Here is a 72,089-nt window from a genome sequence, read left to right as displayed (position 1 = left end):
TCTCTCTCTCTCTCTCTCTCTCTCTAAAAGAGAAAAAGAGATACTTGTTTCTCTTCGAAATCAGCAAGAAATCTGTGGGATTATACTTGGACATCATGAAAATACACTGTTCTACTACATCTTTTCATTTAATGGTTTTATATTCTATTGATGATCCATTATAATCCATTGATGATTTACCATTCTGTCTTCACTGACTGGCTTTTGTTCTTGTATAAAGAGGTTGAAATAATTATTTTTCTCCATGTGGTTATGACACCAACTTAATAGGTTCATGTGTTTTTAATTTGGGAGTTTTATTTCAATTTTAGAGTTTTATTTTTAATTTATTATATCTGTTTATATAAAAAAATTATGAAGTTCAAAATTTAAAGTACATGAAAAGATATAAACTCTGTCGTGCTCTCCCTGCCCGCAGAGATGACGCAACACACACACAGGTCGATGCACAAGCTCTTGTTTATTCCCTGGTCGATCTTTCTCCTCCCCCTTTCTTTCTCCTTCCCCTGCAGGGAAGTTCCCTTGCCTTATATAGGGCATAACAGTCAATCACAGAGGTGTTCACGTGAACAGGAGGTATCTGGGGCTCGTAGGCAGTGGTGGCATGCGATGTTCATGTGAGGAGCACGAGGTCACGTGTGGCCAGGGCGGACGTTTTTCAGGCTGTCCCTGTTGCTCGGACTATGTAGCCAGTGCCATCTTAGGGGCGCGACCCCGACAAAACTCAAAGGAATTTAACAGATATTTGTACATCCATGTCCATGGTAGCATTATTCACAGTAGCCAAAAGGTGGAAGGAACCAAGTGCCCCTTGATGGATAAATGGAGAAACAAAATGGGGTACATTCCTACAATAGATTATTATTCAGCCTTAAAGAGGAAGGAAATTCTGATATATGCTACATGAATGAACCTTGAGGACACCATGATAAGTGAAATAAGCCAGTCACAAAAAGATAAATACTGTATGAGTCCACTTTTATGAGGTGTACTTAAAGTAAAAAATTCATAGAAAGAGAAAGTAGAATAGTGGTTATGAGGGATTGAGGTTATGAGGTTATGAGGTATCTGTATTTAACAGATACAGTTTTAGTTTTTCCAGATGAAAAGAATTTTGAATATTGAATACATAATAATGTGAATGTAGTTAACACTACTGAACTGTACATTTAAAAATGGTTAAGGTGGTAAATTTTACGTTAAGTGCATTTTGCCAAAATTAAAATGTTTTAAATTAAAAATAAAAAATAGTTAAAAGATTGAAATTAAAAATAAAAATTAAATTAATTTAAATTAAAAATATAGACTCAGGATGACTTTACTAGTGAATGCTACCAAACATTTAAAGAATTAATGCCAATGGGGGAGGAGCAAGATGGCAGAGGAGTAAATTTCACCTGGTCCCAGGGATTTATCGAGATAGCTATCAAACCATTCTGAACGCCTACAAACTCAACAGGAGATTGAAGAACAGAGTGGCGCATGAGCACACTGCTGGAATCTGCTGGGTTTGGAGACTCCAAACATGGCCTGTGCCAGAGATAGAAATACTTTATCACAGACCAGGTGAGCATGGAGTACAGTCTGAGGCCAGGAGGCAGGAGTAATTGACTGCTTTTCTCTGAGGGCTCACGGAGGAGTGGGGCTCCTAGGTCTCGGCTCCTTTGAGGTCAGAGATTGGGGGGCCACCCTTCTGATTCTCATCTTCCAAAGCTGTATGGAAAGCATTCAGGGAACAAAAGCTCCAGAGAGCTAGAACCCACAGATTCCTTAGCTGGGCAAGAGCAGTGCAATTCCACCTCAGGCAAGGGCATTTGAAAATCACTACAACATGCCCCTCCCCAAGAAGATTAGCAAGAACATCCAGCCAAGACCAAGTTCACTAATCAATAAGAACTGCAGAACGCCCGTGCTAGAGGAATGCAACACATAGAATTCATTACTTTTCCTGCTTCTTTAGTCTTCAAAGTTAATTTTTTAAGCTTTCTTTATCTTTTCTCTTTTTTTTAAATTTTTCTTCTTTCCTATTTTAACCAACATCTTATCAATTCCTTTTTAAAATATTTTTAATTTCACTTTTATAGTCATATTCTATCCTTTCATTATATTTCACCATATATATATATATATATATATATATATATATATATGCTTTTCTTTAAAATTTTTGGATACAGTTTCTTCTAACAGACCAAAATATACCCTAAATATGGTGTATGACTTGTTCTAGACTCCCACCTTATCACATTCTTTCCTTTTTAAAATTTTTTTTCTTTTGTCAACCAACTTCTTATCAATTCCTTTTTTAAAATCTTTTTAAATTTTCATCTTCACATTCATATTTCATCCTCTCATCATATTTACCTTTATTTTTGTATGTATATGAGTTTTCTTTCTTTAAAATTTTGGGAGCCTGTTTCTTCTTGCAGACTAAAATACACCCAAAATCTAGTGTGTGGCTCTATTCTATTCACCAGCCTGATCATATTCTTTTTTACTTTTTTCTTTTTTTCCCTTTTCTTTCCTCCTGGTTTTGGATCTCTTCTGATTTACTTAGTGTATATTTTTCTGGGGTCATTGTTACCCTTTTAGCATTTTGGTTTCACATTCATGTATTTTTCTCATAACAAAATTTTAAAAATGGAAAAACTGACCTCCGGGGGGGCGGGGAATAAGAGGCAGTACTGACTGCCAGTTACCTAATTAGTGTGGACATTAATAAGATGTTTGAACTAGAGTTTAGAATGATGATTTTAAAGATACTAGCTGGGCTTGAAAAAAGCATAGAAATACTAGAGAATCCCTTTCTGGAGAAATAAAAGAACTAAAATCTAACCAAGTTAAAACCAAAAAGGTTATTAATGAGGTTCAATAAAAAATGGAGGCTCTTACTGCTAGGATAAATGAGGCAGAAGAGAGAATTAGTGATATAGAAGAGCAAATGGTGGAGAATAAAGAAGCTGAGAAAAAGAGAGATAAATAACTACTGGATCATGAGGGGAGAATTTGAGAGATAAGTGATACTATAAGATGAAACAATATTAGAATAATTGGGATCCCAGAAGAAGAAGAAAGAGAGAGGGGGGGGCAGAATGTATATTGAAGCAAATTATAGTGGAGAAGTTCCCTAAGTTGGGGAAAGAAACAGGCATCAAAATCCAGGAGGCACAGAGAAGACCCCTCAAAATCAATAAAAATAGGTCAACACCCCATCATATAGTAAAACTTATAAGTCTCAGAGACAAAGAGAAAATCCTGAAAGCAGCTCGGGACAAGAGGTCTATAACATACAATGATAGAAAAATTAGATTGTCAGCAGACCTATCCACAGAGACCTGGCAGACCAGAAAGGACTGGTATGACATATTCAGAGCACTAAATGAAAAAAATATGGAGCCAAGAATACTATATCCAGCCAGGCTGTCATTGAAAATAGAAGGAGAGTGGGGTGCCTGGGTGGCTCAGTGGGTTAAAGCCTCTGCTTTGGTTCAGGTCCTGATCCCAGGGTCCTGGGATCAAGCCCCGCATCAGGCTCTCTGTTCAGCAGGGAGCCTGCTTCCCTTCCTCTCTCTCTGCCTGCCTCTGCCTACTTGTGATTGTTGTCTGTCAAATAAAATAAATAAAATCTTAAAAAATAAAATAGAAGGAGAGATAAAAGGTTTCCAGGACAAACAAAAACTTAAAGAATTTGAAAACACCAAACCAGCCCTATAGGAAATATTGAAAGGGGTACTCTAAGCAAAGAGAGAGCCTAAAAGAAGCATAGACAAAGAAGGAACAGAGACAATATACAGTAGCATTCACCTTACATGCAATACAATGGCACTAAATTCATATCTTTAAGTAGTTACCCTGAGTGTAAATGGGCTAAATGCCCCAATCAAAAGACACAGTGTATCAGAATGGTTTAAAAAAAAAAACACCAAAAAAAAAAAAAACCACAAAAAAACAAGACTCATCAACATGCTGTCTCTAAGAGACTCATTTAGACCCCCAAACACCTCCAGATTTAAAGTGAGGCAATGGAAAACAATTTACTATGCTAATGGATATCAGAAGAAAGCTGGGGTGGAAATCCTTATATCAGACAAATTAGATTTTAAGCCAAAGACTATAGTAAGAGATGAGGAAGGACACTATATCATTCTTAAAGGGTCTGTCCAACAAGAAGATCTAACCAATTTTAAATATCTATACCCCTAACATGGGAGCAGCAAATTATATTAGCCAATTAATAACAAAATCAAAGACATACATCAACAATAATAGTAGGGGACTTTAATATCCCCTTACTGAAATGGACAGATCATCTAAGCAAATGATCAACAAGTAAATAAAGGCTTTAAATGACACACTGGACCAGATGGACATCACAGATATATTCATTTTCCATCCGAAAGGAACAGAATACACATTCCTCTCGAGGACACATGTAACATTCTTCAGAATAGATCACATCCTGGGTCACAAATCAGGTCTCAACCAGTACCAAAAGACTGGGATCATTCCCTGCATATTTTCAGACCACAGTGTTTTGAAACTAGAACTCAATCACAAGAGGAAAGTTGGAGAGAACTCAAATACATGGAAAGTGAAGAGCATCCTACTAAAGAATGAATAGGTCAACCAGGAAATTAAAAAAGAATTTTTTAAAAATTCATGGAAATGAATGAAAAAGAAAACACACCTGTTCAAAATCTTTGGGACACAGCCAAAGGCCGTCCTAAGAGGAAAGTATATAGCAATACAAGCCTTTCTCAGGAAACAAGAAAGTTCTCAAATACATGACCTAACCCTACACCTAAAGGAGCTGGAGAATGAACAGCAAAGAAAGCCTAAATCCAGCAGGAGAAGAGAAATAATACAGATCAGAGCAGAAATCAATGAAATAGAAACCAAAAGAACAGTAGATCAATGAAAGTAGGAGCTGATTCTCTGAACTACTAAGATCAATAAACACTTGGCCAGACTTACCAAAAGGAAAAGAGAAAGGACCCAAATTAATAAAATCATGAATGAAAGAGGAGAGACCACAACCAACACCAAAGAAATAAAAATAATTACATGAACATATTATGAGCAACTATATGCCAACAAATTTGACAATCTGGAAGAAATGGATGCATTCCTTGAGATGTATAAACTACCAAAACTGAATCAGGAAAAAACAGAAAAGTTGAACAGACCCATCACCAGTAAGGAGATTGAAGCAGTAATCAAAAATCTCCCAACAAACAAGAGTCGAGGGCCAGATGGTCTCCCAGGGGAATTCTACCAAACATTTAAAGAGGAATTAATAACTATTCTCCTGAAACTGTTCCAAAAAATAGAAATGGAAGGAAGACTTCTAAACTCATTTTATGAGGCCAGGACTACCTTGATCCCAAAACCAAAGACCCCATCAAAAAGGAGGAATACAGATCAATATCCCTGATGAAACTGTATGCAAAAATTCTCACTAAAAACTGAGAGTTTTTCCCCTAAGGTCAGGAACACGGCACGGCTGTCCACTATCACCACTGCTATTCAATATAGTACTAGAAGTCCTAGCTTCAGCAATCAGACAGCAAAAAGAAACTAAAGGCATCCAAATCGGCAAAGAAGAGGTCAAACTATCACTCTTTGCAAATGATATGATACTTTATGTGGAAAATTCAAAAGACTCCACTCCAAAACTGCTAGAACTCATACAGGAATTCAGTACTGTGTCAGGATATAAAATCAATGCACTGAAATCAATTGCGTTTCTATATAACAACAAGAAGACAGAGAAAGGGAAAATAAGGAGTCAATCCCATCTACAATTGAACCCAAAACCATAAGATACCTAGGAATAAACCTAACCAACGAGGCAAAGAATCTGTATCCAGAAAACTATAAAGTACTCTTGAAAGAAATTGAGGAAGACACAAAGAAATGGAAAAATGTTCCATGCTCATGGATTGGAAAAACAAATATTGTGAAAATGTCTATGCTATCTAAAGCAATCTTACATGTTTAATGCAATCTCTAGCAAAATACCATCAATTTTTTTCAAAGAACTGGAACAAATAATCCTAAAAATTATTGGGAACCAGAAAATACCTCGAATAGCCAGAGGAATGTTGAAAAAGAAAACCAACATTGGTGGCATCACAATTCCAGACTTCAAGCTCTATTACAAAGCTGTCATCATCAAGACAGTATGGTACTGCCACAAAACCAGACACATAGATTAATGGAACAGAATAGAGGGCCCAGAAACGGATCCCCAACTCAATGGTCAACTAATCTTTGACAAAGCATGAAAGAATATCCAATGGAAAAAAGACAGTCTCTTCAACAAATGGTGTTGGGAAAATTGGACAGCCACATGCAGGAAAATGAAACTGGACCATTTCCTTACACCACACACAAAAATAGACTCAAAATGGATGAAGGACCTCAATGTGAGACAGGAATCCATCAAAATCTTTGAGGAGAAACACAGGCACCAACCTCTTCAACCTTAGCTGAAGCAACTTCTTCCTAGAAACATTGTCAAAGACAAGGGAAGCAAGGGCAAAAATGAACTATTGGGACTTCAAAAGCTTTTGCACAGCAAAGGAAACAGTCAACAAAACCAAAAGACAACTGACAGAATGGGAGAAGATATTTGCAAATGGCATATAAGATAAAGGGCTAGTATCCAAAATTTATAAAGAATTTATCAAACCCAACACCCAAAGAACAAATAATCTAATGAAGAAATGGGCAGAAACATGAACAGACATTTCTGCAAAGCAGACATCTAATTGGCCAACAGACTCATGAAAAAGTGCTCAACTGTCCCTTGGCATCAGAGAAATACAGATCAAAGCCACGGTGAGATACCACCTTACACCAGTCAGAATGGCTAAAAATCCCCTTCCACTCCACACCAGTCAGAATGGCTAAAATTAACAAGTCAGGAAATGACAGTAGGGAACTTCCTACACTGTTGGTGGGAATGCAAGCTGGTGCAGCCACTCTGGAAAACAGCATGGAAGTTCCTCAAAAAGTTGAAAATAGAGATACCCTATGACCCAGCAATCACACTACTGGTATTTACCCCAAAGATACAAATGTAGTGATCCATAGGGACACATACACCCCAGTGTTATAGCACCAATGTCCATAATAGCCAAACTATGGAAAGAAACTTGATGCCCATCAACAGATGAATGGATAAAGAAGTATGGAATATTATGCAGCCATCAGAAAAAAAAATTCATCTTGCCATTTGCAACGACCTGGATGGAACTAGAGGGTATTATGCTAAGTGAAATAAGTCAATTAGAGAAAGACAATTATTATATGATGTCAGTGATATGAGAAATTTGAGAAACAAGACAGAGGATCATAGAGGAAGGGAGAGGAAAATGAAACAACACAAAACCAGAGAGGGAGACATACCATAAGAAAGTCTGACTCTCAGGAAACAAACTGAGAGTTGCTGGAGTGGAGGGGGTTGGGAAGGATGGGATGGTTGGGTGATGGGCTTTGGGGAGGGTATGTGCTTTGATAAGTGCTGTGAATTATGTAAGACTGAAGAATCACAGATATATACACCTGAAACAAATAATACATTATATGTTAATTTTTTTTAATTTAAAAAAAAAAAAGAATTAAGGGCCAACCTTATGAAATTCTTCCCAAAAACAGAAGAGGTGGGAACACTGACAAGCCCATTTTATAAAGCCATCCTTACTCTTCTTCAAAAGCTAGACAAGGATACTACAAGAGAAGAAAATTACTGGCCAATATCCCTGATAAATTAACATAGATGCAAATATCCTCAACAAATACTAGCAAACAAAATTTGTTATGTTAAAAGGATCATATGTTAACTATGTTAAAAGGATCATAAACCATGACCAAATGGGATTTTTTCCTGGGCTACAAAGATTATTCAACATTAAGGTAATCAATAAATGTGAGTCACTACATTAACAGAATGAAGGATAAAAATCACAAGATCGTTTCAATAGAAGAAGAAAAAACATTTGACAAAATCCAACAGTTGTTCATAACTCTCAAGAAATTAGGTATAGAAGGAATGTACCTTCACATATAAAGCCTACCAATGATAAATCTGCAGCTAACCATAAACTCAATGGTGAAAAGCTGAAAACTTTCTCAAAGATGAAGAACAAGACAAGGATGTCCACCCTTGCCAATTCTAGTCAATATAGAAATGGAAGCTCCAGCCAGTGAAATCAGTCAAGAAATAGAAATTCATCCACAACAGAAAGGGAAAAGTAAAATTGTCTGTGTTCACAGATGACACAATATTATATAGAAAACCTTAAAGATACCACCAAAAAACTGTTAAAGTTATACACAAAGAAACAAAAAGAAATGATAAAGACAATAAAGTTAGTTGCAGGGCACAAAAGCATATATAAAAATCAGTTGAATTTCTATATACTAACAATGAACTATTTGAAAAAGAAAGAAAGAAAACAATCTCATTTACAATAACATCAAAAAGAGTAAAATGTTAAGGAATAAATTTAACCAAGGAAGTGAAAAATTTATGTATTGAAAACTATAAAACACTGGATGAAAGGAATTGAAGAAGAAACAAATAAATGGAATAGTCCATGCTCATAGACTAGAAGAATTAATATTGTTAAAGTGTTTGTGACACCCAAAGCTATCTATAGATTCAGTGCAATCTCTAAAAATTCCAATGGAATTTTTCAAAGAAATGGAAAAAAGAATCCTATTATTGTATGAAAATTATATGGAACCCTGAATAAAAAACAACACTTAATAGCAAAAATGATCTTGAGCATGGAGATATCACACTTGATGATTGCAAATTACATTACAAATCAATAGTAACCAAAGCAGTAAGGTATTTTTATGCCAATAAAAACAGAGGCTAAACTAATGGAACCGAATAGAGAGCCCAGAAATAAATCTACACATATACAGTCAATTAATTTTTGAGAAGGGCACCAAGAATACAAAATGGGGAAAGGATAATCTTTTCAATAAATGATGCTACAAAAACTGGATAACTACTTAGAGAAGAATGAAATGGAGTCCTATCTTCTATCATAAACAAAGTCAGCTCAAAATGGATTAAACACTTAAATGTAAGAACTGAAACCATAAAACTCCTAGAAGTAAACATAGAAAGAGGGAGAGCTCCTTGACATTGGCATTGACAATGGTTTTTTTAGATAAGAAACTAAAAGTACAAGCAACAAAAGCAAAAATGAACAACATAATATATAAGCAAAAATAAACTAAAATGCTCTGCACAACAAAGAAAATAATCGAAAAAATGAAAAGGTAACCTGTGGAATGGGAGAAATATTTGCAAACCATATATCTGAAAAGAGGTCAATATTCAAAATATATAAAGTACTCCAACAATTCAGCAACAACAAAAATTTCATAAAAATAAATTTTAAGATGGACAAAGGACTTGAATAGATACTTCTCCAAAGTAAACATATGCATGACCAACAGGGATATGAAAAGTTGCTCAAGACCATTAATCATCACGAAAATGTAAATTAAAACCACAAGATAACCTCTCATACCTGTAAGGCTGGCTATTGTTATAAAAATAAAAGAGAATAAGTGGTGGTAAGTGTGTCAAACTGATACACTGTTGGAGGGAATGTCAATTGATACAACCATTATGGACAATAGTATGGAAGGTCCTAAAAAATAAAAAATAGAACTATCATATGATCCAGAAATCATACTTATGGGTATATGTGCAAAAGAATCAAAAGAAGGGTCTTGAAGGGAAATCTTCACTCCCATATTCCTTACAACATTTTTCACAATAGCCAAGATATGAAAACAACCTAAATTTTCATCAGCAGATGAGTGGATAAAGAAAATGTAGTATATACCTAAAACAGAATATTATTCTGTATTTAAAAAAAGAAAGAAATCCTGCCATTTACAACAACATGGATGGATCTGATGGTCTCTGAATAAAATAAACCAGAGTTGGAAATACAAATAGTGAATAATCTCATTCATATGTAGAATCTAAAATAGTCCAATTCATAGAAGCACAGAATAGACTGTCAGGAGTTAGGGAGAGTAGAAAATGGGGAGATAGTGGTGAAAAGATACAATGTTTTACTTATGCGAGATAAGTAAGTTGGATCTCTGGGGCACCTGGGTGGCTCAGTGGGTTAAAGCCTCTTCCTTCAGCTCAGGTCATGATCCCAGGGTCCTGGGATCGAGCCCCGCATTGGACTGTCTGCTCCGTGGAGAGCCTGCTTCCTCCTCTCTCTCTCTACCTGCCTCTCTGCCTACTTGTGATCTCTGTCTGTCAAATAAATTAAAAAAAAAAAAAAAAAGTAAGTAGGATCTTTACTAGATAGTCTAGTACCCAGAGATACAACACTCTATTGCATATTCAAAATTTGCTGAGAAGGTAGATCTTATGGTAAGCAGTCTTATCACATGCATGCATCATCATCATCATGAAGGGGGTGGGAAGAAACTTTGGGAGGTTTTGGATGTATCTATGGCCTTTTATGGTAGTGGGTTCCATAGGTATACCTATCCCCAAACTCATCAAGTTGTATATATTAAATATGTACAGCTTTTCACATGCTAATCATGCTTCAGTAAAGGAGCAAAATTTGTGTGGGGACACCTGGGTGGTTCAGTTGGTTAAATTTTGGTTTAAGTCATGATCTCAGGGTCGTGAGATTGAACCCCACCTTAAGCCCTCGCTGGGCCTCCACGAACAGTCTACTTAACATTCTCTCCCTCTCCCTCTGCCCCTACCCTCAACTTGCACAGGCATGCGCTCATGTGTGCTCTCTCTTTCTCTCTCTAAAAAAAAGCATATGAAAAGATATAATTAAAAGAAATCTCACTTCCCATCTCTCTCCATTCTATTATTACCCAGAGGTAACAATTTTTATTTGTTTCTGATTTATCTTTCTGGAATTTCATTTTTTAAACTTAAGGAACTACATATATGCAATCTTATTTTACCTCCTTTCTTACACATAAAGAAAGTAGAGAGTGTGAGGTATAGATCCAATTTTATCTGTTTTCATTAAGATTGTAATGATGTAAATGGATTCATAGCTTCATATCTTTAGATGTAATGTAAAAGGTATCCCCTTTAATTGATGGAAACAGTGGAAGTCACACAAATGCTCTTTTTTTAAGAAAAAAGATTTATTTATTTGGGAGAGGAAGGGCAGAGGGAGAGGAAGAGAGAATCTTAAGCAGACTCCATGCTGACTACAGAGTCCAAAGAAGGGCTCAATTTCATGATCCTGAGATCATGACCTGAGCTGAAACTAAGAGTCAGCTGCTTAACCAACTGCCCCTACACCAACCTTCTACTTTCTACAGTAGAATCTCTAGCAACTTTTATTTGCACTGTTACTCAAATGGAGAAGACTATTCCTGGTGCACATGGACAGATAGAAACACACACACTGTATTTAGTTTTGTAAAAAAAAAAAAAATGATGTTAGATTTTGAAAACAACTATCATCAATTTCTAATTGATCCTGGTCTTTTTATCAAGGTTCCTACACTTGGATCTGCTTTTTCCAACAGCACTGATAATAATTAACCTTAAGAAAACAACAGTGTTTGCTATTCAAAACAAATGCACAGAACCCCAAAATGCATAAAGCAAAAATGATATAACTAAAAGGAGGAATAAATAATTCTGCAATTATAGCTGGCTATTTCAATATCTCTCCATCCATGATTGATGAAGTAGACAGAAAACATACAGAATCAGCGAGCTAGAAAATGTTATTAATGACAATGGCTGGTTCTCTGCTTACATTCCAGGGGCTCTGACTACCAATCCTGCTCCTTTCTAGACACTGGGCATGGAATGTACTTTATGTGGTCTTTTAGCTTCTGACAGGTTGAGAACTTGGGAAAATGAGAACATGAATGTTGCATAATCAGCAATTCAGGGTATGGAGTACATGTTAAACAATCAAATGGTCAATTTCACTGAGACCTGTTCTAAGAACTGAGCCGACTAAAGAACATTTCAAGCAACCCCATCACCACCATAAAATATGCAGCAGGGCCATCCTGAACTACCATGCCACAAGGACTTTCAAGGACCTCTTGAAGAATTAGATTTGCTCCCTCCTTCAGTGTCCTAGAAATCACCAACCAAGGTCTCCAGAACCCCACCAGGAAATGAAAACCTTTGACTTAAATGCTGCAGGAATTTCCACAGTAGCAATAATGCCAGAAAGCAGACTGGAAGAGGGTGCCCTACTGGAAGGTCTAACACTATGAGAATCAGGAAGTCCAGAAGCTCTTCTCTAAATCACTCTGGTTCAAGTTCTTAAATCTCAGACCTTTTTCAATGATTCAAGAAATATAGAAAACTCATCATATATCTTCTCTTGTTCTTACTGACTAGCAAAGATCAAGCACTAGGCCTAGAAGAACTACTGTGGGCATATGTATGCTGGTGCACGGGTCATCTGGGAAAGAATGCCTGACCCAGGGCAGTGACTGACAATAGGGCATACGACACATATCAGAACCCTGGCTTTCCAACAAAACTGTCTGCAATGGCTGAGCATTTACCTGGGGCCATAAGATAGTCAACACTCAAGGCACGGTGATTCAATATGTTATTACCAGTCATGGAGGGTCTTGAGGAAAATAGATAGAAATTACATAGGTCTGACTGTACCTTGGAAGATCAGTCTGAAACAAAAGGGTTTTGAAGATGGAAGAGAGAAATCTGTGAATATTGGAGCTGAGCAAAAGACAAGTTTCTTTACTAAGTATTTCTTAGAGAAAAGTCTACCTTACAGTTTCTAGTGTGTGGCTTAAACTCTAAAAACTAATTATAGACCATTTTTGTGACTTGTCTGCATGCGTTTTCCAAGCTTTGTATGTGATAACTTTCTCAAATGCCTTTGGAAGTAGAAATTAGGAGCCTGACACATTTCTTCAAGAGAATAAATGGTTGACCTTTACCACACTTCACCAAACAACGTATAAGGTAAATATAAAATCATAAAGCCCAGAAAAACATAAGGAGGCAAAACTGAGGCTGATGATAATCATCAGCTCAGATTCTAAGCTGTTGGGCTCCTTGGGATTCCCCTTCTTTAAATCTGTATTTTCTGGAAAATGGTGAGACCCACACCAACTATCACGTAGCAATATCCTTTGGGTCGACTAGGAGGTTTAATTTTGCCATTAAACTTGGAAGAATACAAGGAGATTAAAGCCTTCTTCAAATGTTAGGCAGAGCCATTGTCCAGAACGGGACATACCTGTAATCAGGGGCTGCCTTTTCCCTTTGGAGGTACATCAGTCACGGTGTATGGAGAACAGTAATGAAAATTCTGAGCTTCCACCCAAGGAGGCTGGGAATACCAATAGGACTGGGAGTTTTCATGGTTATCAAACCTAAACTACTAAGTTTGTAAGACAAACTCCTAATACCTGCTACCTCCCTCCCCACAAAAAAAAAAAAAAAAAAAAAAAATTCCTTTATTTTTTTCTATTTTACGGTTCAAGTATTTCTGAGCCTACAAAGTATGAACAAAGGAGAAAGTGAGGAGAGAAACCCATACAGCCATTTTGACCAAAAGCTGTGTTTATTCTCCATGCTTACTAGGTTTGGTGCTAAGAAAGAGTTTTCTAACAGTCAGTCTGTGTCATAAACTAGGCTGGAGCACTTCATTTTGGCCCTTGGGAGATTAACCAGCCACTTGAATGCTGATTTAGTGCTTAAAGGAGTAAAGACTTTAAAAGTCATGGGGCTATAGCTTGCAGAGTTTTGAAAATAAATCTTTCAGGCTGCAATGCTGGGCATTACCGCTGAGTATATTTTTAAAGGGCTGAGGCTTCTATTCATCTCAAACGATTTCTGTGAATTCCCAAGTAAGAGAAAGTCTTCAAATTACTGTATACTTTCCTCCTGCAAGCTTTCACCTCCAAAGAAACTATTTGTCCGAACATTTCTAAGCCTATTAGTGAATGTGAATACATACTCTTCCCACCCCAGAGGCGCAATGGACACAAAGACCACAGTTTATTACGGGAAAGAAATTCGATGGACAAATGACATTAAAGGAAATATCTGTTAATGATGATGAAGTTACGATCACTCTCTTTTCACCTAAGAAAAATTTCTGTTCTGGTCTTGGCTGGTAGTGAGGAAACCTAGTTAAAATCTCATTAAAGAACCAAGCCAACATCACAAGGGCTTAAAAGAAAGACTTAACATATTAATTTGCAGAACAAAGCCCGCCCAAGCCTACAAACAATCTATTAGCACATTTGGCAATGCAAGGCTTTAACACCCAGTTAGAACTACAACCTCGGGAAGCCCAGGCCTTCCAGCCCCCTTCCCCGTCCTCACCCCGCCCCCAACCCCTTTGCACCTGGACCCTGGTTTTTGTGTGTGTGTGTTATGAAGAGGGTTATTTTGCCATGGAGAGAGGAGGACTTTCATGACTTCAAACATGGACATTAGATCAAGTTTTTATCTTCTCCCATAATCCTGTCTTTGATGTCACCAGACTGAAACCTCTCAGAATAGAAAGGGAGAGACGTGAAAAGCAGCCTAGTTAATTTATATGTTTAAGTGCCGCTGCCCTAATTCGCAGGGTAGCGTTTGCATTGTCTTCTGCTTTGCATCCTAAAGGCGGGCTTCCACCAGGCAATTATGAATGGCCCTTCTGAACAAATAATTGAAATTCACAAGTTGTGGGGTAGGGTTAAACAATGTCTGGGTTGGAGGTGCGAGGTCATCCATGTTCCCTGGGGCATTATTAAAGTTACAGACATTCTCCTCACAGGATGAGTATTTGTCTTACACTAACTTTAATGGAGACTAATCAGGTAAGCTACATGCGCTAAGAACTAAATAATCTTGGGGAGACGCTCCTCACAAGGCAGTCGGGGATCTAGGGCTTCTTTGCCCTGTGAAAGCAGCAAATGCCCCCGGAAACATGGGGTTCCAACATGGTGGTCCAGTTTCAAAATGGGAGTGAATATAAAATGGATTCAATGGCTAGAAAAAAAAAAGTCCTTTGACGGTAAGAAAAATGGTGACCTATGGATATTCTAAGAGTTCTACAATTCCAACAGCTTAGCTTTTCTCTTCCACACAGCTGGGCTAGTGTCATCTACAAAGGAGGCTCGGGGTGAACGTTCAAAACGAGTATATTTGCGCATGTGCATTCATGTTCACACACCCTTCGATGACTAATTAGAAATTAATTACTCCAAGCCCAGTTCTGCCCTCTGCTGTGTATGTCCAAATTGCCTAATACGGTGGCATGTTCTCCAAGGAAAAGATCGATGCTGGCTTGTGAAACATAATAAGATCTTCCATTATCATGAGTATTTGTTCTAAAGTAGAATTCAGTGGAAGGCATCACAAACAGCAGTCCTAGAATGGGTCCTGTTCACTGAACTTTTATAAGACTCTAAATAAGGAAAAAAAAGATTCTCATTTCTGAGGTTGTCTTACTACTCAGGGCTCCAAATTAATGGCCCCACCCACATCCTAGTGAAAAAGCCAATGAATCTCAACAGGACTGTTGTAATAAAAACAAACTATATTTACTGATGAAAACAGTGATCATTTGGTGAATGAATGGTGATGTTTTTCTGGAAGGTTCTAAATGCCACCAGCTACACCTGTGTGAAAGACTAACTTTTTCTACCAAGTGCAAGAAAATTTGTTGCATTCTCCCAACAAGATTTCCTGAAGTCTAATTTTTAAGCAATGAAACAGACTGTCTCCTCTATCCAAAACCTTAACTAATATTGTGAGCTTCTCATACGAAATTCTGTTTTCTTTTTTTCCAGGAAATGCTTAAGTCGTCAATTAAATCTCAGAATAAAGTGGGGGGATTGGACTTGCAGGAATTTATAGTCGTGCACACAGGTGAGCAAAAGTGAACGGATGCAGATATAAATGTTCACTGCAATGTTGTTTGTAATCATAAATTATAAATCTTGTACATGACCCTTAACAGGGACTGGTTAAATAAATATGATACCTTGTGAAATGGATGAGGCCATTAAAAAGAATGAATTAAGGGTGCCCGGGTGGCTAAGTCAGTAAGCATCTGCTTTCAGCTAAGGTCATGATCCCAAGGTCCTGGGATCGAGCCCCACATTGGGCTCCCTGCTCAGCAGGAAGTTTGCTTCTCCCTCACCCACTCTCCCGGCTTGTATTCTCTCTCTCTCTCACTGTCTCTGTCTCTGTCAAATAAATAAATAAAATCTTAAAAACAAACAAACAAAAAAGTGAGTTAAATTCAGAGATAATTTAAGGACTTCAAAGTCCTGAACATCGAAAGTATTACAGTGCTCTCCCAACACATAATTCCAATTTAAAATAAATTTAAACTGCGAAACTCAAAACTCCTCATATACTAAATCAAAATAGCTTCTTTCTAGATTTCTTTTTAGATTCTGAGTATCTTGCAACATACTTTGTGTAAATTTATCAAAGTTGTCTTCTTCCTTCCTCCCTTCTTCCTTCCTTCTTTCCATTCCTTTCCCTTTTTTTCCCCTTAAGATTTATTTATTTATTTGAGAGAGAGAGAGAGAGTGTGTGTGTCTGTGTGTGGTGGGGGAGAGGAAGGACAGAGAAAGAGGGAGAGAGAGAGAATCCTCAAGCAGATTCCCTGCTGAGAGCAGAGTCTGATGCAGGACTCAATTTCAGGACCCTGAGATCATGCTCTGAGCTGAAATCAAGAGTCAGGCGCCCCACCGCCTGAGCTATCTAACTGCTCCTTTTCCTGTCCTTTCCTTATTTGTCCCTGCTTTGCCAATGCTTGTCAAGCAATGCAGCATTCGATAGATCTATATTTATATTTGTAGAAATTATATATCGGGAGATATATGGTTAAAAAAGGGGAGTAGGATATCATCTGTAGTGTGGTAATATTCACAAAAATATGAGTTGCAAATGCCTGGACACATTTACAGAAGTACTATAAGCATTTGGCAATAGTGGTTAACGCTATTGAGAAATGGGTTGGGATTGTGAGGAACATGTGAGAAATGGACATTCCTCTTTTTCACTTAATACCCTTTCATAATGTTTCAAAATGTACTTTATCATGAGAATGTATTTCTTTAATGATTTGAAGTAAAATTAAAAGGTTAAGAAACTGGAAGTTTAAAATTTTTTAAATCCCATTGGCATGGTTATATCCATCTAGATGAAGCCCTTAGACTCGGGGCTCTTTAACAACCACTGTTCAACCACCTGAATAGGAATCAGAATCACATAGTGAATTCTTCCAAGTCCAGGGAAGAGAACTGATTTACTCTGAGATGAAACGCAGTTTCCATTTTCACTATCATGTGGGTTTGGTTCCTTGAGACAAAGACTTTTATGATCCTCAGTTTTTCTGATTCAATAGAAAAAATAAAAACTAGTATTGGAAAACCAAAAACCAGCACAGAAGAGAATAGTGGCCAAGACCAAGACTAGTCAAAGAGCCTAGGTCTGAATCTTTTCCTCAATACTTGTTTTCTTTTTAAAGTTTTTATTTATTTATTTGAGAGAGAGAGTGCAAAAGAGAGCATGAGCTGGGGGAGAGGTAGAGGCAGACTTCCTGCTGAGCAGAGAGCCCAATACGGGGCTTGATCCCAGAACTCTGGGATCATGACCTGAGCCAAAGGCAGTCACTTCACTGACTGAGCCACCCAGGCGTCTCCAGTACTTACTAACTTTGTGAACTTGGGCAAGTTACTTAATCTCTCCATTCTTCAGTGCCCTCCTCTATATAATGGAAATAATAGTTCTCATTTCACAGCATTGTTGGGAGCATTAAATATGATGATTGGCACCAGTGCTGTGCATATAATAAGCACTTAATAATTACTAGGTATGATTACAGATTTTTTTATCTTAATATATACTGGAAGTTTATATTCTCACATAAAGAATCTGATTGAATCCTCAGAACAGGAGACAAGAGGTTCAGAAACCCGAGTTACAGTCCATTGGGCTGGCAATGGATCATTCTAGCACATATTTTATTCTTTGGTTTTCCACAGATCTGAATGCACTTATTAACCAAGCTGACTTAAGATCCAAGACCCTCCCTGATTGAGATCCTATTTTCCTGGAGAAATCTCAGATGGATAAACTCAGTACAGAGAAGCACCTCAGGGGAGACTGGGTCAGCCATATTACATGAGAACTTACAGTTAGCATTTTTGTTAGGTGTATTAACCAAGACTCAGACTCGGAAACTTAGACAGTGTTCTGTCAGGTGGAATTCACTTTATTTGAGTTCCAAATCCTGATGTATAAAACCAAACCATGGGAAATATAACTGCGACGTAGACAAGGTAACTCATGTTGCCTGAACAGAGTGAGCTCCATGTGGGTGATCTACACAGGAAACCAAATTAGAGCCTGGAAGCTTGTTTAGTACTTGTAGACTCAGAGCTGGGGGAGTTAGATATTGTGCATTTTTACAGATCTCCAAAGATCCTTCCTTGACAAAATGACTGAGGAAGCTCTAAGGGCTGAGATTCCCTCCAGGTTTAAAGCTAGATGGGCTCCTTTTCTTTAGGGGATATAACAGTTACCCCTTTCCAGACGGACACATTCTTTCCTTTAATATGTTAGTACTGTATCTTTTGTAAAGTCTGGGTAAGCATGAGCTCTTTGGGGGAATTTTCCTCTCTGAGTACGCATCAATAAACCATGTTATAACTTAGTTCTCAGATGATAGATTTTGTTTTTCCTTCCTAGGATTAAAATCTGTAGAGCTGTGCTTCTCAAAGCATCTGTAGTGAAAAACCAGCTCCCCCTACCCTTATCCACTCTGAACTGATATTTTTGTTAAATACAATAAAAATGTCACAATGATGTTATTCTGCTGTAAACATTTCTAGACTGACACTGTCACTTTCAGTACTTCTCTTTGGGGACTAGTAAGAGTTCGAGAACCACCACCAATCCACAAACCAGACTTTGAAAGGCATTGCCTCCCAGATACACACTTGGTTGAATTTTAAACTCTTTTTTAAATAAACACTCATTTCCTAAACATACATTTCTCCTTATTTCCTAAGCATACATTAGGCTGTTCCCCCTTGTCCTCTCAATAGGAGGTTCCTTCATCTTTTTAATCTTTACTTCTGGAAGTCCTGGCAGGTTTCTGAGGGCCAGCTCAAGCCATAACTCAGCTGGATGGCCATTTCTCCTCCTCAGACCAAAGTTGCACTTTGTGTCCCCCAGACTATGCAACAGGGTCACAGTTATGATTTCCCCCGAAATAGTCTCTGAGTCAGGGATTCATGTACAAAATATTTATGTGAGAAATTATTTCAGAAACACTGGTAGAAGACTGGGCAGAAAATTTGGAAGAAAAGGAAGAGAACACAGCCAATGGAGTGTTTATTTTTTAGAATGAATATTCAAGCAGGGTTCACATGTGTGATTTTCTTACTGGATGTCAAGTAAGTACGAATCAGTCTTCCCTCTTCAGAAGGTATTAGTAAATAGAGTAATTCTTCATATTTTCTTTAACTGAAAAGAAACTTTGGCTTCTTGAATAAAACCCATATGCATTGACCTGTCTGCATATCCCTGGACAGAGAAGCTCTCTGGAGCACTGTGTCCTTTCAGATGCAGATAATAAAGCACTGTTCTAGAAGGAGCAGTGCTTCTCAAACACGAATGTGTCACATACCATCCTAGCATCTTTGTCAAAATTCTGATTCTGATTCTGTATATCCTTAGTAGGGTCCACGATTCTGCTTTTCTGTCCAACATCCTAGTGTTGCTGAAGTGGCTGGTCCTCAGACCATACTTTGAGTAACAAACACAGGTAATAGAATCAACTGTGTGATGTTTAGGTTACTGGCCCATTGAAGATCTTTGTTGTACATCCAGAAAGTCTTCAACTCCACATCCACTGCTAAGCTGGAGGCAATTCATACAGCTCCTAAGAGGCAGCTAAATTTTCAGGGATTTCATATGCCAGTTGTTAACACAGTTGGTGGTTGCAAACTCATCATGGAGGGGATATTTACACCACAGAAACTGGCAAATGCTGCAGAACAGGGTTTGTATTTTTAAGAGAGCCAGTATATCAGCACTCACTTGCTTTCAACTCAGAAAACTACCCTGCCCTGTCAGGCATATAGCTAGACTGCTCTGAAGGTCCTTTCGTCCTAAGTGGGGTAGGGGGTGGGGAGGACTACAGCATGTACGAACTCAAGAATCTTTAACCAGGAATCAGCATTGAAATACGAGTCAAGGTGATGGCTGTTGTTATTATTATCATTAGTTATTTTGTTTTTTGGAATTTTTACTATGAAGATATTTCAACAAAGCAGAACTATTACACTATTGTCCATAAAAGTGGGAAGGGTGAACTATTACATAGCCATTAAAAATTATTGGGGCACCTGGGTGGCTCACTGGGTTAAGCCTCTGTCTTCCACAGGGGTCATGATCTCAAGGTCCTGGGACTGAGTCCCTCATCAGACTCTCCACTCGGTGGGGAGCCTCCCCCCACCCCTGCTGCTCTGCCTACTTGTGATCTCTGTTTGTCAAATAAATAAAATATTTTTTAAAAAATTATTACTAGAAATATATCTAAATATATATCTATTATATAGATATCTATTATATAGATATCTATTTATATCTATTAAATAGATATCTATTATATATAATAGATATCTATTATATATATATAGCCATTAAAAATTATTGGGGCACCTGGGTGGCTCAGTGGGTTAAGCCTCTGTCTTAACATAATATAATATAATATATATTATATTATATATAATAGATGTCTATTATATATCTATTATCTATTATATGTAATAGATATATTTCTAAATATATAATAGATAAATATATAATAGATATAAATATATATTGTAATAGATATATTTCTAAATATATAATAGATAAATATATAATAGATATAAATATATATTATATCTATTATATATTTATCTATTATATATCTATATATCTATTATATATATATAATAGATATCTATTATATATATCTAGATATATATCTAAATATATCTAGAAATATATCAAATATGTAGAGGTTATGGTAAGCAGAAAAAGGGGAGCATAAACATGGAATTTGTTATTTGTGGGTTAATTTAAACTATGTAGAAACATGCATGCATATGACAAAAAGAAGGAAATATATACAAAACACTCGTTATGTTATAGTGCTAGCATTAGAAAGTTTTGAAAAATTTTCTGAACATGTCTTTGCAAATAAAACATAATAAAACATTCCGATAATTCTCACTATGTGTCTTTCCAATTAAAAAATATATATAACTAAAAGTAAAAACAACCAAGCCAAGTCAGGAGATGTATTAATAATATTTAACATTTATTGATGTTATATGTGAAGAGCACTGTTCTGTTCTTTATAAGAATTAGCTCATTTAATCCCCACAACCACCTATGATCTAGCAACTCTTTTTACTGCCATTTTGCTGGTAAGGAAACTGAGGAATGTGAAGGTTTTGTAATTTTCCCCAAGATAGACAGCTGATAAACCACATAGATGGGTTTCAAATCCAACTCTTCTTGACATTGATAAATTCCTGACCTTTGTAAAATAGTTTTGCCAAATTCTTTTTAAGGGTCAATAATCCTGTCTAAGGCAAGAAAGATTCAGCCATAACTCTTTCCTTGTTTGCAAGAAGTACACTTGGACCTGTAAATGAAAAATACAAATCTAAAGGCAATTAGTTTTAGTTTTGTTTTGTTTTGTTTTTAAGTAATCTCCATATCCAACATGGGCTCCAACTCACAACCCTGAGATCAAAAGTCCATTCTCCACCGACTGAGCCAGCCTGGTGGCCCTAAAGGCAATTTGTAAGAGACTTGACAGCTACTCTCCCAAAGTAATCAGATCTGTGCAAACTGAGAAAAGAAGTGGCATCTTGTTTTTCCAGGCAAAGGTGAGCTACAATCCTGTTCTAGCTTGTCCTCTAGCTCTCTCTACATCATTTTCCTCTAGTAGCCAAAAGGTATTACGTGGTTTAAATTTAGGATATTGGCAAACATCTGACCTCTCTCTTCTCATGTTCATCATTGGGCAGTGTGGATGAATACCAAGCAGTTCATCCTACGGTGCTCATTTGTCTGGGAGAGCAATGTATGACAGTTAGTCATTCAACAAACATTTGTCAAGATCCCAATGAATAGGAATTCTTAGAAAATGTGTGGTGTAAATATAGTATATACAAACATAAGGTATAATCCTTCTTATATGCAGCTATATAAGGAATTTTATTCCATGAAATAGCATTAATTTTATCAGCACAGGGTACCAACTGTCCTGTTAAACACAATGGACAAATGCCTAGTCTTTTTTCTTTAAAAATGTAGCAGAGGGGGTGCCTGAGTGGCGCGGTGGGTTAAGCCTCTGCCTTCAGCTCAGGTTATGATCTCAGGGTCCTGAGATTCAGCCCCGCATCGGGCTCTCTGCTCAGCAAGGAGCCTGCTTCTGCCTCTCTCTTTACCTGCCTCTCTGCCTACTTGTGCTCTTTCCCTCTCTGTCAAATAAATAAATGAAATATTTTTTTAAAATGTTACAGAGTGAAAATTTCTCCAGATGGATAAATAAGTGAGCTTGTACTAAGATATTATGAAATGAACTGGTAAAGATTGTGATTGCATTACTTTCATTTTAAGATCAAAGGGGTATTTTCCCTTAGAAAGAGTCAATATTTGATTTTTTACAAATAACCACAAAATTGGAATAAAAAGGTAATATTATTCTAATAAAATTGTCTTCAAGCATTACAAAACAGGTTTTGCAGTTATCTGGTTGCATTTCATTGTCAGTTGAATAAAAAATTCAGACTAGCAATCTTTCATTTCCAAAGACAGTTTAACTGAGTTCCAGTTGGTTTTTGCAAACAAGCATTTTTTCATTTTAAAAATTGTTAAACAGAATTGAGCATCTTTGTAACTTTCCAGCTCCAAAATGCAAATAAATTGTCCTCTAGGTGTTCCTTGTGTATTGTTACAAAACCTACATCCTTTTCACCTCTTTTATAGTCCCTTTTATGGCCATTAATTTTTAATTCTGGAGACATAGTCACTGTGTTTCTGGTTCTCTGGTGGGAGATAACTGTGATTTAGATCCTGTTTTATGTATGCTTGGGGTTGATGGTTCTGATTGTATCTGTTCCCCCAAGAGAAAAATTGCTGGTTTCCACAACCCCTTCCTGGCTGGTCATAAAACAAATATTAAATAATGACAATAAGCTATGAACGTCCTATAGTGCTCCAATTTCCAATTAAATGATTGCTGATGAAGTATGGCTGATGGAAAAACAGATCCTGTAGAGAATTCACATGATGTACCCAACGTGTAGACAATACATATTTCTTAGACCCTAGAGACCCACTAGGGCAGGTACAGAATGTCAACTGGTGTTTCTTGAGCCGTACTTTTGTAACTTACAGCCTGTGTTGGCATGTTGGGAGCACAGACACTACCTGAGCTGTGTCTTTTCCAAACTGGATTTCAGATTCCCAAACACAACTATAGTTCAGACACTTAAAATAAACAAACACTATAAATCTGTTACATTTAATATTTTGTGTACCCCCCAATAGCCATTTAATATGAGGTTTGTGGAGGAGTAAATGCTTTTAAAACCTTCAGCTCTTCCATTTTTTTAAAGCAAGGAATCTGCCAAACAGACCTGAAAGAATTTAAAAATGTGAGTATTCATGATATTCTCAAACTTGTCCCAGTAAATACTGACTTAATAACTGATAATTTTGCTTACAGACATATAATTTACTCATTGGTATTATTATAAGTCTTCTGCAATGATACCGGCTAAAATGTATAGGATCTGTCCTAAAATGTTGCAAAGTGGGTATTATGATCAAATTATACATGGGCATATGCATAACCCTCTGCACCCCCTCCCATAACCCCCTCACCCCTACCACCACTCCTAACCCCCACCACAAACACATATTAAGTCAAACAGGGATACCTTCTTATGTATCTGTGAGAGATCTTTTTTGGAAACTACTAGATATGTCCCTCACTCTTCTCAAATCCTTACAATTTATTCCTCCCTCCAGAATTATGTTAAATCTATCTTCTTTGTAGCAGCAAATGTTCATGAACATAATTTAGAGCTGAATGGTACCATTTCATTAGGGATCTCTTTACAGATTGCTACAATGCTGAGCACTCACTTAGTTGATCCCAAATACACACTGAGTCTTTATAACATTTAACATTATAACATATAACATTAACCACATATGAACATTCACAAGAGGCGGGGCCTTTCAGATACGTTCAAATAAATGATTTGCAAAGAATCATCAAAAATTGATTTGTTCCGAGCTGTGTCATGTTAAATAAATGTGGGATTCAGTTATGAGAAGGGAGGAAAATGTGCTTTGACTGCTTATATATTATCCTTTACTAAGAAAGGAAGGGAGAGAAGGAGAGAAGTAGAATGGAAGAAAGACAATTGAATGAGGAAAGAAAAGAGAGCTGGATTGGTAGTTATCTAAAAATTGGTCCTGGCAATTTTTGTACCATTTACTTGCTGTTATCACCTTAAGAAAGCCAGTTCACTTCCTGAATATGTTTGCTCCATCGAAAACAGTAATGATAATACATACTTTCCAGAGAATGAAATGAGAATTTCATAAAAGAGCTTTGGCAACTGCATACCCACATAGGTCAGGTCAGTGGGTGAGCTCAACTTCTGTTTCTCATACATCTGGATGAGAAGGGAAACCTCTTGTTTCCTCACTTGAGTTGAATTGTATTTGTGATCTGAGGGGTTTAGATCATGTCCTAAAGGGTTGGTGGCTTTAGACATTAGTCAGATCTTCTTTAGTCCAATGTTTTTCAAACCTATTTATACAAATTGCCGGAGATCTTGTTAAAATGCAGGTCTGCGTGAGACCTGGGCTTCTGCTTGTCTACCCAGCCCACAGGTAAGACCGGTGCTTGCGAGCTCTGCTTGGTTCTTGATAAGGTTAGGGTTGCTTCAACATGTCCACACACTGAGCACACATTATTTATTGGATCAGAGCACAGAGTTGTAAGTGCTGCTGCTGATGTCATTCGGGTTTTTTCCATGGTGATAAATACATCCTCTGGGAATGACTGCAGCCAACAAAGAGGACTGTAAATGGAATGACAGAGTGAGGCAAGCAGGCAGGAGAGTGCTCTATGGAAGAATCCGCTGCTTCTCCTCCTTCTCCTGGCTGTCACTCATGATGAATGGCTCAATGCAGAAAGGTTGGACTCCAGCGCAGTGGTGAGTTGCAATTAAACTCTGCATGCATCCTTTGCCATGCCCCTCATTAGCATACTGTCCATAAGATGTACCATAATTATGGTCCATAATGCATACCATATCAAGGTGGAGACAAACCTTTATGTTGGTGGCTTGTTACAAACCTGAAAGTCTGCCTCTCTTGTCAGGGAATTTAATTTGCTTTGTTGAAGCATAAGTTTTGGCTTTGTAACATCAAGAGAAGCAACATAAGAAATCTGGATGCCAAATTAGAGTGAAAAGCACAAAGACCAGCGTATCTTCATGAAGTCATTCATACACCATAGTCTCCATCATTTTATCTACTCATTCATCCAACAAATATTTATTGAGTCCCTGCAACGTGCTAGATGCTGTTCTGGGACCTAGAATAAAGCAGTGAACAGAACAAACTTCCCACCCTGATAGAGCTTATGGTTTGTGTGAACAAATAAATACAGAACCTGCCAGGTAGGAGTAAATAGCACAGCAGGAAGAGACCAAACAAAGTAAGGAAGAAAGGGAAAGATGTGAGAGTTCTATTTTATATGGAGGGCTGGGAGCAGGGGTGGTAGGGGGCAGAGAGGACCTAAGGAAGGGAGAACAAGACACACGGATCTATAGCTAAAGAGATAACTAGACAGAGAGAAAGGAAGGATTCAAGAACTCTAAGATTTCTGCCTCAAGCAATTGCAAGAATCAGGCTACCATTTTAATGAGGACCTTATGTAAGCAAATGAACCGAGTATTAAAATATTCTGGGCACCATTCTTCTAAATTAAATTTAAAATTCAGTTTTAAACTGATAGGGAAAAGAGGCGAAAAAGAAAATGAGCATTGTTGTCTCTCTGAAAATCTGATAAGAAACAATCCTCCTTAAAACACATGCCAATTTTTTTTAAGAACTAGAGAATAATGTTTCATTTAAACCATTTTTATATAAATGGTAATTATTCTTTTAAATACACAGTCTTTTTTTTAAAGTTTATCTAATTTGCATACATATATTCCTCTGATCTATTACATACGTTTAAAAATAAAAAACTGGTACTCTGTATTTATTTTAGAAGACCTGTTAAGAACCAATAATATATCCATAGGTCAAATCAATACATCAAAAAGTCAAAAAGAAACATCATATCTATAGATTCAGAAAAAACTTCTAATAAAATTCAACACTAGGAAACTTCTGGCTTCCAGGAATATAGAGTAGGCATACTTTTCCCTATTTCTCCCACTAAATACAACTAAAAACTCTGGGTATTATATATTAAACAAATATAAGAAATCTCTGAAACGTAAAGAGAAGAAGGCAGACTGGCTAGAGAGCGTGGGGCCATGGAATGGCACAGTGGTGAATTCCCCAGGTTTTTTTTTTTTCTCTCATACATCCCAGCTTTAGAATTGAAGGAGATGGTAAATCAGAAACACCAATGGGCACAGATGAGAAAAGTGTGAAAAAAACCCTGCTCTTTCTAGCCAAAAGACCTTGAGAGGGGTAGTCTTGAAGGATGCAAACTCTCAGCTGATGACCACCTACCTCAAGCAGCCAGCACAGAAGAGACTAACCCATTCCTACCCTCACCAGCAGAGACTGAGTGGGAAAACTTAGACCTCCATCTTTGTGTGGCTGTAACAGGCATCTCTGCAACCTGCCATGATGGCATCAGAAAAGGCTACACAGGGAGCTGGGACTTCTGTCCCCACTGCTGGTGACTTGGTCTTCCCCCACAGCTATGCTATGTCCGTGGAGACCAAGCGCAGAGCCTGGATTCCACCCAACATGGTGGTAAGGTAATGTTTCATCTCTCCCAGATGAGGTAAGGTCAAAGGATGCTAAGTAAAGAGTGAGGAATTTTCTCATTACCCAGCAGTAACGGGCCACCTCCCAGGGGTGGCATTGAGGACCACGGGAAGGGCCAGAACTCTCCTCCCCTCCCAGCATCACAGGCAATCCCTCCAACTCAGGTATCAAGAGAGGCTGAGTGGAACTTGGCTTCTACCTTCGCCTGACAGACAGGAGGCATCTCACTCTTCCATTCTGATGGAGTAGTGCCGGAGAAAGCCAGCTGGAACAGAAGGTGTAAATAAGATCCTGAGTCTTATAACACAATATGAAAAAGTCCAGGTTTCACCTAAAAACTACTTCCCAAAACAAGAGGCAGGAAAATCTCAGATTGTATGAAAAGGTAATCAATAGGTGCCAATAGAGATAGAATTATCTGGCAAATCTTTTAAAGCAGCCATGATAAAAATGTTTCAATAAGCAATTATAAACATGCTTGAAACAAATGAAACATAGAAAACAGCGAAGAAATAGAAAATGGGGGGACCTGGGTGGCTCAGTGGGTTGAAGCCTCTGCCTTCAGCTCAGGTCATGATCCCAGAGTCCTGGGATCGAGCCCCGCATCGGGCTGTCTGCTTGCAGGAAGCCTGCCTCCCCCTCTCTCTCTGCCTGACTCTCTGCCTGCTCGTGATCTCTGTATGTCAAATAAATAAGTAAAATCTTTAAAAAAAGAAAAAAGAAGGAAAAAAAAAGAGATAGAAAATAATGAAGAACCAGGGGCAGCTGGGTGGCCCAGTCAGTTGAGCATCTGACTCTTGATTTTGGTTCAGATCATGATCTGGGGTTGTGGGATCAAGCCCTGTGTAGGGCTCCATGATCAGCAGGGAGTCTGCTTGAGCCTTCCCTCCCTCTCCCACTGCCCCTCCCCCTGCTCTCTCTCTCTCTCTCTCTCTCTTAAGTAAATAAATAGATCTTTTAAGTTTTTTAAAATGTTATTAAAAAATAAAACAAGAAGAACCAAATAGATTACTTCAGATTATATCAATTGGAATAAAAATTCAGTGGATAACAGAAGGGGAAAAAAAAAAAAACCCAGTACACAGAAAGCTAGAACTCCAAAGAACAGAGAGAAACAGACTGGAGGAGAAGGACAAAGCCTCGAAGTCCTGTGGTACTAAAAAAAAAAACATCTAGCATTGTGTCATCAGATTCTGGAAGAAGGGAGGAAAGAGGGAAGAGCTGAAAAAGTACTCACAGAAATGAAAGATGAAAACTTGGCAAATTTTGCAAGAGACATAAACCCACAGCTTCAAGGATTTAAGTGAATGCCAATGAGATTAACCCAAAGGAGTCTACACCAAGACACGTCATAATTACATTTCTGAAAACTTAAAGATTCAAAATAAATTTTTTTGAAAGTAGCTAGAGAAAAGTAACACCATATCTAGAAGGGAAAAACAGAATTACAGCATATTTCTCATCAGAAAACATGGAGGCCCAAAGGAAGTGTTAGGATATTTTTTTCAAGTGAAATGAGCCAGAGAAAGACAAATACTGCATGATATCACTTATATGTGGAATCTAAAATCTAATGAAAGTATAGCTTACAGAAACAGAGTAGAAAAGTGTGGCTATCGTGGGCTGGGGGGTGGAGGAAAGAGACACACGTTGGTGAAAAGGGTATAAACTTTCAGTTAATACCCTTTCAGAATAATTACATTTGGAGGGTCTTATGTATGACATGGTGACCAAAGTGCATAACATTGTACTTCTGTAATTGAAATCTGCTAAGACAGTCAATTTAAATCTTCTAATGAAACAGAGTAAATATATGAGGGGATGATTATGTTAGTTAACTTAATAGGGGAGCATCCTTTCTCAATGTGTACATGTTTCAAATCATCAGTTACACACTTCAAATACCTTACAGTTTTGTCAGTTATACCTCAATATGGCAAAAAGAAAAGAAAAATCCTTTAGTCTATTGTGATCAGAAAAAAGGAGAGGTAGGATGTAAAGAACTTTAGAGAAGAATGCCAACAAAGAAATGCAGAATTAGCAAACCACCATTGTGCAACCACCTACATAATAATTGGGCCAAGCAAGGATCATGAATGAATGTTAAAAAGCAGTTTGATGAGGGGCACCTGGGTAGCTTAGTGGGTTAACTGGTTAACCATCTGACTTTGGCTCAGGTCATGATCTCTGGGTCTTGAATCGGCAGGGAGTCTGCTTCTCCCTCTCACTCCCCCTCTGCCCCTCCCTTCACTCATGCACTCTCTCATTCTCTCTCTCTCTCTCAAATAAATAAATAAAATCTTAAAAAAAAAATGATGAAAAGTTGTCAGGGAATATGATAGTCACGCAGTCTCAAAGTGTGATGTTACAGAATCCTTATTAATTATAAAGGGAAATTTATGTCTTTACAATGGAGAAATCCTGTGCACGTCACCTTAATGAAGTCATCAAATTGGCATTATCCATGATGGGACAAGCTGTTATGATGTGTCTCCTCATGTGATACAATGGAAAGTGCATATCACCCCAAACTGCAAAACTACAACCAGTGTTTAACCCTAACATAATCATGAGAAAATAAATTTTCAAATCCAGATGGTTGAAGGTTCTACAAGACAACTGCTCTGAACTCCTCAAAATTATCAGTAATATGAAAGACAAAAAAGGCAGGAGCTTATTGTACTAGATTAAAACAAGACTAAAAAAAAATGACAACTAAATGCTATGGGTAATCTTTGGATTCTAGAGTTTTAAAAAGGCTATCTAAAGACATTATCAGAGTAATTGGTGAAATCTGAATGTGAACACTATATTATATAATATTACTGTATTTATCTTAAATATCTTGAGAATGATAATGGTATGATTATGAAGGATTCATGCTGAAATATTTACAGTTGAAGGATTGTGATATTTGCAAGTTACTTTCAAATGATTCAGGCAAAAAGAGAGAGACAGTATAGTATATGTGTGTGTGTGAAAGAGAGACAGAGATGGAGCGAGCACAAATGGGACAAAATGAGTAAAGGGTATGGAGCTGTTCTATTTATTGCTGCATATCATACAAATCCTAACCTTAGTCGCTAAAAAAAAAAAAAAAAAAAAAAAAAATCAACACCCTATTATATTTCACCATCTTGTGGATCAAGAATTTGGGAAGGGCTTAGATGGATGATTGTTCTACTCTATGTGGCATTATCCAGAGTCCCTCTGTGGCTTTCAGCTGATGGATGGGCTGTTCCTGAGAATCCAAACCATGACTGGTGGGAATGGATGAAAGGCTGGATTTTGCTGGAACCCTCTGCCTCTCCATGTAGTCCCAAGTTCTCTTTGCATTGTCTCCCCACCAGGGTAGTTAGTTGAACTTACGTGATGGCTCAAAGCTTCAAGAAACCATACCAGCAATAACCATTCCTTTTTTTTTTTTTTTTTAATATGGAACGCTTCACGAATTTGCGTGTCATCCTTGCGCAGGGGCCATGCTAATCCTCTCTGTATCGTTCCAATTTTAGTATATGTGCTGCCGAAGCGAGCACAATAACCATTCCTTTTAAAAGCTAGGCCCAGGGGCGCCTGGGTGGCTCAGTGGTTTGGGCTGCTGCCTTCGGCTCGGGTCATGATCTCAGGGTCCTGGAATCGAGCCCCGCATCGGGCTCTCTGCTCCGCAGGGAGCCTGCTCCCCGCCCCCCTCTCTCTGCCTGCCTCTCTGCCTACTTGTGATATCTGTCTGTCAAATAAATAAATAAAATCTTTAAAAAAAAAAATTAAAAAAAAAAAAAAAGCTAGGCCCAGAGGGCTGGCTGTAGGGTAATATTTTCCATTTTCTTCTGCTCAAAGCTGTCTCAATAGCTCAGATTCAAAGGAAGGGGAAAAAAGTCTTTGATCTCAATGAGAAGAGTGTCAAATAATTCATTCCCATGTCTAGTCTTCCACAAGAGTTTCTGCAGTTTTGAATATTCTCAAAATCAAAACTCAGGGTAGGTTAGAGAAACCTCAAATGAATATATATGGCATTTTTTGTGTGTGAGTCTATTCATACCCTAACCTCCTAGAAATAGAATTACTCCTCATTTTGTTAGACATTTCCAAGTTGCTTTCCAAAAACAGTGTATCACTTTATTTGCCTACCGAACATGGATGAATGAATATAACCATCTCCATATTTGCTGGTAGTTTTAAAATATATTTACAATGTGACACTCCTGTTATCATAAGATAGTCTGATTCTTCTCAGCAGAAGTGACAATGTGTGATTTCCAAGTCTAGGTCGTAGAGAGAAAGGCAGCTTCTACCTGTATCTCTATATTGGGCCATGCATTCTGGGAGCCCTGAATGGACAGGTAGGAATTCTGGCTAGGAGGGTGAGTAACTTTTTAAGAGAGCTAACCCAGGGCACAGATACCTAGATTTTTTTAAACCCCTCAAACATAATAGCATATATATAATAAATAAGTATATGTAAATATACTATGCTTTTTTTCATCCCCATGACTTAATACTTCAACATAAGAAAATGACAAATAGATATTTATTTAAAATTATATATTCAGTATCATTTACATCTATACTAAATAAATGCTGTTATTTAAAAATAAAACAGCAATAAGCCTTGTTAGTGTAATGAGAAGTGATTAATAGTAGAACTAATTAAATAAGTAGTATGTGTGAGAAAATATAACAGTATGTTATGACATTTCTATCTTTTGATATAGCAATTTATTTGAATTCTTTTAAAAAACTCTTTATTAGAGTTAAAATTCTTTCAAGTTAAATTATTGTACATTCTTTTTTTTTTTTTTTAAAGATTTTATTTATTATTTATTTGACAGAGAGAGAAATCACAAGTAGGCGGAGAGTCAGGCAGAGAGAGAGAGAGAAGCAGGCTCCCGCTGAGCAAAGAGCCCGATGCGGGGCTCGATCCCAGGACACTGAGATCATGACCTGAGCCGAAGGCAGCGGCTTAATCCACTGAGCCACCCAGGCGCCCCAAATTATTGTACATTCTTAAGATATACAAATGGAAAACTTTTTAAAAGGAGAACTTAAATACAGTATAAATATTAAAATAGAATTCATTAAAAAATGAAATGTTTCTTTCTGTCCCATGGTGTACTATAAGATATTTTTACTCTGTTTTCTTTTCCAGTAACACTTTTCCAACTGCCTACAGCCTGCAGGACATTTTTTTTTTCTTTTACAATGGTAAAACTGAATACAGTAAAAAATAAGATATACTTTAAATAAGTCATGGGGATGAAAAGTACAGCATCAGGAACATGGCTAATAATATTGTAATACCTTTACAATGGTAAGCATTTTGTCACGTAGAATTATTGAATTACTAGGTTGTATGCCTGAAACTAACATTATATGTCAAGTATACTTCAATTAAGAATTTAAAAAATTTTAATGGGCAGTGAAGAATTTACAGATAAAATATCAATACTTATGGGAAAGAGGCTTCTAATAAAAAATTTAAAAAGAGCTAACAGCTATCCTAATTTCACTTTTCAAATGGAGATCTACAAAATTAAACAAAAGCCTTCCTAAATTTGCATTTTAATAAGAGAAAATTTACTTTCAATGTTCGCATTTACAAAAAGCAGGCATTGCCTTGGCTTTTTTTTTTTTTCCACTTTTTAATTCTTTATTCACAATTCATCTCAATAGGGTATTAGTATCACTAAATCAAAGGTTTTTAGCTTTAAAAAGGGAGTAAGTTATAAAGCATATAGCATGCTGTTATAAATTTGTGGTAACAATCTAGAGTCCTACTTTAAAGCAAATATTTGATGTAAATGTTTTATTAATAAAAGACTAAGGTATAGAGTTATAACATTCTAGTAATACATCAATGCTATTTTTTTTCCAAAGTAAGCATCCACTTGGCTCTTTAATAAAAAGAAAAAGAAAAAAAAAGATAAGATATACTTTGACTTGCAATTCTGCCCTTATCAAGCCCATATTATGCTAATGCCTTGTGTCAGTCCAGTGGGATGTCAGTCAAGCTAATATCCTCCCAGCAAAGGCAGTTGGACATAGACTACTTAGGCTAATTGGTTTTAAATTTAAAAAAAGGAAAATTACAACTTACGCTTCAGACATAATTTTTAGGCTCTAATGTATCTTGTGATATATGTGCTATTATTGAATGTTATAAAACCAATCCAAAAACTATATCACTTATACAAGATACAAGGTTTCTGCTGTAACATTGTATTTTGCATGTCTTGTATTTCAATATCTTCACAAATCTTGCTTACAGCCACTAATTTTATTTAACCAGGTATTGATAAATAGAAACATATATTAAAAAAAGAATACTTAGGATTTCACTTACTAGCACCAGCAGGACTTAGATAGTGGTGACCTAATAATGCCCATCTCTTCTGCACCTACAGACTTGTTCTGGGGACTAGCTCTTTGTCAAGTGCTTTGCACATCAATTTTAGTATATGTGCTGCCGAAATGAGCACAGGTGCTTTGCACATCATACTGTAAGTTACTCCTATCTAAATTGTCCATGACTTTTATTTTTTAAAAATTTTAAAAAGATTTTATTTATGTATTTGACAAAGAGAGAGAGAGAGATCACAAGTGGGCAGAGAGGCAGGTAGAGAGAGAGAAGGAAGCAGGCTCCCCACCAAGCAGAGAGCCAGATGAAGGGCTCAATCCCAGGACCCTGAGATCATGACCTGAGCCAAAGGCAGAGGCTTAACCCACTGAGCCACCCAGTGCCCCATAAATTGTCCATGATTTTTACACACTCTGAAGCACATTAAATGCCACCACTAATTAAGCCCTTCTTTCTCAAGGCAAAGGGTTTTAAAGCTCAAAGACCATTTGAACTTGCAAAATTAAAGGCAAATCCCAAAGAGGTCACAGTTTTAGCAAAAAAATAGAAAAGAGGTCACAGTTTTAGCAAAAAAATAGAAAAAGTCCTGTTTAACTTGGCTGCCATTTTTCTCATGGAACTTTTTTTTTTTTTTTTTTTTTTAGTTCTGAGCAGTCTGATTCCAAGACAAGAATTGGCTTTTTTTTTCTCCCTCTATAAGAGTTTTGTTTTGTTTTGTTTTGTTTGAAGATTTTATTTATTTATTTGACAGAGACACAGCAAGAGAAGGAACACAGCAGGGGGAGTGGGAGAGGGAGAAGCAGGCTTCCTGCTGAGCAGGGAGCCCCAGGCGGGGCTGAATCCCAAGACCCTGGATCATGACCTGAGCCAAAGGCAGATGCTTAATGACTGAGCCACCCAGGCGCCCCCACCGTAAGAGTTTTTGTTGAAACCTACACATAATATCAAACAATCAGGTGATCAATCAGTTCATCTTTTATGAGGTGTCTTATGAACTCTTCAGAAATCATTAAGCCAGTTTTGGGGAGGGCCTGACCGGAAGAGGTCTGCTCTATGTAGTATCACCTGAAGTCACTAAACCACATGGGACATACTGTTTCCAAACTACATGGGACATACTGTTTATATCACACTTTATCACACTTGAAAATCTGCTTTTAGAGCAGACCAACATTTTTAAAAAAATTTAAATTCAATTAGCCAACATCATTAGTTCCAGCTGCAGAGTTCAAAAATTCATCACTTGTGTATAACACCCACTGCTCATCACATCACATGCCCTCCTTAATGCCCACCTCCCCTCCAGCAATCCTGTTTGTTTCCTATAGTTAAGAGTCTCTCATGGATTATCACCCTCTCTGATTCTCCCTATTCGGTTTTCCCTCCCTTACCCTATCATACACTACTCTATCTCTTATATTCCACATATGAGTGAAGCCATGTGATAATTGTCTTTCTGTGGTTGACTTATTTCGCTCAGCAGAATCCCCTCCAGTTCCATCCATGTCAATGTCAATGGTAGGTATGCATCCTTTCTGACGGCTGAGGAATATTCCCTTGTATATATACACCACATCTTTATCCATTCCTCTATCAGTGGACATCTGGGCTCTTTCCATAGTTTGGCTATTGTTGACATTGCTGCTATAAACATCAGGGTGTATGCAGCCCTTCGGATCATTACATTTGTATTTTTGGACTAAACATATAGTAATGTAATTTCTGGGTCACGTGGTACTTCTATTTTTAATTTCTTGAGGAATCTCCACACTGTTTTCCACAGTGGCTACACCAGCTTGCATCCCCACCAACAGTGTAGGAGGATTCCTTTTTCTCCACATCCTCACCAACATTTGTTGTTCCCTGACTCGTTAATGTTAGCCATTCTGACTGGTGTGAGGGGGTATCTCATTATGGTTTTGATTTGTATTTTCCTGATGCCGAGTGATGGTGATCATTTTTTTGTGTGTCTGTTGGCCATTTGTATGTCATCTTTGGAGAAATGTCTGTTTGTGTCTGAGGGCAGGCCAACATTTTAAAATCTTTCTATGGCCAGCATCAAAGATAGCCATCTTGTAGGCACATGACTTATGGGGCAGGCTCCTTCTATTTCTTTTGTAATATTTAGACAAGACATAAGCATTCTTTTACTTAATGTTTTCTGCAGTTTTATTAAAATCTTCATAGGAATTTTTAAAAACTCATGATTTGAAGCCCTATTTTTAAAATCAAAATACCTAGGAGGTAGGAGGAACACGTTTTGCTTTTGTGATTCAACATGTCCATCTAGCATTATGTTGATATTAGAAATTAGATGAGGATTTTGAGTTTTTAAATTTCCATTTGTCTGGCCAGTTGTCTCAACATTGTTCATTGACTAGTGAGTATTTTACCAACCCTGGTGGCTTTGTACTGTGATTTATGCTTCCTGTTACCCTTTTCCTCGAACAAAGAGTTAGCTTTTTAAGTCTTTCTGGTATTAAAGACACAAAAATCTGGAACTACACAATGCTAAATCAGAATTTTATAGTATTTCCCAGAAGGTCATGAAGCACGTAGGTCTTGGCCATGTTTCCTTGCTTTTGGTACTTAGCTACTTCAGGTTTACTAGCTCTTACTACCATGGATTTGTAGAAGAAATACCAGAATTTGAAAAAGGCAGGACCATTGTAGCAGAGTCTGCCATGTACTAGAGGCTCCATATTTAGTAGTTCTGTTCACTTATTTGGATTTAGAGGAAAGATTGGTGTTTAGAGAAGTTGAAAGTGATTGTGAGTGAGAAATGCTAGTTTATCTCTGGCTTTCAACTGTTACCTCTGTATTCTGTGATTATGAGCACACCTAAGTCAGCTCTGGCCTGTTCACAAATGACAACCAAAAACCTGAGATTAAAACATCAAATGAAAAAAAGAAAAAAACCCATGAAATTTATTTCCAAAGCAACTAGTTTATTGTCAGCAAGAAGAGATCGCTGTTGACGTGTTGGTTCAAGTGATGTAATTGTCACTCCCCGCAAAGGAATCACCTCTCATTAGATTTAGCCTCGTTTCTCGAATAAGACATCATCATAAATATGATATAGGATTCATTTCAAAAGATCAGACCTATTAAATCTGTACTGGAGACTGCTAGAAGATGTAATTTTTAAGTACATTAAACACTCTTAAACACATGACCCTCCTTCCCCCAGATACCTCTGAGAAAATGTAATTAAAACATAGTCTGTTTTGTGGTATTTTTTTTTTTGAAGGGAAAACTCATCAGATCTTTACAACATTAGAATATTGCATATTACAAGTGTTTGACTTTATTCCAGTGGATTCGACAATAAGTGCATAGTACTTATCTCTGCTTATAATGGAGAAACTGAAATGTGTGGAGACATGCTTCAAATGATGAAGAAAATGTAAATGCATCCAGTTTAAGGGGAAATAGACTACCTGCTAATTGCTTCAAGAATTGAGTGATTTGGAAGACCTCAGGAGAGGGTTCATTTCTGATTTGCATACACTTGGCTCGTGCTACCTGGCTTACTGCAAATGTCTCGATGCTGGGTGTGTGTGGAGTGTTCCTCATCAACACAAGAGACTGAGAACGATCCAGGGACTCTGGGGACCAGAGAGCTTGCTCCCACTCAAGGAGCTGCCCCTCAGTGATACCCAGCCCTTCGGAGAGCAGACTTCATGTTTGATAAATGATCTGGCTTCCTTATAGGCCGTTGATCCTATTATTCTTATTTTTTATTTGCCAAAAACTAATTGGCTTCATTTTCACGGTGATTCCGGAGAGCGTACTAGTTAATGTGGCACATTATACTCTTGTAGAGAGCCTCTCTTAGTTTAATAAAAGGGTAGAAAAGAAAAATATTACTTTTATTCCTTCCAGAGTTTTTAAGACCTGGTGGTGTAAAGAATCGAGGATCCTTAGAACCACAGCAATCAAATGCAAAGATGGCTTGTAGCTTGCCTTTTACGCAGGTGGAGAGCTCCAGCCCCCTAGAGGGAGGTGGATGGGGAGGGGGTGGTTAGAAAGCAAAGGGTAGAGGGAAATAGTACAAAGAGGAGGAGGGAAATGGTAAGCAGGCATCTGTAGAACGGGGGCAGAGGATAGCTGCAGAGAAGGGAATAAAATAAAGATGGAGAAGAAATTAATAGGGAATAAATGTGGGCGGAAATAGGCAGAAATAGGACAAAACAGAAGGAAAGGAAGACAAGTTAACAAAAGGGGAGTGGATTAAAGGACAAAAAGAAAGAACTAAAAAAGAGATATGTAATACATACTTTAATATGGATTGTGCATTATAGTAAACCACACACACACACAAAAACCCCTCCATTTTAGCCTCATTTTAAGTACATAGACTACAATAAAAATCTGACCTTGCATTCTCATGCATGATTTTCTGACTTCATAAACCTGTGTCTTCCATACTGAGAAGATTAGCCAAACTTGAGAATTAAAGTCTTCTTTCCATAGCAGAAGAAAAATATTTTTAAACAATACCTCAAAGTAGCAGCTTCTAGATATATATGAGGATAATCAAAATGTTGGGATTTTTCATTTGTCTTGAGTACACAACCATGATTTGAAGCAGCATAAAGGGTTGAAAAGCACGTCAAGGATAAAATGCACTTTAAAAATTAAAAGATTCATAAGGTTAACTTTCAGAGAAATCTGTTCAATATGAATGTAAAAATGAATAAAATATAAGGTCATAGGCAAATCACCCTGTTTTCATGAACCTTGATCAGATAATAGAAGTTACATTTGTTACTGAAACGTGAATGGAGATGGAATTCAAGATAAGGTATTAATCATAATTAGAATAACTATGACAGGTCTGTGGTGACAAATACTTAACAAGTAGTAAGAATGCTTATTCATAACAAACCTCTTAATTCATTAAATTCTTCATTAAAAGGGCAACCTTTTAATAAGTTCAACATAAAGTTGGTATAACATGCTATTTGCATTTTCTCCCTTTTTATTTCCATTTTAGGGGTGTATTGTTAACAAATTGAGATAAATCATTTAAAACATATAATTACTTGGAGATAGTCGCATAGTAATTCCCTAAGCAATTGCGCGGTTATAAGTTGTCAGTGTGCATATTAATTTATCATACCCACCCGCCTCATCTTCATTGATTTGCTACTAGCTGTTAGAAAAACAGATTAAGAAGCACATGCTGTCCTTCTCTGAAAGTTTCATTGAGGCACAAGGAGGACTAACACTGCTTTCCAATTAGAATCCTGCTGTTTGCCGGGACTTGACAATGACTAATTACAGTTCTAAATGACTTAATATGTTTGAATGCATGATTATTTATAAATACATTTTAAGATCTGCATAAAATAATCGTGGCTGTTTTAAATATGAAAGGCTACTTTTTGTGCAATGGGCAAAGACCTGTTGAACACCTGAGGTCAAAGGAGAAAAGATGTTTTGATGTTGACGTTAGAGCTCCCCTTGCGGGCACCACCTTGCAAGAAAGAGCCCATTGTTCTGGTGAAGGAAGTTGTCCGAGGATAAATGCAGTTCTGCTGAGTATAAAACTTACCGCGTAGGATTGAAGGAGGGATTCATAGTTCTTAAAATATATACTTACCTTCTTAGCATGGTTGCTAGAATGAAAAGGTTAAGAACATGAACAGTACAGCACGCTGACCACTACTTGGGACAGAGTAAGCATTCAATACATTTTCGTTTTTCTTGTTAGTAGTGGAATGACAGAACACGAAATGCATGGCAGTTAGCTGTATGGCAGATTTGGCTGGAGAAGAATTTGTAGATATATAAGTGATTTTGAAACAAGTGATTCTGGTCATCAGTTGCTTGTTGTTAAGCTTCTATGAGTCAGGCACCACGCTAGGCGTGCAAAATCAGATGGAGGCCACGCACAACCACCGAACTGGTTTCCACTGCACTGTAGGTCAGATGGACCATGAAAACAGAGTAAAGTGGATTTCTGAGTGGTTTGTCAATAAACCACCTTTTGACTTTAAAATATTTGCAATCTGGGGCACCTGGGTGGCTCGCTCCTTGGGTTAAATCCTCTGCCTTCAGCTCAGGTCATGATCTCGGGGTCATGGAATCGAGCCCCGCATCGGGCTCTCTGCTCGGCAGGGAGCCTGCTTCCCCCCCTCTCTCTGCCTGTCTCTCTGCCTACTTGTGATCTCTGTCTGTCAAATAAATAAATAAAATCTTTAAAATATTTGCAATCTGTATGAGTAGAGAAACTATTGTGTTAAACTACACAGTCATACACCAAGGGTTAATAAATGTTAACTTTTCCTCTATTTTTCATACACCTCACTGGAAGATGCCCCTACAGAGGCCCCCATTGATTTCCCACATCCTGGCACCCAGGCCTTCATGTAATCTCCTCCCCTTGAGTGCAGGTAGGACATATGACCTGCTTCTAACAGAGTAGGGCAAGCGTGATGGGCTAGACCTCCAGTGATTATGTTATGTTACATAAGACACGAGGGAAGGAGTCTTAGCATCAAGGGAATGAGTTTTAGCAGACTAGCGGACTAGCAGACTCAAGGGAATGATTCTCCTTCCTGGCTTGATGAGGTAAGCTGCCATATTGAGGAACTTGAGTTAGCTTTTAGGATCTGAAAGTGACCTCCAGCCAACAGCTATCAAAATCTTCGGTCCTCAGTCATGCATCCACATGGAAATAAATTCTGGTAACATCAGAATGAGGTTGCAGGAAAATCTTCCCCAGTTGAACTCCAAATGAGAATACAGCCCATCTGACACCTTGAATGCTGTCTTGTGAGACCCTGAACAGAGTCTCTGTTCTAGAGAAATCTATAGAAACTGTGACATAAGGAGTATGTGTTGTCTTAAGCCACTAAGTCTATGGTAATTGATTACATAACAACAGAAAACTAATAGAACTAATAATATTATAAATGCCTCAAAAAATACTATGGCTCTTAACTTGACTACATGCTGAAAAATTTTTCTGCAAGAATTATTTGATAGGGGCACCTGGGTAGCTCAGTGGTTTAAAGCCTCTGCCTTCGGCTCAGGTCGTGATCCCAGGGTCCTGGGATCGAGCCCCGTATCGGGCTCTCTGCTCAGCAGGGAGCCTGCTTCCCACCCCCCCCCTCTGCCTGCCTCTCTGTCTGTCAAATAAATAAATAAAATCTTTAAAAAAAAAAGAATTATTTGATATACACATCTTGCCTTTAAAAGGGGAAAGATGTAAAAAATCTCAGAGAAATTGATCAGTATTTTGATAAAATGTCCAACACCTTCCCAATCATTCAAGTGTCTAATGAGGCTTGCTGACTTAGATGTTTATGTTATCTCATATAGAGTTAAGACCTATTTCATTATATTCTAAGTTATTAAAAATTATTTTCTCTGATTTTTCTTTCAAACTCAATACCTCAAACTCAAATACCTCAATAGGTACTTTCTAATCTAGAAACTTCATATTCTGGAATTCTTATCAACAGTTTTGTCTTTTAGGATTAAGAATTCTGATTATTTTAGTATTTGCTTTGATGACTCATTCTTCTAATTTTTATTTTTTATTTTATTTATTTTAGAGTATGAATAAGGGGAGATGCAAAGGTAGACAGAGAGAGAGAATCTCAAGCAAACTCCCCAGTGAGCAAGGAGCCCTGATGTGGGGCTTGATCTCACAACCCTGAGACCATGATCTGAACTGAAATCAAGAGTCAGACACTTAACCGACTGAACTACCCAAGCACCCCATTATTATGACTCACTTTTAAAAATCATCTTTCCCATTCTTCTCTGGAGTTTCCTATACTTGGTATCTTCTCTTTTCTCTTCTAGATTCACTCTTCATCCTTTTCCATTCTCCTACTCTGGCCCCAAGAGTTTACTTAAATAGACCATAGATAACAATGGGTAGACTTTTCCAGTGATAATCATTTCAATGTCTTTAGCTCATTCTTCTAAAATCTCAGTCTTTAGGTATCATCTACCGACAGTCCATAAGTTTTGTTTCTTATACACACTACTACTCCTCCAAATATACTTTTATTCCTTTACCTAAACAAATTAAATATCACCCTGTTTTTATTAGGTAAATATTCTGTGTTTGCATGATAACTGCGTAAATATTATTCACAGTGGAGTACATCAAATACTGTAATACCTTTCCTGTCTTGCATGCCTTTTCCCCCTAAACTTATGATTACATCATTTTCTGTCTGTATTTCGTTCCTTTCTTTGGGTCAATTACTAGTTCATTCCCAAACCTTTTGATATGCCCAAATATATCAGATATATAGTTTATCTTTTTTTTTTTTTCCTGAGTTATGTCCCTCCTAGAGCTCAATCTTCTCCTGCTGCACAATTGTCATCCTGAGAATCTCCTTCCACTGTCATCCTGAGATCCTTTTACCCTTCTAGGTCTTATAGCCTCCTTTTTTTTTTTTTTCCTTAAAATCCTATACTCTTTCTTTCTTGGTTTGCTTTCTTCTTCTACTGGAATATATCATCTGAGAGCTTCCTGAGAAAGGGTGCATGAGAATAAATTTGGGAAACTTCCAATATCTTTAAATCCCCTTCACCCCCACTCACTTGATGCATAGTTTTTCTGGGTATTGAAATCCAAACTGGAAGCCATTTTTCCTCAGGATTTTGAAGACGTTCCTCCATTGTCTTCTAGTTTCCAATGTTTCAGTGTTAAATTCAATGACATCCTAATAATTGATCCTTTCTGAGTTGTTTCTTGTTTGGTTACATTCAATAACTTTCAGAATTTTCTTTTTCCAATGTACTGGAATTTCACAATTATGTGCTTTGAGGTGGAATAAGTGGGTCTTTTTTCATTTGCATGCTAAATCTTCAAAAGATTTTTCAGTCTGGACTTACATTCTTTAGGTCTAGGAATTTAAAAACGTATTTATTTGATGATTTCATCCCATTTCTTTTCTCTGTTCTTTTAAGAAGTGCTTAAAAGTTACATAAATATTGGGCTACATAGACTGATGCTTTTTTTTTCTTTTCTCTCTTTGTTTTACCATCTAGAATGTTTCCTTAGATTTACCTTCAAACACTTCTTTGAATTTTTAATCTTTTCTATGCTTTTAATTTTTAATACTCTTACTGACAGAATGTTTCCTTTTATAGCCTCCTGTTCTTGTTTCATGAGAGGAATATCTTCTATTTCTCTGAAGAAAATAATTATGGAGTTCTTCGAATACTCTTTCTGCCAGCGAATTTCTTTTATGCCATCTGATTTCTTTTTATTCTGTTCTCTGGCTTTCATTTTGGGGCTTTCCTCAAATGTCTGATGATCTTTTACTGTCCAAACTGAGTCTTTAAAATGATAATTATAATTTCTATATGAGTGTGTGGAGCTTGGGGTTTCATGGACCTACGATCAGGATTTGCGTAGATGTGAGGACTCGCAAGTATCAGTATATATAAGTTTTTTCCCCTTGGTCAAGTTTGGTTCCTCAGACAAAAATTCTCCAGCATTCTGTTTGGGGGAATATATCTGTATGCCAGTATTCACAAATCTAGCATGGGAAAAGGATTAAGGAGCTTGTTGTTCCATATGTCAAATTTTCTTGATCCCTCTATTTTCAGTTTAACACCTCATTCCAGCCCGCAGTTGGCCTTGATGCTCCTAAGTCTAGAGCTTCTCTGATTCAAGCTCTTTGTTGTGAAACATAGTGCCTTCTACCAGTATGGTAGAGGAATAGTTAGTTGTCTGACTACTTGGGATCAGAGTAAAAAATGTGATAAGTGAAAGGAAGGGTGTCTAAATCATCCCTACCAAGTAGAAAATGATTTTTACCATAAATGTGAGCCTCATATGTAATTTAAAGTGTTCTGATCACAATTTTTTAAGTTTTAAAATAAATTAATTTTATCAGTATTATTTATTTAACCTAGTTTACGAATATATTGTAATTTCAATATGTAATCAGTATTAAAACTTTAGTGAGATATTTGATCTTCTCTTTGTCTTGTATTTTACATTTGCAGGATTCCCGTCTCAATTTAGGCTAGTCAGATTTCAAGTGCTCAAGACCACATAAGGCTAGGGAGTATGGTAACGAACATTCCTGTTCTAAGGGGTATGAGGTAAAACTATAAAATGCTTGGCAGAAAACAGGATAAAATCTGTGCAACATGGGGATACATAAAGATTTCTTTATGAAAAGAGCAAAAAACAGAAGAGAAAAAAATATGTAAATAGACCTCATCAGAACTAAAACCTCTGCTCTTCCAAAGACAGTTAAAGGAAATGAAAACACAAGACACCCACTAGGAGAGAATATTCACAACACATATTTGACAAAGGGTTTGTTTCCAGAATATACAAAGAACTCTCACAACTCTATAAGAAGGCAAACAATCCAATTAGAGGTTCCTATTGCATGACCCTTTCCGGGTGCCCTGCTGGGCTTTCCCTGCTTTTGGGAAGTTTCCATCCCTGACTAGATTCCAGCTTTTCTCTACCGCTAAATCAATTAGCACTTGTTATCTATCCCCTCTTCAATTTCAGAAAAAACTTGTTATCTCTTCTCTTTTCCCTCCTGTTCTCTTTGCTCTTATGAGTTTATGCATTCTTTACTATCATTTTCTTGAGGTACGAAGAAGGAGGAAGATAAGATAAATATACATGTTTAATTTACCATATTTAACTGGAAGTCTTATCTTAGATGTACCATTAACAAAATATTATAATGCTCTTGTCTAGCTATCTGTTTCCCCAAGAGATTATGAACTCCCCAAGAGCGGTGATGTTATTTTGTTCTTCCATCTCCAGTACTCAGCACTGAGTGGTTATGTGACAAATGTTTGTCGATTGACTGAATGAATGTCCATTTTACACGCACATATTTATTGTCCTTTCTCTCTCTAAAATATAAGTTCCATGAGAGCAGGATTCTGTAGATTTTCCTCACTGTAGAATCCCTGTTGTCTAAAACAGTGCCTGTTCATAGTAGGTGCCAAACAATTACTGAAGGATGAATAGATGAATGAGTTTATACAATTTTTAAGCTTCAAAACATATTTAATGTTTTTCTATTTTACCATTTTATTTATGTATTTGTTTGTTTTTAAGAGATTTATTTATTTGACACAGAGAGAGAGAGCACAAGTAGGCAGAGCAGCAGGGAGAGGGAGAGGCAGGCTCCCCATTGAGCAGGGAACCCGATGTGGGGCTTGATCCCAGGACTCTGCAACCATGACCTGAGCTGAAGGCAACCACTCAATTGACTGAGCCACTCAGGAGCCCCTTACCACTTTACTTAATTAGCAGGAATATACACAGTATGCTTAATTATATCTCTTCATACAATTTGCTGCTGAATATCTATGATTAGATTTATGTATTTATGTGCATTGCTAGTTTGACTATTCAGAAATTATTGTGTTACTCATGACGGTGGCAAGTGATCAATCCAATCAATTCATTAACGCGGTTCAAATAATTAGACATCAACTGGCCAGGAATTCAGAATTCCATCATTATAGAAGTCCAAAAAAAAAAAAAGAGGAAAAAAGAAAGGACGAAAGGATTCATGTAGATGTGGTCTTTGTTTTATTATGGTACTATTTGCTAGGCATTGAAAGCCATGTACTTACTTAAGCCATTCACATGTTGTTTCAACACCTACCACACTATAAAGGAAAACATGTTATCTCAACTCTAATAAGTTTAATTCACTTAATTGTTATTAAGAATCCCACTCCCTCTGGGGTGCCTGGGTGGCTCAGTTGTTGAAGCATCTGACTTCAGATCAGGTCATGATCCCAGGGTCCTGGGAATGAACCCTCTGTTGGGCTCCTTGGTCAGTGGGGAGTCTGCTTCTCCTTCTTTTCCTTCTGCCTCTCCTACCCCAAACCCTGCTCATGTTCTCTCTCTCACTCTCAAATAAATAAATAAAATATTTTTAAAAAAGAATCCCACACCCTCCAACAGTCTTCTGCAAGACACCACCACAATTTTCCTCTTTCAGTATTTCTTAGGAGGATGCAGAAAACACTTACCTACTCCAAGTTTACATTTCATCTCATTCACTTCAATCTCTTTTGCAAACCAAAACATTTCCACTTCATTTATTTGCATGTACAAATGTCCCACCCCTAAGATTTTAGATGATTTAAACATTGTTATTTAATACTAACTTAAAAATTCCCACTTTCTCTTAATATGACTGAAATAATGGATACAAATGTAAATAAATATTTACAGTAATATCTTTCAAACAACAATGATCTTCAGAATTTTGCTATCTTAAATTAATATACAGACATTATATGTTCCTTTATGGAATGATTCCTTCAATTAAAGTTCACACTGAACTTGACTGTGAGATTGTATAAAATAAAATTTGATGAATTACATTCAAAGAATTTGCATTAAGAGCTGTCTGTAGGAATACTCGTTTTAAAACCAAGATGATATATAATTCCACAATACTATATATCCCACAATTTTGTCTTTGTTAGAAAATGGCCCAAATGTGGTGGGGCATAGATTGCACCTCTGAAGGGCTGCATTATCAAACCTAGTTAGGATATAAAATGTATTGGCAATTTCTAGTAAATAAGAAAACCTTCTATCTAAGAGAAAAGAACTGGAAACGCAACATGGCTCCTTAGGCTTTCCTTTGGCCTAGGGAGCCACGTCCCATTTCCTGTTCTTTTCTCTTTACAAGATTAGTTAAGTCTGTTTTCCTCTTTCAAAGAGGAAGTTTGGGGTATTAAAACTTTGCTATGTACCTTCAAGGAGCTACAGTAGAAATGCAAGTTTGGCTTTGGTTGAAGGGGAAGAGCCCAGAGTTTATAAATGTCACAGGTATTTCCAATAAATTTGAGGTCACCAGAAAGGATGTTAGGATAATAAATCTAGCCTCTAAGTATAAACTCCCTTTACCCAGCGGGGGGCCTCCTGGGATCATTTGTCTGCTGTTCATTATCTTGTCTGCATTATTCAACAGCTCTGTTCTTGCTCAATGGGCTTCGGAGAGCTTTTAACAGCTGCAACAACCTCCAATTTTTACTTAAGTTCTCTTTCTCTTTGTAATAGAGGAAAAAAAAAAAAAAACCCACCTCGAAGAACTGGAAAAGAAAGAAAACCTGTCTTTGATGCCCAAGCTCTATCTACATAATTCAACCATGTTCAACCATGTTATTTATTTCCTTAATTTTATCAGTGTTCTGATGTAATGTTGGGCTTGCTAAAAGAGAAAGCTTGCATTTAAATACTAAGAATATGAGGGTTTAAAAAAATCCCAAACCATCTAAATAATATAACAAAATGGCAAAAAAAAAATTTCAATTTTTTTCTTTCTACTAAAGTGTATTATACTAAGAGAAATAAGTCTGTCAGAGCAAGACAAAAACCATATGAGCTCATTCATACGTGGAACTCGAGAAACAAAATCATTTAATTTCTTAGAGATGCTAGGGTTAGCTCTATTTTACAAGAAAAATTCCTCTTCTGTACATGACACACCAAGGAAGTCTTTTTAAGCCACCAAAAAAAAAAAAAAAACCTACTATAGGATTAAAAGAGAGAATAAGCTTTGGAGGAAGGTGGGAAGCCAGTTTATAAACTCACTACGTAAAAACCTCTGTGTTGGATTTGTTTCAATTAGGACATATTTAGCTGCTCTCAGGTAAGCTGGTTTTCAAAAAGGAAGATTGACATGATTTATGGTCACAATCTGCTTTAATAGGACTCTATTGGATCTAACTAAAAAAATCTAACTAACTAAAGATGTTGTAGTAACATACAGTATGTTAGTGTGTTTATCACCCAGATGATGGATAACGTGAAAGAGTTTTTGCAATGACCAGAAGCAGGAATCCTACCGGACACTAAAAATACCTTGGGACAAGAACTGCTAGAAATTGCTAGAAGGAATGGACTGACAAAGAAGCTAATGGAGGCACGGTAGGGACTTAAAACCAAAAGCTGACTCTTACCCCTGAGTTATGTGCGATTTCAGAAAACACCTGAGTACTTTATAATCAGGACGATGAAGACCCGCTATGATCAGTGTGTACTGGCACCAACATCTACAGATAAAGAATATAAAAAGCCTAAGGTGACTGGAAAGCTTCTCAACAAAAAAGCATTTAAAAATATATCTAGGGGCTCCTGGGTGGCTCAGTGGGTTAAAGCCTCTGCCTTCGGCTCAATCATGATCTCAGGGTCCTGGGATCGAGCCCCGCATCGGGCTCCCTGCTCAGCGGGGAGCCTGCTTCCTCCTCTCTCTCTCTGCCTGTCTCTCTGCCTACTTGTGATCTCTGTCTGTCAAATAAATAAAATCATTAAACATAAATAAATAAGTGTAGTTCATGTCATTCATAAAGAATTATTTAGTTATCTATTGATAACGTGGTTTGCAATGGAAACTACAGGATCCTTCATTTTTCCATAAAGGCCATGATTTGGGCTAAAATGTGTTCAGGATGGGATGGGCGGAAGGAATGCTGACGGACAAAATAAAGACATTTAAACTTGTTCCTGTAGCCCTGAGATTTCTCTGATGTGCAGCGAGAGAATAAGGTCTGCAGAGGTGACCGTCCATGCCCAGAATGGAATGTCTTGATCCATGTATAATAACAGGGGGCTGCAATTTCCTAGCATTAGATCATCATATTAAAAACCGAGGGAGCTTTTCAGCACCACCATTTGATCAGATTAAGATCCTTAGTGTTGTACAAAACACAGCTCGTTAGCCACCCGAAGTCGGAAAGCATCTCTAAAGTGGCATAGAAATGCTAAGTAGTGTCGGACACCTGGACAAAGCCCGACATCCCGGAGAAAACCGGAGAGCTCCCCAATTATCAAGATGTTTGTTACTGAGGAAAATCTCAATAGTAAGCTGACTCTGTGATTGAGAAGTATGTAAATGGATGTCTGAAACTTTTAGGCAAACCCTCCATGGAGTTTTATCTGGGCCTCCCAAAGCTCGTTCCATACTATGAAAGCAAATATGACTTTTGTCATTCGCTTTCTAAGATAGGAGACCAGTTCCACAACAGAACTATAGAAGCTGTACAAAACTTTTTCAAAATTATTTTCTGAATTGTTAAACATCCCAAATCTGAAGCTGCTTTCTTCAACTATTAGAAATTGGTGTGCAGAACAGCATTGGCTTTTGAATATCAGATCTATTTTTTCATTTGTTTTATATGTTATTCCTGTTCTTCGACAGTCAGTCTTGTGATCAGGGAATGAGTTTATCATTACCTTCCTCAGTCTGCAGTCAGGGTCTAACAACGTTTTGTTGTTGTTGTTATTTTAAGATTTTATTTATTTGTTTGACAGAAGCAAGCAGAGAGAGAGGAGGAAGCAGGCTCCTTGCTAAGCAGAGAGCCCAATGCGGGGCTTGATCCCAGGACCCTGAGATCATGACTTGAGCTGAAGGCAGAGGCTTTAACCCACTGAGCCACCCAGGCGTCCCCCAACAGGCGGGTTTAAACTGGGACACCATCAAGGCAGCTCCAGACTTACAAATTGGGCACCCAGAAGGACTTTGGGGAAATAACTTGAATGTTTTGTTTTTGTTTTTTTAATCTCATCAATGTGAGATTTAAGTCTTGGGTTTCAGCTCTCAGGGAAAAGATAAATAATTCACCAATATATTTTCCTGGCTGATTCTGATACCGTTTGCCAACGATGAGAATTTATATAACAACAAGAAAAAAGGACAGACTCTCCCAAATGTGGTGTTTATACCCCAAATATCTTTTAAAAACCTTCCAATGTGAGAAAATCTCTGATGTAATTAGGGAGATAGGAGGGTAGTAGAAATTCACCATTTAAGTACGAACAAACCGTATGATGTGAAACTGACTTTTCACTTTTGCGGGTTTGCAAACTCCTCTTTATCATTTGCACTCTTTAAGAAGGTGCCCTGGCTTCAGGGGAACTGGAAACATCTTTGTTCTGTTTATTCCTTAGGATCAGCGGTTTCTGCTTTGCACTGACATCCGGTTCAGTCCAAGGAAATGAAAGGGATTTTTTTGGAGGGTGTGTAGGGCGGGGAGGGGGATGTCCTTGAGACAGTTCATGCTTGCCTTCATTTTGCCCAGATAGTTTTGTGTGTGTGGGGAGCAAATTGTTGATAACAGCAGACATCACCATGTGCCCAACAGAGTCATGAACAGAGGCATCTCTTCCGTATTCCAGCTGGGATCAGCAAACTATAGCCTGTGGGCCAAACCCAACATGCCACCTCTCCTACAGTATGTAAGCTAAGAAGGATTTTTTTTTTCAGTTTTAGATAGTTTAAAAGAATAAAAAGGAAAATAATATGCATGACACATACAGTGATATAAAATTCTAATTTTAGCATCTATAAATAAAGTTTTATTGGGACACAGCCATGCTCACTCATTTACACTGTCCATGTCTGCTTTTGAAGTCAATACTTCAGACACCATTTGGCCCTCAAAGCCTAAAATATTTACTCTCTAGCTCTTACGGAAAGTGAGGCTAGACTTTATACTAAAGGTTATAGGAATTTTATATGATTAAACAACTATAGCTCCAAGACATTCCAGAAGTTGATTTCCTTCACCATCGTTTAATCATTTGTGTATTTTCATTTCATTTAAAGAAATTTCTTCCTCTCAAAGAAGTATGTTGCCATGTCAAAAGTTTTTAAACGGCGTGATTGCTAGAAGAGCGCAAAGCTTAGCACTTTTCTTTTCCTTATTTCTTGTCTTTGAAAAAAATTCCCTGCATCTCTCTAAATTTTATAAAATCGACCTCTATAATAGTCAGGAAATTCCATAACCCTTAGAAATGAATAAAAAATAGTAGCTTCTTCTCAGGCAGTGCCAAGAGTCCTAGAATATATATACTTTCCCAAACAAGGCTGACAAACTTGGCCACTGAAGCAGCTGTAAAAATGGAAATGCAATCACAGAAGGAGTTATCAGCCTTATGAATTGAGGCATCTTGACACTACTTGACATTCATTCTCAATTACCAAGTTCAGGCTTCTTGCCTTCATTGAGCAGCACTACAGAGCACCTCACATAAATGAGTGGATTCTGGGTAGCCATGATGGTGTAAGGAGCATGCTTCACTTCTCCAAAGGACTTGGGTCAGCTAACAAAGCTCTGAGCATTAAATTATTTTTGACAGCAGCCGCAGGCTATTAGAATGTAACCCACCTCTCTGTTTCAGATGTTTATCTTGGAAGAAACCACTCACATCTTTATCACAATCATAAAGTCTGTTGTGATGATAAAAAAGAAGAAGAAGAAGACAACGACGACGGAGACATTTAACCTGAACCTATAATGTGGAGCAGAGCTCTGGATATATTGCCTTCTTTCATGCTTTTTTCACGTCTACATTGTAAGGTAAGACTTACAGAGAGTACCAAATGGAGATAAGTTGATATGGAATCAATAGGACAGAAGTCCAGGATGTATCAGATAACTTGTCTCCCCAAGAATATGGATGGAAATGACTACGGAAAGTCATGTTTATCCAGACATGCATTTTTTTTTTTTTTGCAAAGTAATCACAGTAAGCTCATGAGTTATAAAATAAAGTATTATCTATGACTTCTTTGGAATTTGAGATTTCATAAAATCGTACAATATTAGAACCCTAGGGAATTTTTGTATTTTACATAGTCAACTTTTGATTGAATGTCTAATATACATCAGACAATGTGCTAAATGAATACATGCATGGCTTCCAGTTGTGTTCAGTGCTCTTAAGGGAAGGAACAAAGTACTTTGAGAGTCTAGTGGGAATGGTCTACATCAGGTTTGGGGATGAGTGTCAAGGAAGTTTTCTCTGAGGAAAGGGCATTTCAACTAGCATGGGAAAGAAGAGATGATGCCAGGCAGGAAAAATGTTCCATGACTAACAACCAGTTCCCATTGGGAAGGAGTGTGGTCCTATTTGGGTCAATAAGGTTTAGAGATATATTCCATCAAGTATGACCCCATCAACATGAATTATATTACATTTCCCAGGAAGTTATACTGACTGAAATTGAGATTTTAATTTTTAAGAAACAAGTGTGTTATGAGCTCAATTATTTAATTGGTAATTGTGCACTAGGTTGATTAAATCATGTGATCAGTAGAAAAACTAAGGTTCTGGAAAATTCCTGACATGAAGTAAACAAAATGTTCATTATCTGAATTTTCTCAGCTTTTTGTTATTATCCCATTCATAGCAGGAGATTATAAGGTTATGGGATAAAAATTTGCTTCCTATCTGTGCACATTACCATGACCAAGATCCTTTGGTTCTAGAAACCATGTGCCCAGGAAGGTGCTCCAGTAGACCCAAGGGTTCCAGGGCAATGTTGCAACATTGTTTCCTATAAAACCACATATGACAGGAGACTCATTTCACTTTTATGTAGAGCTCTGACAAATAAATCACTAAGGAAAAGGCCAGCAATTCAATGTGGAGAAGTGAATAAAGGATTTAAACAGGCAATTTACAAGAGATACAGTCTCAAACATGAAAAGATGTTCAGCCCCCACTCTCAATGAAAGAAAGCCAAATTAAATGATATCAAGTTACCATTTTCAATGGCTCAACAAAGGTGAAAACCCTTGATAATGTTGAATTATGGCAAGGGTCTGGGGAACTTTCACCTTTTTGTTGATGAGAGTACAAACTGGTACTCTCTGTCTGTGAAGAAATTTACAGTACATATCTGAACGAAAATTGACATATCTCTTGACTAAGTGGTCTCCATCCTCAAAGTTTCTTGTACCGCTATCTTTCCATTTTGTAAAAGAAAGCATAATTTTGAAGATACTGTGGAAGATACTGGGGGGTGCCTGGGTGGCTCAGTGGGTTAAAGCCTCTGCCTTTGGCTCAGGTCATGATCCCAGGGTCCTGGGATCGAACCCCGCATCGGACTCTCTGCTCAGCAGGGAGCCTGCTTCCTCCTCTCTCTCTGTCTGCTTCTCTACCTACTTGTGATCTCTGTCTGTCACATAAATAAATAAAATATTTTAAAAAAAGAAATAAAAATTGGAAGCAGCGAAATCACTCAACAGTTGGGTCTTGGATAAACAAAATACACTATCTAGGTGATGAATTACTGTGAAGCCATTAAAAGAATAAGGTAGATGTAGCTCTGTTTGACATGAAAAGGCCAGCAATGTATTGTAAATGCAAAAGGCAGAATCTGTATTTTTCAAAAGGTAATTGTGTGTGTGTGTGTGTGTTATGAATTGAGTTTTGGCTCTATTTGGAGATAGGACTTTTAAAAGGGTAATTAAGTTGAAATGAGGCCATTAGGGTGGGCCCAATCCAACCTCACGATGTCTTATAAGAAAAGGAGATTAGGACCCCCAGAGAGACACAAGGGAGGTACAGGCAAAGAGGAAAGACCATGTGAAGACACAGCCAGCTGGTGCTCATCTGTGAGCCAAGGAGAGAGGCCACAGGAGAGACCAAGTCTGCTGACACTTTGATCTTGGACTTCTAGCTTCCAGAACTATGAAAAAAGAAAGTTCTGTTGTGTAAACCACCCAGTTTATGGTATTTTGTTACAGCGGCCCCAGTAGATGAATACAATGTGTACATGCATATATGCAAATGGAACATTTCTGGACATATGTCCAAGAAATATAAATAATATTTACCTTTGGAGTTCTGAGGTGGGAAGGGAACTAACTTTTTATGCTTTAACTTTTACCTGTGTACTATGATGTATTTGAGGATTTCAGGGCTGATCAAGGAAGAGCCAGGGCCATGAGATGTTATCATTGCACATAAAGCTTAATTTGGCAGCACTGAATGGGCTTGCATGAGAGAAGAACTCTCTGGAACATTCTGGAAGGGATCTTCCAGAAATGTAGCTCCACTATCCAGAAGGGGAAGAAGACCAGATAATTCTCAGGGTACAGGGGAATTAGAGAGGGAACTGCTATGTCAAGGCAATGTCACCTAGCCACAAGGTAGCGGGGGGGGGGGGTCCTCTGGGTCAGAGAGCTCCAAAGGACAGCAGTGTTCTGGGTCTTTTTTTTTTTTTTTAAGATTTTATTTATTCATCTGAGAGACAGAAAGCAAGCAGGAGCAGGGTGAGGGGCAGAGGCAGAGGGAGAAGCAGACTCCCTACTGAGCAGGGAGCCTGATAGAAGGACTTAATCCCAGGACCCTAAGATCATGACCTGAGCCAAAGGCAGATGCTTGACCAACTGAACCACCCAGGCACCCCAAGTTCTGGGGTCTTTTACAGATATAGACTTTGTGTTATGGGATGGCTGGCAGATGCTTGGTGCAATTTTGTGGAGGGTGCAAAGCAACAGGATCTAACTGGCTAAAAAATTGCTTACTTGGACTATATCTAAAGCAATTAAATATGTAAAAAACTAAGATTGACATCAGTGGGCTTTGAGCTCATAGTTCTAGCCTGTTGCAAAGAAGTAAACAATATAGGGACGTCTGGGTGGCTCAGTCGGTTAAGTGTCAGACTTTGGCTCAGGTCATGATCCCAGAGTCATGGGATCGAGTCATGAATAGGGTTCCCTGCTCAGTGGGGAGTCTGTTTCTCCTTCTCCCTCTTCCCTTCTTCCCTGCTCCTGCTCTCTCTCTCTCTCAAATAAATAAATAGCATCTTTTAAAAAAAAGAAGTAAACAATATAGGAGCCAAAATACAGGCACCATCTTTAACCATTTATGCACCATCGTCATCCATCAAGTAATTAGCAGGACAAAAGAGATATATCCATGTAGATCTTACTCCCTCTGAAGAATAAGCTATTAGGCATTTTCCCCTGTCCTTCATTGGGAGACCTCAGACCAAAGATCTCTGCCATTTATTCATTAAACATGCCATCTCCCCCCTTATTCTGAATGCTTCTATGCCACGTTTTTTTTTTTACCTAAAGCTGACAAGCTTGTGTGTTCTGAACAGTAGGATGTTTACCTCTCCTGAAAATTCATTTCACATTTTCTTAAAATGAATTGATACACATTCATTGGTAATATCTCAGAACCAATATGTCTAGAGAAGAAAGCGCTATCCGAGATATTTAGGTTATTCCTACAAACAGAATGGCTGCTTTCCCAAGTAGCAGAATTACCCCAACTAAGGCTTGGTGAGGAATATAGGATAGTGGAATCTTGCGTGGTATGATTTGACTCAATGACCTCTAACGTGAATTTTTTTTTAAAAATTCATTCTATAATCTAGAACCAGATGTGATGCAGGTGGGTATCATAAGAGTCCAAAATGAGAAAGATCAACCAGGGCTGATATAATAAAGAGAGGGAATTTTCATAAATTGTTAGGGCTTTTGCTAAGTCTTCCATGATGGACAGCATTTGTATAAAAAGCAGGAAAATTTGTAAGCAAGGCAAATAAAGAATCATAATGCCAAGTTTCCATTGCTCACAGGGAGAGTCCGTTAAGGTCATTGGCCACAAGAGCTTCTGCCAAAGGCAACAAGGTCCAAGACAGGCGGAGACATGGCCAAGACTGGGTTCTAATTCATAGACAGGGGCCATAGCCGAAGAATAGGGGAGTGAGGGATCACTTGGAAGGAAATCAGAGTTGTGCCCAGAGGAGCAGACAAACATTTCTGGTCTGAGAGCTGAGTCAAAACCCTAAGTAAAACAAACCCCGTAGTCAGAAGGCAAAATGATTAAAATAAGAGTTTGGGAAATGGAATGCAAATCAGTTTATGATAAAACATTCAAATGGAGGCATGAAAATCTGAGAGTAACCCCATTTTTATACAGTGTTCTGGGATGGGTCCCAGGGGTGAGGGGTGAGAAGGTCTCAATGGGAGAAAACACAGCAATTCACAATCAGGTGAAGTCTTGTAACAATTGTTTCATGGGAGAGAACCTGGTATCCAGAGAGGGTGGCTTGCCCAACATCTTCTACTTTGTAGCTGATGAGCACGGAGAGCAAAAATGAGAACAATGAACAATTGATTTTTTTAGTTTATTTTGTTTTTTTCTTTGTTTTGAACATACAGGAAATTGGTTGAACTGCAATTAAGAATGTGTCTAGGAAAATAATGGGAAGTAAAGTGGTCCCTCCTTTGAGAACCACCAAAGATGGCAGAGAACAGAGATAGGTTGTTATAAGCAAAGATCAATTACTTCAAACTGAGAGGATGAGAACATTCATAAGAATAGAGAGGAAGATGCAAAAAGAATGGTGTGCGTGTGTGTGTGAGTGTGTGTGTGTGTGCATGTGTGTGTGTGTGTACATAATTATTTCTGATGGAGGCAGTGCTAACAGCCTCTCTACCAGGGATAAAGCCCCGAGAAGGAAGGTGGGGAGAGTAGGAAATCACCCAGCTTTGTCCATTCAGGCATTTCAATCATTTCCTTGAAAAGAGGAATCATTTATGATTATATGTATGATTATAATTTGGTTATTATGGCATATGCCATTGTGTATAAAATGAGTCAGTACTTTTTAAAGAACACAAGCAAATATGAACTGTACATGTATTTTTTTAAAGATTTTATTTATTTACTTGATAGAGATCACAAGTAGGCAGAAAGGCAGGCAGAGAGAGAAAGGAAGGGAAGCAGGCTCCCTGCTGAGCAGAGAGCCTGATGCAGGGCTTGATCCTAGGACCCTGAGATTATGACCTGAGCCGAAGGCAGAGGCTTTAACCCACTGAGCCACCCAGGTGCCCCCGAACTGTACATGTATTTGTAGTAAGGTGGTGATATGAGAATCTTTGTGATCTCCTATTGCTTCAATGCCAGAAAGATGAAATAATTCTTAGGAGAACAGCCCCTTGAGGGTGTAGAACATGTATTTGCCCTAACTAGTAAATGAGGCCTGGAATTGATATAAATCCTTTTTTTAAGTTTTTAAAAATTTTTATTTAAGTAATCTCTGCACCCAACATGGGGTTTGAACTCATAACCCCAAGATCAAGAGTCACATGCTCCTCTGACTGAGCCGGCCAGGCGCCCCTGACATAATTCTTAAGCTGTGGGCTTTTAGGTACAATATTTGGTTTTGGTAATGAAATTCTTAGTGCAAGGTTTTAGTTAAGCATTAAGAATCAATTAACACTGTGGGGGCCCTCAGTCTCTATAGGGTATTCAGAATTGTTTTTACTACAACCACTATTCTGTCCCCAGTACTAGTACTATAATTTTATCACTCCAGCCAGAGATGACTCTCAAAATGTACTTATTAAATGTTGATACTGGTGGGTGGTCCGTACAGTATAGTAAGAACTGCACGAGTTTCTCAGCATTTCCCCAAGTAAGCTTTCTATAATGAAGCTCAGATTTTTTATTACAGACAAAGCTAAATAAGAGTACAATCTTTATGATGACTTTGCCTGAGCTTCTGACCATTTACTTAAATAACAGCAATTGCTGGTAATTTTTAAGCACGTGCAAAGTAAAACATGAGCATAAAAGTTTTAAAGGTTGTAGTAATATAAAGCTTTATTGGTATCCAAAACCTCAGAGAATCCAATAATTGACCTGCCAACAAAACATCATAGGTGAGGTCAAATGACCTAGGAGACCAATTAAAAACTCCACTCTAACATAGCGCAGCAAAGAAAATCAAGGGAAGAAAAGCGAAGTAGCAAAATACCAGCACTTTTTGTAAATAGTGTAATTTACAAATTTGTCCAGCAAATTACAGCCGGCCCCGGAAAAGTTGAACATAGGAACGTGTCTTTGCTCTGAGCCTTGCGACCTTACATGAGACCTACTTCTCACTTCACCAAACACAAAGACGGCTGTTATAACGAAATGAAGACAACTTCCTATACATTTGGCGGTTTCAATCATCATTTATAACTCATGGGGGCAGATTTTTTATTAAGTCGGTGTGTAGCACCTGAAATCTGCAGCATTTAGTCAGAGTTCAGTTCCTGCACTCGCTAAGGGATATAAGTGAGGAAAAAAAAAAAAAGTTGTGATTGTGTCTGCAATAAAGAAATAAAATATGTTAATGTCATTAATGACTGTGAAGATACCACGGATTCTGCTCTGCTCTAAAATTTACAGTGGGTTTCCTGAATTATTATCTCACTCTTTGAATATTTTTATAGATGGAGAATGTAAGGCTCGGAGGGACTATTTGGCAAAGCTGGAACTATAACCTACGCCTTCTTTTTGAGACCAAATGTGTTATTCATCAAACTATGTTGATGTCCAAAAAAGCAGGGTTCCCTCCAGCCCAATCCAAAAAGCACACTTTTACTTCTATCCAACATGGGGTTCAGCCCCTATGCTCAAGTGTGGTAGTGTCTCCTCTGCTTTTTGATGTCTGTTCTGACTGATTGACTTTTTAATATTTTAAATATTACCCTCCTTCCGTCCAAACCTATTCAGGGAGGGGCGTCTGGGCGATGCAGTGAGTTAAGCATCTGGCTCCATCTCAGCTCAGGCTTGTGCGTTCAAGCCCCTCATTGGGCTCCATGCAGGGTGTAGAGCCTACTCTAAAAACAAACAAACAAACAAATAAGTAAATAAATAAATAAATAGGGTGCCTGGGTGGCTCAGTTGACTAAGCATCTTCCTTCAGCTCAGGTCATGATCTCAGGGTCCTGGGATCAAGTCCCACGCCAGGGAGTCTGCTTCTCCCTCTGCCTCCTCCCTCCCTGCTCGTGCTCTCTCTCTCTCAAATAAATGAATAAAATCTTTACAAACTATATAAATAAGTAAATTTTAAAAAAGAGTCCAGGGAATAAATACATTCTGGAGATTAGTTTCATAATATAAACATTAGCCAAGTGATTGTTACCGATTTTTATTTAATGAAAGATAGATGTAACTGTTGAATTATTGAATAAACATTGGACATTAGCCACTGTTTAGACTTATGACACAGGAATTTTTAATTGCAAAGGCCATGAAATAGCGAGATGAACAAAACTTAATCCCCCAAATAAAAAGGAGCTTATTTTTATTGGATTCTATATGTAATACTACAATCATATTTTAATATTGTACTTTATTCGCTTTACATGGTTATAAATATTTCCTTGTCTCTACATAATTTTTCTAATTATATTTCAATGGCTGTATACTATGTTCATGTCTCTAGTTTTTTTTTTTTTTTTAAGATTTTATTTATTTATTTGACAGACAGAGATCACAAGTAGGCAGAGAGGCAGGCAGAGAGAGAAGGGAAAGCAGGCTCCCTGCTGAGCAGAGAACCCCATGCGAGGCTCGATCCCAGGACCCTGGGATCATGACCTGAGCCGAAGGCAGAGGCTTTAACACACTGAGCCACCCGGGTGCCCCATATCTTTGATTTTAACTATGGCATTATCACTTTAAGTTTAAATGTAATGGTAATAATGTTTTTGGCAAACCTCATTTATTTGAACTTACATGATATAAGCCACTAAAAATGTTTTCTCAGTTAGTTATTATTGTGATGATTTAGGCTCTTGAAATCATTATACTCCTAAGGTGTGAAGTAACTTTTTTTTAAAAGATTTTTTTATTCACTTGAGAACAGAGAGAGAAAGAGAGAAAGCAGGAGTGGGAGTGTAGGGACGGAGGGAGAGGGAGAAGCAGACTCCCTGCTGAGCAGGGAGCCCCACACTGGGTGCCATTCCCAGACCTCAAGATCATGACCTGAGCCGAAGGTCATGACCTAACTGACTGAGCCACCCAGTCGTCCCAGGTGTGAACTAACTTAATTCAACTTGGAAAATGTGAAAACATGCCTTAAAGGTACAAATTACTTACAAAGTAAATACCAAATCATTTTGATTTAACATAAAATTTGAATCAATATGCTATGTGCTTGTTTGGGATTTTTTAAAATTTAAATTTAGATTAGTTAACATGTAGTACATTACTACGTTCAGAGTAGAATTTAGTGATTCATCTGTTGCATACCCAGTGTCATCACATCAAGTGCCCTCCTAAATGCCCATCACCCAGTTACCCCATTCCCCTACCCACATCTCCTGTAGCAACCTTCAGTTTGTTCCCTATAGTTAAAAGTCTCTTACAGTCTGTCTCTCTCTGTTTTTTTCTTATTTTACTTTTCCTTCCATTCCTTATGCTTACCTGTTTTGTTTCTTAAATTCCACTAATAGTGAAGTCATATGGTATTTGTCTATCTCTGACTTATTTTGCTTAGGATTATACCCTCTAGTTCCATCCACATCATTACAAATGAAAAAGTTTCATTTTTTTGATGACTGAGTAATATTCCTTTGCATATAAATATCACATCATCTTGGGGCACCTGGGTGGCTCAGTGGGTTAAGCCGCTGCCTTCGGCTCAGGTCATGATCTCAGGGTCCTGGGATCAAGTCGCGCATCGGGCTCTCTGCTCAGCAGGGAGCCTGCTTCCTCCTCTCTCTCTGCTTGCCTCTCTGCCTACTTGTGATCTCTCTCTGTCAAATAAATAAATAAATAATATTTTAAAAAAATATATCACATCATCTTTATCCATTTATCCATCAATGGACATCTGGAATCATCCCACACTTTGGCAATTGTGGACATTGCTGCTGTAAACATTGAGGTGCAGGTGCCCCTTCAAATCACTATTTAAAGCAATTTTTTTAAATTTATTTTCAGTGTACCAGAACTCATTATTTATGCACCACACCCAGTGCTCTGTGCAGTAGGTGCCCTCTATAATACCCACCACCAGGCTCACCTAACTTCCCGCCCCCCACCCCTTCAAAACCCTCAGATTGTTTTTCAGAGTCCATAGTCTCTCATCATTCATCTCCCCCTCCAATTTCCCCCAACTCCCTTCTCCTCTCTATCTCCCCATGTCCTCTGTGTTATTCCTCATGCTCCACAAGTGAGTGAAACCATATGATAATTGCCTCTCTCTGCTTGACTTATCTCACTCAGCATAATCTCTTCCAGTCCCGTCCATGTTGCTACAAAAGTTGGGTATTCATCCTTTCTGATGGAGGCATAATGCTCCATAGTGTATATGGACCACATCTTCCTTATCTATTCGTTTGTTGAAGGGTATCTTGGTTCTTTCCCAAATCACTATTTTTGTATCCTTTAGGTAAATACCTAGTAGTGCAGTTACTGGGTCATAGGGTAGTTCTACCTTTTGAGGAGACTCCATACTATTTTCCAGAGTGACTGCACTAGTTTGCATTCCCACCAATTTCCTCACATCCTTGTCAATATCTGTTGTTCCCTGAGTTGTTAATTTTAGCCATTCTGACTGGTGTGAAGTGGTATCTCATTGTGTTTTGATTTGATGCTGAGTGATGTTGAGCATTTTTTCATGTCTGTTGGCAATTTGGATGTCTTCTTTGGAAAAATGTCTGATCAGGTCTTCTGCCCATTTCTTGCCTAGATGTCTTGTGTTTGTGTGTGGAGTCTGATAAGTTCTTTATAGATTTTGCATACTAGCCCTTTATTTGGTAAGACATTTGTAAATATCTTCTCCCATTTTGTAGGTTACCTTTTAGTTTGTGGACCGTTTCTTTGCTGTGTGAAAGCTTTTTAGCTTGATGAAGTCCCAATAGTTCATTTTTAATTTTCTTTCTCCTGCTTTTGGAGACCTGTCTAACAAGAAGTTGCCTTGGCCAAGGTCGAGGAAGTTGTTGCCTGTGTTCTCCTCTAGGGCTCTGATGGATTCCTGTCTCACATTTAGGTCCTTTATCCATTTTGAGTTTATTTCTATGTATGGTATGAGAAAGTTGTCCAGTTTCAGTCTTCTGCATGTGGCTGCTGTTTGGAAATAGTTCTATACATTATTTTTGTAGGAGATAAAGGCAAAATACCAACTTTGGCAAATTAGAGTGTACTGAATTTGGAATAAAAGGAATGGAACCCTATTTGTGACCATCATGTTATAATATGCTATAATAGCAATATATCTGAAAATACCATTTAGATATTCATGCAATTCTAGTTGTTTAATACTTTTCCACCCCTGCTTAAAACCTTACAACAGTGTGCTTTCATTTGAGGTCAAATCCCATTCAGGCACAGTTGACTGAAGCAAATTTTCATCTCACCAGAGCATAATGTGTTCTGCCAAGCCTGTTCATGCCAACGCGGATCACTTAGGGTATAATTGGCTGTGACTAGTACTCACACAAGCTCTGACATTTTCTATCAGCCATTAGTAGAATCTGGAAAGCCACAGAAACAATTAGATGCTACAGAAGACAACTGGATTTGGGAAGGAAGAAAATATAAATCAAGCCAACTCTTTCCCACTTCAAACAGGGAGTGATGAAGCTACCATACCGGAGACCCTCCCCTCTTCCAAAAATGTGAGACGTCGAGGAAAAAGCAGACACCCACTTGACTAACATAAGATACAATCATTTAGAGTCTTCTGTTTAGTGAATGCAAATGAAATAAAGAGAATATTAATTAAAGGGACTAGGGGAGCCTAGCTGGCTGAGTCAGGAGAGCACACAATGCTTGATCTCAGGGTCATGATTTGGAGTTCCACACTGGGCATAGAGCCTACTTTAAAAAATAAACAAACAAACAAATAAAGGGACCTAGAAACCACTAAAAATTGGGGCACTTAGGTGGCTGATTAAACATCTGACTCTTGGTCTCAACTCAGGTCTTGATCTTAGGGTCGTGTGTTCAAGCCCTGCACTTAAAAAGGAAATCACCAGACATTAAAGGAAAATGGAAAATGACATTGACATAAAACATCGTGCAATTGGCAAATCAAGGAGAGAAAGAAAATCACAAGATGAATGGAAGAGAAAGGAATGAAAGGAATAAGGCAGAAGAGGGAAAACAATTCTTAAAAAGTCAACCAGGAGCATGTAGGCAAATACAAAACTAAATAAAAAACTGCAACACAAGTACATTATTTTTATGTGCTTCCTTTCCCTAACAATTAATTAAATGTGAAACAATATGAAAATGATGCATCATTTTGCCTCGCCTGTTAGCAAAAATTTAAAAGAATTTTAATACTCGGTTTGGGCAAATAGGTGGGAAAACAGTCTCTTATACACTATTGATTTATTGTTTTATTTACTTATAAATAAATAAACTGTGTGAAGCTAATGGGGAAAACCTTATTAAAATATTCATACTCGTTGACTCAACAATTCCCTTTACTGGGGAGACATAGAGGTATGAAAAGATATATGTACAAGGATATTCCCTGCAGAATTGTTGATGACCGTGAAAAGTTGGGGGGGAGGGAACTGAATTAATAGGGCATTAGTTAAATACATTACTGTACATCCCTATAGGGAAATACTATATATAAATCTAAAGGCATTAAGAAAATCTTCTATTAGTAGCACACTCAATATACATTAGGCGAAGATGACTACAGTATTAACAGCTTTATCATAGTGGCTACTCTATTGCTAGTAATAACCATAATAAAAAGTTAATATTTACTGAAGGCTTATTTTGCATGTTGTACTAAGTCTTTTATAAGCATTATCTCTTAATTCTCGTAAGAACTTTATGATGCAGGTACGTATCTTTATCTGCATTTGACAGGTAAGAAGACCTGAGACTCAGAGAAATTATATAATTTGTCCAAGGATGCCAGTAAGGGTCAAAGCTAGGTCCTAAATCGAGAGAAGCTTGGCTCCCAAGAACAGGCTCTTACTCTAGACTCCCAAAGTATAGTTTGATCCGGTTGTTGTTAACTGTTGTTTTTAAGGAAAAAATACTCTGGAAAATACATACAGAAAAAAATACAGAGTATTCCCTAAACTGTTCATATCCTTTATCTGCGGCAGAGGAAATTTGGAAGTTACATTACATTCTTTTTTATTTCTGCAATGTTTGTACCTTTATAATAACATATATTGTTTTATAATAAGAAAATCAGTAAGATTAATAAATTGCTTGCTTTCTGAAATTTAAATGCAAAACAGTACTCTAAAATTATTGGAAATGTCTTTAATCAATGTTCTCAGAACTTCCTAATCCAGGATTCCCCAATGCCAGTCCATGAACTGAGCACATCACAATCACCTAAGGGGTATCTTATTGCATATACTTATTTCTTGGCCCCAAATGCCCCATCTTATGCAGTTCAGTACTCCCGGAACGGGGCTGTGGAATTTGCATTTTTTAAAAGCTCCCCAGGTGATTCTGATACCCAGCCAGGTTTGGGAATCACTGTCTACGAGAACGTGATTTATGTGGATCAAAAGAGAAAAGAGAGAAAATGTACCAGATGGTATGTTAACTCTTTCTTTAATTTCATCTTAGAGATGGCTGCACAGAGAAAGGGTTTCTAAATTATTGGGACGCAGAATTCAGCAGATACTTATTCCCGAAAATAGACCAACAGCTTTGTCCGTCTGAAATGTGACAATAATTCACATGTGTCATGGAACAGAGGAAGGGGAGACGTTCGGAAGGGTTTGCAACTGAGTGATTAGACAGTGTGGCGTCAGTGCGCAGCAGGCGTCTAGACCCACAGAGCGCAGAGACACACCCACGCAAATTCAGGGCCTTGGCTTATTGTAGGGATGGCCATAGATCAACAGGAAAGGATGCATGGGTAACCAGCTATCTCCATGGGGGAAAATTAATATGAACAATTAGCAGAATGCCCGGAGCTTACTGGGTGTGCAGTTTTCTTTTTAAAACGTGATAGCTTTTTTCAATCCTCCAAATTCTTCTACTTTCCTAACTGCTTACTAACGGTTGACTTCATCAGCCCTTCCTCCACATCCCCCAACAGCTTCCATTCAATGCTAGTGTTTCCCTGAGTTCTTTCCTTGGTCATCTGCCATTTGCTTCCTTCTCTGTGCCCTCCTGGGCCAGCTCATCCATTCTCATGACTTGGACAACTGAGGACAAAAAGAAATTCCAAATCTATTCTATTTATTCTTTCCAGGGGAAGCTTCTGTCTCAAATTCCAGAGCCATGTTTCTGTCTTTCTTTCTTTTTTTAAAAGATTTTATTTATTTATTTGACAGAGAGGAAGAGCACAAGTAGCAGAGAGGCAGGCAGAGAGGAAGGAAGCAGGCTGAGCAGAGAGCCTGATGTGGGGCTCGATCCCAGGATCCTGTGATCATGTCCCGAGCCAAAGGCAGAGGCTTTAACCGACTGAAACACCCAGGTGCCCCAAGTCCACGTCCTCTTCCATGTTATCTTTTGTTGACCCACGCTCAAGACTCTCAGTGCTTAAGTGTATTAAGATACACTTAAGATACACTACCCAGAGCCACGTTTCTAATGCTTAAGGGATGTGCAAGGCACCTTACACTTAACCCTTACACTTATCATCTGCTGCTGAGTCTTCTACTGTAATCACAATCTCAGTTGTCAAAATTACCACCCAACCGGTCTCCGGAGGTAGAAATTTGTGAGTCATACTTTGCTCTGCTTTCTTTCTGTCAAGTGACCATCAAGTCCTGTAATTTATCCTTCAAAATTATCTTTTGACATCTCTCTATCCCATGACCCCTGCCACAGTCCCCGTCCTTGGCAGGCTCAGTGCTAAATTGCATGTCTTCTGGGTAGTGTTTCCTCCTTCCTGCTCTCCAGTGTATTCATCCTATGCCCATGAAGCGTGGTTTGCCTTAAAATAAAGTGGGGGAAAAAACGCACCTGCTACTCCCCTTCCAAAAGGTCTGGTAGCTTGCAGAGGTCTTCATAACGAAGTCCAGAGTCCAGATTCCTTGCTTGGCAAACAGCAATAATAAGAGCAATTTATCGTGCGTGGACGGATGCCTGGGTGGCTCAGTCTGTTAAGCATCTGCCTTTTGGCTCAGGTCATGATTCCAGGGTCCTGGGGTCGAGCCCTTTGTCGGGCTCGCTGCTTCTCCCTCTCCTCCCTGCTCCTGCTCTATCTCTGCCTCTCTCTCCAATAAATAAGTAAAATCTGTTGAACATATATCTTATATTGAGTACCCGTTTTATATATGAGCTAAATGAGGCCCCTAGAGGTTAAGTATCTCCCCCAAGGTGACAGAACCCATAACTGGGCTCTGGCAGAGCTGGGGTTTCAGCCTTGGCTGACTCCAGCCCTGCAGCCCACACACAATTCCAGTCTCTTCTTTGACCGAATCCCTCTGTTTTAGATCCCTCTCCTCGAATAAGCTGTGAAATCCCCAAGGACGGGGGAAAAAAGGTCTCATTTATCTCTGCATCCCCACTGTCTAACGCTAGGTCTGGCACAGAATAGACCCTTAGTATATGCTTAATAAAAAATAAAAATTAAAAAATGACAGGTCGCCTGGGTGGCTCAGTGGGTTAAAGCCTGAGCCTTCAGCTCAAGTCATGATCCCAGGGTCCTGGGATTGATCCCCGCATCGGGCTCTCTGTTTAGTGGGGAGCCTGCTTCCCTTCCTCTCTCTGTCCTGCCTCTCTGCCTACTTGTGGTCTCTGTCTGTCAAATAAATAAATAAAATATTTTAAAAAGAAAAAAGAAGGGACAGAGAAAGAAAGGAAGGAATTGGAGAAAGTAGTGAGGATGTTTGAAGAACATGATACTGTTTTAAATGTCTGAAGAAGAGTCACGTCAAAATAGCGTTATTCCCCCCCCCCCATAGTAGGGATGCTCTAACCTGTACCCCACGAGTGAGCTCAGGGAGTGCATATTTCTGGGATAACGGTCCATGACATTCATAAATCTCACAAAGCCTTCTGTGACCCCAAATAAAAACATTCACAACTGTTTCTCCAGGAGACTCAACGAGCAGATGTTACTAGGAAATCAGTTTCAGGTCTCTGCAAAGAGGAAACTTATAACAAGGAGAGCTGTTTGAAAATAAAACTTTACAGCAGAATGTCAAAAGCTCTGGATCAGCGGAAGCAATCGAAGGCTAGACAAACATGTCCAAAGATACAGAGAAGGGAATCCCTAGAATTCGGGGGAGGCTGGAAGATACCCTAGGAAAATATCCACACTCGACCTCTGTGATTCTGTGGTTTATCTTTTCTTTTTTAACTTTCCTAAGATGTTGATTCCTCGTAGGACCATCACGGCATCTTTCTCAGTCTAGTCACTTTGCAGATGCTCACCATGAACAATTACCTTTAGGTTTCTTTGCCTTCCTTAATAAACCTGAACAGCTCACATGTAAATTCTGTCAATATCTACAGGCACTAGGTCGTTCCTACTTTTCAAGTCAGAACTCTTTCTTAATCATTACGAAGCCTGGTCGCTCATTTATTATATATCTTGTTTCATAGGTTATTAACATTCTAGTTTATAGTATATAAAACTTTGAAGACTGAAGTGCAAAAGCAATTGTTCTGCAGACTTAATCCCCTCTAATGCTTGAGTTATTTTATTGAGTATGGTTGTCTTTTCTCCTCAAAGACATTTATCTATTCCATAATCATTGTTGACATAACAAAAACTGGAAAACATTTACCTTACTATTCTTCAACAGATGATACAAAAAAAGGTTAATTTAATGACATGTAGGAGATTTTCTCAGTATCTTTTCCTTACATTTATTTCATTATTTGTATCTCCGGGTGATTGACAGGATATGGTGACGATGGGTGTGGGTAAATGTGGCGGTTATTCATAAAATAATAATAGCAAATGTTTACCATTTTGTTTATGCCCTGAAGTTATTGTATACTACTTAGAAATATTAAAAAAAATATATAGTCTTTTATGAGGAGCAGCCCTTCGAGTCAAGATTAAATAAGTAATCCTTTTTAGTGGTATATATTGAAGTTCCATATTGGGGCACCTGGGTGGCTCAGTTGTAAAACGTCTGCCTTCAGCTCAGGGCATGATCCCAGGGTCTTGGGATGGAGCTCCACGTTAAGCTCCCTGCTTGGCGGGAAGCCTCCTTCTCCCTCCCCCACTCCCTTTGCTTGTGTTCGCTCTCTTGCTGTGTGTCTCTCTCTCTCTCTCTCTCTCTCTCTCTCTCTCTCGCAAGTAAATAAATAAAATCTTAAAATAATAATGAAGTTCCCTATCGTTGTGTTATCAAGATCTTTGCTCCACTATTTCAAGTCGTTGAACTTTTGTGATGACCCTTTCAAAAGGATAAACCAGTTGTAAAATGGATTACATTCTTGCTTCTCTGTGTGAGAATTAACAAGTGAGGCAAATGTAAATGACTTTCATTGTTTTTGTTGACATAAAGAAAATGCAAGGAAAGAACATTAACTCTGAGGTTAACTAGTGCCCAAGTCTGGACGATATTTGCTGCCATCTGCTGGTCAAAGGAGAAAGCTGCAAGGAGTGGATAACCGTGTAAAGGGAATTTGAGCCAGACTGTGCTGCGGCATTGATATAGGGTAGGAAGGGGTTAATTATCCAGAATTGTGCTTGTGAAAATACTGTACACCCCAGCTTCAGAGCCAGCCCCTTCTCACTGGCAGAGAGGTGATAAGGGCCAGGTGGCTGACAGGCTGCCTGCCCACAGGGTGTGACTATTTGTTGTGGTCCCTGAATCTGGTCATCTGCACCTTCATTTCGAGCTCCTCCTCCCTCAACTTCAGTTGCAAAGCAATGAAGTCCATTTCTTATTGCATGATGCAACAGTTTCCAAAATGCTGCCCCCAGGGAAAACTGGCTTTTCTTCCTTTTTAAAAAACATATTTTTCAAAAGATTTATTTATTTGCAAGAGAGAAAGCACAGTGGGGAGTGGGGAATGGAGGGAGAGGCAGAGGGAGAGAGAGAATCCCAAGCTGATTCTCCACTGAGCACAGAGACCAATGCAGGGCTTGATCTCATGACCTTCAGATCAAGACCTGAGCTGAAATCAAGAGTCAGACGCCCAACCTCCTGTGCCACCCAGGCGCCCCCCAACTGGTTTTTCTTGATCAGAGATTGCAAACAAGGTTAAAGGCAGGTTAAAAATTTTAGATAGAATTTTATAAAAATGTGGGTTTTGATTTTAAAATAAAGTTCCCATAAAAATCTGGATTGCCAGCTTCTTTTGGAATATTTGAACATCAGACCACATGGACTCCATTCCCATACGGCTGGGGCAGGCTCTGGCTGTGTGTGTGTTAGAGGAGGTCTAACATGAGGATGAGCAGAGCTCATCACAGTTCCTTGACTTCCTAGTTTTAACCTGTGTGGGGCTGAGCCTACTGGTTGCCCACTCTTGCATCAATTAGTATTTGATACCTATATTATGAGGCATGGCATGGATGCAACTAAAAATTATATTTCCCCTACTCTCTTATAGGTAGTAGTTACCAAGGAGCCATGCGTCCAAGTCTATAAGCTGGGCTTCTGGGAATATTTTTTATATTTTTGAAAAGATTTTATTTATTTATTTTAGAGAGAGAAAGAGAGAGAGAGAACATGAATGAGGGAGGGGCAGAGGAAGAGGGAGAGAGAATCCCAAGCAGGCTCCATGCTTAGCACAGAGCCCAACGTGGGGCTCATCGCACGACCCAGAGGTCACAGACTGAGGTAGAACGAGGAGTTGAACACTTAACCAACTGAGCCATTCCGTTGGCACCCCTGGGAACGTATTTTAAAGATGTCTGACTTAACTACAAGGAAATTACTTTTTTGCTCTTCCATCCGCCCTTTCTCTGCCTGTAGACAAGATGGCAGGAACCTCCACAGCTAGCTGGGATCCTGAGCGAACAAGAGGCCGGAGGTGAGGGGATGAACTTGGTGAGGAAGAGAGAACACATCGTATCTTTAACAAAACTGGGACAAGGAGAGAGGGCCTGAGAAGGCTGTGTGTCTCAGGCAATAGAGGCGGCAACTCTGTGAGTTAGGTCTTCTAACACGTAGTAGCTCTGGTTTGTGATCGTCTGGGTTTACTCTACAATTGAGAGAAGGGGCGTGAAATTCAACTCAATAAACTTCTGCTTAGTGCATGCTTTTTGCTCCTTTTGGACAGGTGCAGTCTTGGGTCAGTTGTCCTGGAAAACAGAATTCAAGGTGGAGAAGCATTCCCTGTAATGGGAGGGAAGGGAAAGGGTGAGGCAGAGAAGCTGGGCTGCCAGGCGGTTCCAACAGAGTGCTCAGCTAATTCTGGAGAAAGTTCTGGAGCTGACCGAGCCTTGCCTATGTTGCACTGTGACATGGCAAGGGGGCTGAGTCTTTCATCACCGCATCAGCCAGTCACTGATGTGAGCTGCCCTGCAGTGCTCGGAGGGGGCTCAGTTGTGAACCACCTGCACTGATCAGAAGTTGAGTGAATGAATGAGCCTCCGTCCTAAGAGGAAGCAGAAAGGGCCCTTCCAGCATCTTCCTAGTCATTTACATATTAGGACATAATTCACGAGTTTTAAGTATTACATAGTACTCATAATTATTTTCATTTCTCAGTGAGTTTGGACTAATGATATTTTTGGCTTTTCATTGTGTGTTCTCGGATCAAAGATAGGGCGGGGTCACACCATTACTAGGATTATTGTCTGTGTGAAGAGTCAAGCTGAGTAATAATTCAATGTGTTCTCCCCTTCTCGGTGAAGAGAATATCACCTATAAAGAGTGAATGAGCAAAACTTAATTCTAAGTACTGTATCTGGAGGGATACAGAGACAGATCTGCCAGGACGGATAGACACCAGTCATAAACAGCAGCTGGGAACAAAGGAGCAGACCTTTTCTTGGGGCAGGTGTCTCCCTGTTGCCTCCTTGAAGTTTCCATAAGACCTGCCTAATCCTTGACAGGTCCCTTACCTCCCATCAGTGATGGCTGGCATGGTGCCCCTCTGGCTTTCTTCGCAAAGCTCTCAGCTGCTCTGCCGACCTGCTGCCCTCATGATTCTGGTATCAAGATACAAATCTCTATTGACTTTCATTAGTTTTGAGATCAGAGCTAACAGAAGTAGCTTGTTTTCTAAGCAAGGTGAGCTTGCCCACCATATGGGTGTTAATTACAGGTCCGTGTTAGTTCATTGACTTAAAAGGAGGGCAATTGAACATAACTGTGGTTTCCACTGATCCCACAGCAATGCTCTTTAATTGCTTGCATAGACTAATGGCTTCTGTAAATGCTGAAAATAAACCTTTAAAGTAGGTCATTTGAGAAAATAGAAATTTAGAGAATGAAGAGGAAATTATGGTTGAGTTCATAGTGATTAAGTACTCAATTTCTCCAAAAATATTGAAAAGGGAAATTTCAAAATTATTCATCTATTAAAATATGTATGTACACACTATGTACATATAATTTAATCCTTTACAAAGATTGGGCTCGAGCAAGACTGAAAAATAAACTCAGTTTAATAGAGTTCTTTTATACCCATTGGATGCAAACACTTTCTCAGATTTACATGATGGTGAATGAAATTCTTGAGCAAAAAAATGGCCAGATTGATTGAGATTTATTAAAATTATCATAACTCTGACCACATGTTTTATCTTTATTGGTCTGTTTTAGGTACACATACAGCAATGTATAAAAGTTCAATGTGCAAGGATTTCTGATTTTATAATATGTTGGATGCATGTGTCTTCTGCCTAAATGTAGTCAGGACAATATACTTCATTGAGTTGAGTGAAAATGCTCCTGGAAATAGGGACTTTGATCTGTATACTCAGCACCCAGAACATTTCTCCTGCGTAGCTGTAGGTGGCAACATGTGTTTGTTGAATGAATAAGTGGATGGATGGTGAAATCAGCTATATGGAGACCAGTTCACTTTGAGATATCTCACAGGGCTTAGATCATAGGAGTGGCTGTGAAAGTGTGAAGCCAGGATGGCTAACAAAATGACGGAAAAAAAGGCAGAGCATAACAGAGTGAAATGAGCACTAGAAAAGCTCATCATGTAGAGAAGGTTTTCTTTTTTTCAGGGATAAAAAGCCTTGGCCCTTGAGTATTTCTGAGCGATACATTCACCAAGCAAGACTGAAAGAAGTCATTCAATCTGGAAGTGCCGGAGTTGGCTCAGTTAATCTGAGCCTCAAGAGAGAGCTTACTTTTCTTTTTCTCTTAAAGCCCTGACATTTACATCCAAAATGAGTTTTTAACATTGAAAAGCAGGTTTCTCTCCTGTCTGGGTGGGGTCTCTCTCTGGTCAAATCCCAGGGTATCCTTTTGTGTTTCCTTTGGTGGGGACCAATCCTTTCCTGCCATTCTGCCCACTCATGATACAACTTTAGCCCCCTTAGCTGTGTTTGATCCCCGTAATGTTGAAGAATGCCCGGTTCTGGCCATCCATCTTGTGAGAAAATGCTATGGCAGAGATCTTTATTTGTTTGTCTTCTACAACCAAGTCCACTCTATCCCCTTCTGTGGAGCCTTTCTGATTCCCCCAAGCAGGCATAGGTACTCACCCTTTCTAGGCTTCTGTTCCACATGGGACATGTATCCATCATGACCACTATCATACTGGGACATAACTGGTTGTGTGCCTTCCTCACTATAGATTCAGTGCTTCTTGAAGGAAAAGGGTGTCTCTATTATTATGATAATAGAGATTGGTAAATATTCCTAAATATTCTTAGAAGTAGAACTTAGTCTGTTTACTGGTTCTCTGGAAGGTTTGTGGACCTCAATATTCCTGCCAGTAGTAGAGGGAAGATTGTTGGTGAGCCCATCCTCGGGGGACTATATGCTGACTACCATTTATAGAAGTCAATGAAACTTTTTCCACTGAAGAACTTTGTTCCTCTCTTCCAGATCATCTTGCCTCACTCTGCCGTATAGCCCACACTTCATTATGGTATTATATGGTTCAACCTAAATAGCATCGGGGAAGGTAGAATGTATAAACCCATCAAGGCACTGAACAGCTCGAGAGGTATCATCAGATCTTTTCATGAGCTTGGGCATCTTCTGACATAGAGAACCCTCCCCTTACAACTG

The 72,089-nt window shown here is 38.3% G+C and overlaps 1 non-coding gene across 1 annotated transcript; it reads right to left on the bottom strand.

The window, feature by feature from the left end:
* Window positions 1-30,529: 30,529 nt before the first annotated feature.
* LOC132025208 (U6 spliceosomal RNA) lies at window positions 30,530-30,636 on the bottom strand. The gene has a single exon (XR_009406474.1). It is a non-coding gene; the product is annotated as a U6 spliceosomal RNA (small nuclear RNA).
* Window positions 30,637-72,089: the final 41,453 nt, after the last annotated feature.

Source organism: Mustela nigripes, chromosome 9 (genome assembly GCF_022355385.1).
Source record: "Mustela nigripes isolate SB6536 chromosome 9, MUSNIG.SB6536, whole genome shotgun sequence".
Taxonomy (NCBI): domain Eukaryota; kingdom Metazoa; phylum Chordata; class Mammalia; order Carnivora; family Mustelidae; genus Mustela; species Mustela nigripes.
Note: the sequence above shows the minus strand (reverse complement) of the source record. Positions and strands in the feature narration are given on the sequence as shown.